Genomic DNA, 72,089 nt, shown 5'->3' on the forward strand with positions numbered 1-72,089 from the left:
TAAAGTGAAACGAGTAGCAACAGTTATGAAAATGTCATTAATTGTCATTACAGTGTCAAGTGCTGTATCAACATAGTCATTAATGTTAAGTCTTACCTCAAGTGAAGTGGAAAACAGTGGACTACTTATAACTACCATCATAGCTGTAGAACAAAAATTTTAACAAAGTTTTAAATTGTTCCTCCGTTTAAAGTGTTTTCATATATTTTGACAGATGCTGTTGAGTAGTAAAGTTCAGAATGGGGACTCTGACCCCCATCTGTCCCTCCCCTCCTTTTCTTAATGCTTGTTGATGAGTAACATCAACAAGATTGATGTTGATGAAATATCAACATATTTCATGTTTTCTTTTTTTCTTTTTTCCTTTTATTAACGTATCTATAAATTCAATAGAATTCCAGATGCTCTTCCAGGACAATAACATTTAGTTGCACTGTAAGTGGCACAAATGCATTATCCGATGAGAGAGAGTGAGGTAGAGAGAGAAAAAGCGAGCGGGAGCTTTATGGCCTTTGCGTGTGCCGTAGGTGAAGTTCGGGCAGGACAGTGGTTGCTACGTAACACTTCTCTTAGCAACGCTTCCCCAGCAACAAACTAAGGAACGGTTGGAGATGGGTCATACTCAAAGTAATCGTTTAGTGCAGACCTTGCACACCTGTTGATGTGTTTAGTTGAAAACTGACAACACTCTTATTGTGTCGTATTTTTAGAAACTTTCAGAAAGAAACTTGAAAGTCTTGACGGTTCATTTCTAAAATCAGGTGCGCGTGTTTCGTTTGATAATAAGCCAACTTCAGTCCAGACGCTCATGTTAAATTAGCCTTAGCGTCTGCACTTTCTCCATACAATGGAGTTCGATATTCGTGAGCACCTAGCGAAAGTACAGGAGAGCAAAGGTTTGTCATGTGAATATGGAAAGGTATGGAAAGTGGGAGATATAAGTTCACGGTGTTTGTTTTACATTTTCAGACTTCGAAGCTCTTCAGTCTGCTTATCGTTTGATTAAAGGCACGACATCAGCTGGGGCTAGCGGGCCACGCATTCCCCCAGAGCTATATGTCATGTGTGCGGAAAATGCTCTGCAGGTGAAGTATTTTACTACCAGCTGAAGTAAAAAAATAAACAAAAAACTGTGCAAGAGTTTAGTGGAGATTGTCCCCCTATTCGGACAAGCTTTATGAGGACGTTGATTTCATTTGCCAGCGGGTCTTGGCACATTTTCACACTTTCAAAAGAACCAACAACATTTGCTTTAATTGCCAATGGACCACTAAATATAGATTGACCACCAATTAGAGTAAATATCTAGTAAAGATAGTATGTTGGCATAAAGGTGTGAAGTGTGAATATAGGATGTAAGAAAAACACCAGCTCTGAAGTTTCTCACAAAATGCTTTGAGAAGTGCTTTTTTATGTTGAAAAGAGCACATAGAAGTGTCAAACAAGACATGACGCTGTGAGCACCCCTCAGGACTGAAAGATTTGCATCTGACTGCAAATGATGTCAAGGTATACATACACTCCTGCTATAGAGAGATAGCATGAGACTCAAGGAGGAACAAAGTTAGTCTGATAAAGTTAGGACTTTCTTAATCAGTTTGGTTCATTAAAAATGTGTGTGGGGGGGGGTTTGGAAGATTTGTGGAGTAAAATTTTGATAAATATTACAAATCCCTGTATTAACTATCTAAGATTCACTGAATTTGAAGGCAACACTTACAGTTGTGGTCATAGTCTGGGAGCGTTTTGTTCTTATAAGGGAAGTCTAAAGCTTGTTTTTGTATGTTTTTAAGCAGTTTCATTGTTGTTAATAAAACCCGTTTGCTCTGTTGAATTGTTTAAACATTCAATGTTGCTTGTGAAACTTTGAACATTTTACTGGAATATTTAGTTATCTTTTTTTCTTCATTATAACATATAGTAAGTTTTCTGTCTACTTGTAATCGCTTTGACTCTGATAACAGTTCCACTATTGGACTACTTGTTTATTTCTCATAAAAACAATTCTTAGCAGAAAATATGTAAATATAAACATAAACATTACAAAAGGCTTAGGTTTGATGATATCTCTTAACTGCACTGCATTAATTTTACAATTTAAAGTTTAAGCAATACTTTCTAATTTTCATGGTTTTCTGAAGACATATAACATTAAACTTTTTGCCATTTGTCCCTAAGTGTTCCTCTTTCCCTTTCTTTTTTTCAGATGGAGGATGTGCAGATATGCTTTGAATGTCTAAATAAGTACTTTGAAGGTGATCCGCCTCATGACCAATTTTTCTGTCGAGCTCTCATGTGCCAGGGCCAGCTGATGTCTCTGTTTGTGTCTCATGCAAAGAGTGTGGTGAGGACAGTAAATTGGGCACATGACTATGTGTGAATGCATGTTCATGTTTGGGTTTTTAGTTCAGAGTGATATACAGTATATGCAGGGTTTATCTTGAGGTACACCAAATGTAAGCAGGTCCCGATCAAGATGTTTTATTTCCAATACAGATGCAAGTCCTTTATGACTGGGCATTAGCTAATACCAAATCCTAGTGGGATACCAAATGGTTAACAACGCAGTAATCCTAAAGTGTAGCCAAATGATACATTATCTTTTATCAGTTTGAAGTGTCTCAAGCATCTGTTTTTTCTCAACAGTGATTTATATTGTGTAGCAACTGAAGTTTAGTGCATAGCAGGCTAACATTAGCATTATTAGTCTCTGTTTTGCGATGACTTGTGGTCGTGACTCAGCCATAGATAATTGCTTATAACATATTTCAATGTGGTTCCATTTAGTCATGTTCGGACATAACTTACATGAATAGTTGTTTTCCTGCTTAAGAAAATGTATCACTTTGATATTGGTGTTGTAAATTGAATGACTAGTGTTCCAGGTGTCTGAGCACAAAGCATCAATCATGACAGACAGGAAACTGCAACAGCTATTACAGTCTCTCTTTCAGAGTTTTGCAAACAACACAAGTGAAAGTTGCTTCTCTCATTTTAGAGGTAAAGACGACATTAAATCGACTATACCAGAAGGTTTTAGTAGTTCAGTTTTAGGGACTCGGATACCAATCATTTAAAAACACCCTGAACAGGCTGGTACTGGGAAATAGATCATGAATAAAATAGCAGACACTTTTACCTTTTTAAAACCTTTATATATTATTATTTTTACTTCAGTTTAGAAAACTTGTAGTATTTTTCTTTGAATATTTTTTCTGTCTGCTATTATGATGTCCAATCTTAGTGCTCAAAGGCAAATGTCCTGCAAGTTTTAGTTGTTCCTTTATTCAACACACTGGCATCCAGTAAATAACTCCCATCCTCTCTGAAACCTGCTAATTGACTGGGGAGGTAATTCAATCATTTGAATCAGCTGTGTTGATCTGTTGACACATTGCAACATGTAGGACACCGGCCGGGAAGGACTAGGGGTTTATTGTACATGTGTTTTTATGTTTTCTTATGTGACACGTTGACAGTTCCATATTTTGCAATTATTTTATATTTCAGAAAGATATCAAGGAGGCTGCGGGGGATTTTCTGTTAGCAATTGAAATAGCTAAGAGCGACCCAAGGTATGCTACCACTCAGAAGTATTCAGCCTTCTAGCTTTGGTATGCTCCTCATCAGCAGTCTCACTGAAGGTTTAATTTGTAAACTGTTGTAGCACAACAACTATTAAATTATTGTTTAGAATCCATTCCTCTCAACATTAAAAGTAACTTAAGGAAACTGTGCAGAGTGGATGGTTAAAATAAATATAACAAGGAGCTGGAGGGCTCCTTGCCGGAGCTGACCCTTGCTAATTAACTCATAACCTGTCAATAAACGGGTTGAATGAGTATTACCAATTAACAACAAAGGGAATACATATCTAATACATCCAGCTCAGATTAATGCACTACGCACTCTCTAGTGAATAAATTAGAAGCACTCAAACACCCTTCTCACTGAAGTTTCTCCAGAACAGCTCCTTGAATTCAAATATGCCTCAAATTTAACACAGTTTCTTGTCCCTGCTCCTCTGGCTCATTGAGCGATCATTAATGCACGCACATTTAGAAATTCACAGGGCTTCTGCAGACACAGTTGACACTAGGTCTGAATTGAGCTGTACTAAAAGATGGAATTGGTGGCAAGTGTATTGTATGAATATTTCAGTGTTCTCTTTGTTTTTCTGTATATTTTTTGTGTCTTACAGCACCCACTTCTTGGTCTTCAACACTTCAGTTCTCTACTTTCAGGGAGTGCGTCCTCTCCTTCAGCCTGGAATGTGTCACCATTTGGTTCCCTCCTTAAAGCAGGTGGTGAAAGGTTTGGAGGAGGTGGCTGACCAGGACCACAGCTGGAGGGCAGAGCTCATGATGCAAGTGACATTGACTTCACCAATATGTCTGCTTTTGAATCCGACCACACTCATGCACAATTTATTAAGATGACACACCAAGCTGTTTAACTAGCTCAGCCTTCTGGCATCCCCAGTTACTGTACTTGGTTGTCATTTTCTATTTATGAAGAGGACAATCTGTTCTGATGCAAGCTGTTAAATCATGTTTTCCTTTTATGCCTTTGGTCCAAATGTTTGTTTCATCTTTGTTCGGGGAAGAAAACGCCAAAGCAAGGATATCAAAAGCATCTTATACAAAACTAGCCTGGTCAAGATGCAATGCCAGCTTGTGTTGCTAAATACTGTGTGTCCATGCAGCACAATTGTTTGTTTGTTTTTTTGTCAAAATCTGAGAAATAACTTGGCAATAACTTGGCATTAAAATATTAGGATTTTAATACACTCATAACATGAGGAGTTTGCCCTCTTTTTCTATGCAGAGAGTTGGTTAAATGTATTTTGGATTCTGGAGAACTGAAGGACGCTGCAAGTTATGCCAAGGTTACTGAAAGGTTCATCAAGTCACATACGCCATATCTCTACCCAGGCTTGTATACATTACAGGTAAGCAGATTATTGAAAGTGGAGTGGTTAAGTTGTTTTGTGGAATGATTCTTGTTCTTACTTCTCTTAGGACAACAGATAAAAATTGGCTGTTGTGCTAACTTTGGCATGTTTACATTGATGCTTACTGCTGACATGTTGATTAATATGCATTGTCCTAATTTAAATAAAAATGAAATGAGAATGAAGTTAAAACTTACCATTATAACAGAGCCCCCTTCTCCCTTAATAATATGCACTCCTAGTAAAAATTTAACAAAATATATTCCAACTTTTTTTTTTTTTTTACATTAAAAAAATAGACTTTTTTCAGCACATCCTGGTAGTGCATGCCATCTAACAAAGTTCCCATTGGCTTCAGAAGAGCATATCAGCTGCTTTTCCAGATTTCTGAAAGATCCACTTTAGGATTTTGTAACCAGATTACTCAGTTTTACTTTCATATAACCAAAACACACAGTTCCAGGTAAAATGTGTTCCTAATGACTAACTGTTCTCAAATTAAAGGTAGAATTTTTTTTATTTCAGTGAGAGATTATATAAATATTTCTCTAACTTTTTATAACAAGTACCACCTTGATATTGACTGTAATTTCTAAGTATCATAATACTGCTTTATTAAACTTCTTTGAAAAACAGCTGTACAACAAGACTTGGGAAAAGAGAAACATGTTCTTTTTTTCACCAACTGTTGAGCAGGGGTCCCATTTATACATGTGGTGGTGCTGTAACATCTATGTTCTTTATTTTAACCAGAAGGGAAAAGACAATCCTTGGCTAAATCTGATAGCAATAATAAAATTTGTAATATTACACCTTTCAGTCAAACATATTGTGATGATGGGATGTCTTTTTCTCTGTAGGTCCAGGAGAAACTGTTACAGGATGATGAGCTCCTTGAAATCAGCAGACAATGTACCAGATTGAAAGTTATTTATAAAATCCAACAGTTCAAAACGTAAGAATAGCGTTTGTCATTTTGACAGAACTGGTGGGAAGGGATAAATAGTGCATAGGCAGACAAAGGGCAAGGAGGACTAAGTAAAGGGTGTAGGAACTTTACACTTTGTCTTTTTCCATTATTATCCAGACTTGAAATCTACTGAAATCAAATTTCATTCTTTTCTGCACTGCTCTAGAACCCTATAGAGTCTGCTCCATCCGCTGCTGCAGCATAGGTTTTAAAGTATTTTCGTTTGGAATCCCACAGACAGTGTAGACACTGGTTTCTTTTTCAAAATCAATGAAAATGTCACCCATATGCAGAAATAGTTGGAGTCATGTTGGCCCTTCAGTCTTGGAAACTGTGCTAGTAAACTCTTCTCTCAAATAGGAAGAGATTAATTTGGCTTGCAGCTTAAATGTTAGCATGATGATTGGGTAAAGCGAAGGCATAGCCAATCATCTACTGTGCCACCATGTAGTTCATAACTCAACCCCCACTCCTTCTCTGAAGGGCATGTACTCAGCATGTCAAAGCTCCTTATGGCTCTTGATTTCAGCAGTAAACATAAACAGCATTACTCAGGCGGTGCTCCATATAGTCTTTGTTGCCTTGGATTTGTACAATGTATGGTGTGAGTATATGACTCACACCATACAGGGGGTGAAGGTGCTAAACGTGCATGGTCTTAGATGCATACATATACATGTGGTAATGCAAACAGACCTTCAGCTCTCTTGATGTTTGCAGTGGGTGGAAGGAACGAAATGAGAAAGTGCTGACGGAGGAGGATTCTGTGAAGCTGAGGGAGATTTTCTCTCTCCTTGTGGATTCAGCCAAAGTGATTGGTGCGCCTGTACATTCTGGCTCTAAACAGATCCCAACACCCATCCAGCCTTGTGACAGGTTCGTGACCCAAAGTGTCCAGGTCAAATCCCCTTTGTTCCTAAACCGCCGCCTACCGGAAACCTTTTCTTTAGGGGACGAGCATGGCTCAGATTACGCTATTCAAATGTCGTGAATCATATAAATTGTGTTTTTATCTGGGATTTGCAGAATTACCTTCCTGCTGGAGTTGGCTCTGCTGTCCTTGCAAGTGAAGGATCAGGAAGTAGCTGTTAACTGTTGGGAACAGCTGAAGTTGGCGGAAGAACTTGTAAGTGTCCAATATTCTTTTTAAAACCTCAGGCAACTGTACAAATCAGACAGACGTGGGAATTTATTCATAAAACCAAATTCAGCCCTTCAGATGGAATAAATTATCTTAGCTTGTGACAAATAAAAAATAGGTCACTTTCTTACTTTGATTATTATGGAATTTGTTTAATAGGAAAGAATTCTGTTCTTTCAGTCATTCTGCACAATCAAACATCACTACATCGCCACGTTCCTTTAATGACTAAAACGTTAATAGAAATTTTTGATTTGCCATCTCATGCTTTGTGCACTGCTGAACAGTAACCCAGGCTAATTGACTCTTCTGTCTTTTTAGAATATTGACCAACGCATAATGATGGAATGTGTCAACTGTGAAATTAACCTTCTGAAGAAAGGGGCAAAGATGAATGACTACTCCAAAGCCAGTGTGGAGGTATTAAATCATCTACTGCAGTTATTATCCATGGATTTTCACTGGTTATTGTATGCAAATAGCCCATTGTCTTGATGACGCATTCTCTATTCTGAGGATCTTCATTTGTAAAAGTGAATCCTGAAACTCTGCAAAGCCAATTATGTCTCTTTTATGTAGTAGAGAAAAACATCAGTTTTTAGGACCCCTGCTTTTTATACTTTGTACAATCCATCCATCCATTTTCTTACACCCTTATCCTATCGAGGGGTGCCGGTGCCTATCCCCAGCTGTCAACGGGTGAGAGGTGGGGTACACCCTGGACAGGTTGCAAGTCCATCGCAGAACACTTTGTACAACCTTCTTTCCCAATATTATAGCATTGTGTCTTTTATAACAGTTTGCAATGTTAGAGCCCATAGAAAGAGGGATCTATAACTAATTGTCCTTGCACAATCTCTCTTCTCTCCCGTCTACAAGATTTATGTTTAGGAACTGAGATGGCCATCAAAGAAGGTTGAATTTTTTTATCTTCTGAACCACTTCTGTGTTGAAGGATGTTATGGATTACTAATTAAATGTTCTTCAGTGCTCTTATCTACTTAACGAGAATCACCAGTCTCCACAAAGACCACTAGATGCTCTCCACACCTCAACCAGTTCTTTCAGTGAGATTCCATGAAAAAGCCTGATCTATTCTACAACCGTGAACAGAAACTTTAGGACATTGTTGAATTTTAAAGAGACTTTAACTGGAAATGTGCTTTGATCTGATATGAATGCCACATGGTGTTTGTTTGTTAAATTTGTTTGTTGTTGAATCATGAAATACCAGGAATTTTAAAATCAGTTAGATCATGTCCGCAAAGTAAAAATGGATAGTCATTGAGTCTTTCCGCAGGACATTGATCTAAAACATACGGCCAAACACAGAATAGAATAGAATAGAAGTACTTTATTCATCCCAGCAGGGGAACTACCAACAGGTAGTTCAATAGAGACAAAATCAGTCTTCCTCCATGGTCATCTAAAGAAACCCGGTGGGTTGAGGTAAAGACAAGAATGCACAAATTCACCCAGGACTCTGGAACGGTCCAAGATTCTTCTGTGGGTTCCAACCTTGTCAAATGTTACAGGAGAATATGTGCTCTCCCATTTGTAAAAGTGACAAAGGATTAACAACAGGGTGCTACGTCTGGCACTGCTGGAGTTGTATAAAACAACTATTGAAGTAGAAATTTCTCCTCACTGCATAAAGTGGTCAAGGCTGAATATTTCTAAATTATTTCATTGTCAAATTAAGCTGCTGATTTATTAATTTATTCAGTTTTACACATCACTACCAACGGTGCCAATAAGTGTAGCGTCCGTCATGTGTCCATTTTTCCCCTTTGGAAGAACTGACCTTATTAAAAATTGTCTTACTTAGCATATTGAGCTCAATTTAATCCAGATTTAGTTGCCAAATGATGGAAGTGCTGTGCTGTCATTGCCAGAGGAGAAATCCTCAATGTGCAGGTGTTCTCCCACAGGCCCGCCTGAAGGAGATAGAGAAGCTGGATCAGTGGCTAGAGGCTGCAGTGAAGGAAGGGAGGCCCCAGGCTGCGCAGGCGTTGTGTGCTTCCCAGTGGAACCTCTGCCTGCCACTCCTGCAGCACAACCTCAGGAAATGCATCAAGATGCCTCTGCTCAAGTTGGGCCTGGTTCTGGAGTACACACAAAGGTTTATAACCCTCCTCCAACTCACAGTCAATTACACCTGCAGTGCCTTATACAGCAATTGGCAGAACTTGGTATAATGTATGAAAGGATTTAAAATCAATCGTAGCTATAGAGACTTGGGTCACCAAGTCTCTATAGCTACGATTATATTATATATAATATAATATAATCATATATATATATATATATATATATATATATATATATATATAGTTTTTCCAGCTGTTTAAAAGGGATCATTATCCTGTAGTGTCATATTTAGTTTTTCTTTTATGCTACCCCATGGAACAAGATTCATGTCTTTCTAAATTACTGTCACGTCCGATCATATGTTGAAGAGATAACATTTTCATAGAAAGGCTTTTTGTTAGAATTTAACTAAACTTTAAATTAGCTTTTAACTTCAGTAAAAAATATATCCTCTCATTTATTTGTTTTATTAATAATTTATTCATCATGAGATATTACGTCCGATTTATTTATTTTTTGATGGGGACTAAAAAATATATTTTGGTCAGGTTTTTGTTCTGCAGTCGTCAGGTTTAATTATTTTGAGTTTAAGCCAGCAATTTGTCACTTTGTGTTTATCAGAGAATCAACATAGTTTATTAATATTTCATTTTTGAGAACCAAAACTGCCACAGTTTTTCAGTTCCCCAAGAAATGAACCGTTGCTGAAAATTTTTTGTACAGTATGTCGCTGGAGATGCGGTGCGAAGTCCACTCAGAGCTGGCAGCAATAGAAGAGGAGGATGGGGACCTTAAAGCCTCTTTGTCTCACCTAGAGAAAGCCCTGCTGCTGGACAGTGGGACATACAAAGAACGCCTTTTATCTGCTCTTCATCTCCTGCAGCTCAGACGGACCCCCTACCAAACACCTGCGTTTCCCCTGGACAAAGCAGCTAAGATTATGCAGCAGGTTTTCTCCCCATCTGTTTCATTACTTAGCTCATTACTGAAGGTGATATTTATCAAGTCTAAATTAAATGCCTAATAGCTTTAATTCTGCTGGGTATAAGAGAAGTGGCCCAGGGGACGATAGAAAAAGCAGCTGACTACCAATGAAACCTGATTTCCAACTCTTCTTTTCTTTCTCAGGTTAGGGACATTCCGCCCCATCAGAGCACAGACAGACGTCCCCTTCTGGTGTCTGTTGGTCTTCTTTTGGCTCCCTTTGACTTTGAAACGATCCTGGATGCAGACCACCACACAAAATGTACAGATATTTTTTCTTTGATTTCACTCTTAAGTAATGTGCTTCATTGTTTTGTGCCCCTCCCCCACAACTTCTCAGGGTTTTATTTTAAATAAATATGTTATATCCATTTTACCCCACATGTATATAATCTTTTATATTACAATCAAAGCTTTTACACATGCCCCAGTGGTACTAAAATCAAAGCGAACATGTAATTTAAAAATAGGTAAAGCAGAGCTGGGCTAGAGATTCTTCTAAAACAGTTTTAGCTTGTGTTTTTTGACACTGTTATTCTCCATCATTTACAGAAAATAATCAGAAACAAAGTGAGGACAAAGTGAGGCAGATGTAGAAAACTCATGGAAACAAATTCAGTGACATGATTTACAGTACAGTGAGCAATACTGGGCTTTAGCTGTACCTCTGTCATTTTATCTGCTAATTCTTGAACAGCCAATCTGCATAGATAAAACACAATTGAATTTTTTTTATTCACATTTTTTTATTACCAAGAACTGAATATTTGACAGAAAGAAAATTAGCTTTTCCACAGAACCTCTAATGTTATGACTTAGATTAGTCAGATGTGTCTCGGCACAACGCATCTATACCAGCAATCTTCTGTCACAGACTGTATACAGCTAGCTTAAATATTTGAATTCTCCTTTTAGAGAAAAAATATGAAAACATGTTGCAATACTGCATCACTGTTTTATCTTGCTTGAAAGAAGAGAGCTTTGCTTACTGAGCGCTTATTTAAAATGCACCTGGAGGAAAAGTTACAGAATGTGATGCTGTGGCAAGAAAACAGGCAGAGTTGCTTACATGCAAACTGGCAGCTGGTTTACAGTCTAATGTAGACCAATGCATCTCTTGTATTAAAAAGGGTGAGTCACATTTATAAATAGAGAGGCTTAACAGCTCGAATGTGATTTCTTTGAGTCTGTCTTTCAGCACTCAGAGTGAGTCCCCATCAACTGTAGGGAGTAAATTTAGGGAGCAGAAGGGTGTGAGCTTTGGGAGAGCCTTTGATCTCTGCCTCATCCAGACTCTCTGGTCCACAGTTCGACTTGAACACTCAGCAGCCCTAATGACCCAGGGTAGAACTCGCCTTTGACAGTGAGTCAAAAGGCTTTTTCCTCAGGCATGGGTTAAAAGCTTTGCTCCCCAGAGGCGCTTCTTGCTGCTGTGGAGGAACCTCAAGCATTTTTCTAAACGAAGACACTTAATCATTGTGCTCTTTTCTTCAAAGCCAGCACATGATGAAGCCCTCGAGAGTTAAGACACTTAATTATTAGCAGCTTGTAATTTAACCATAAATCTGTATTGTCCCTTCAAGTGCTCTTTTTAAATTTGAGATCTGTGAATCATGTCAACGGGAATGTCATTTTTGTCTTATTTTCTTCTGATGAAACAATGTTTTGGACAATACAGAAGCCTTTCCAGTTTTATAAGAGATTTTCTTTTACAACCACTGTGTAGTTTTTTCAGGAAGTCTTGGAACGGACCCGCTAGGTGTGCTTGCTGCTAAGGCTCAGCATCATTCCAACTGTGTGGAGAAGCTGAATGATTATCTGTCCAGACAAAGTGAAGACACAGATAAGACAGTGAGGTGTGTGTTTCCACTTAGTAACAATGACTTAAAAGAATATGAACTGAATTAAAATTCCTATTTTTCTTCTTTTTTAGTGTAAAAAAAATAGGTATTTGTTTTACACTGAACATCTCCTCTCTTCTCATCATCACTTGAACGTTTTCACATATTTTCACCAATCCAAAAGACAAACTTAAATTTTTTTCCTTAAACTTTTATATGTTATATGTACTTTTATATGTAACAAGAAATAGCACATTGTTGGCAACTGAAAAAAATGACAAAAGGATATAAGATTTCATTAGGAACAAAAATCAATCAGATTAAAGCAAACATCCTGTCTTGTTTACTATTACCTTTTCAAGAAAATAAAGTCCAAACTCTACCACCAGAACTCACCTTGATTTATAAATGGAGTCCACTTGTATGCTATTTACTTACTGTATAGGTCTCACATGGTTTTTAAAGGACTTCAGAGAGCAAACAGCATCATAAACACCAAGGAACAAGGGAGACCGGTCAAAGAAAAACTTCTGGAGAAGTTTAGAGCAGAGTTAGGTTACAAAACAGTATCCCAGGCTCTAAACATCTCACCGATCTCTGTTTAAAGTTTGTATGTGACGGAAAACCAACACTGCATGTTACCCTGAATACTAATATGGGATAGTTTAGATCATAGCGTATTTTCTTGTTTGGCCAAGCTAAGCTTACGCCATTTTGAAAGAGGAACGAGGAAACATTTTTTGCAAAACTAGTAGAGACATATCTCAGAAGACTTGTCTGTGGCAAAAGGTTTTACAAAGTGTTGACTCAGAGGAGCTAGTGACAAACTCTTGCTACTATATTCAGATGTTTTTTTTTTGTTAAGCTTGTAGAAACCATGCATCACTTTACTTTGTCTTTACAATTATACACTACACTGAGTTTCTACCAGAAGCCTTAGTAAAATGTATCACAGTCTGTGGTTGTTTGTAGCAAAATGTGAAAAAGTGGTGTGAATACTTTTGTAAGGCACCATTTACTTATTGTTACACTTTCTGCAATTCAGCTGGAAAATTGACAATAGACCGAGACAGTTGAATTGAATTAGTTGAATTTTAATCCCTACATTATTACTGTACATGAGATACAGATGAGTATTCAATTTATTTGTGCTGTCAGCAGTGAAAGCTGTTGTGTTTCATTAACACTTCCCATTTACAGTGAAGTATCAACTATTCTGTCCATTCTGCTGACACTAACTTGAAAGTCTTTAACCACTTAACGGTCACCCTCAAAAAAGTCAATGAATCCATGAAGATACCAGCGTCATCATGGCAGTAAAGGGGTTTTAAACAAGCTTATTCCTAAGAGCATGCAGACATCCAAAAATGTTTTTTATATAAAGTTCAGCTTTTCAATCTAAAGAAACTAATCATTTATAAATCATTTTTATTTTCTCACTATTTCAGAATAAAGCTGTGGGCAACTCTAGCAAAGTCGGCCAGGAAACTGGAAGTCTGGGACGTGTGCCGGGCTGCGTGTCGATTCTGTTTGCTTTATGATGACGGAGCAGGGAAGAGTTCAGAATCTAACAGTGAGTTGATGAAATTCCTTTCAATTAAGTCTAAATGCACTTATTATGACCATAAACACTTTTATTTAGAGCTTTAAACTATTTTTTAGAATAATTATGATTCAACATGCAACTGTTATGATTTTTAAGTTTGAATTTGTTATTGTACACGGAGTCAAAATTACATGTTTATTAAAAATTATTATGTAGAGCTGCACCTCAAGCATGTGCTATTTTAGACATCAGCAAGCTTCTAGCATAATGCCTGCTGGATATTTGACCACTTTTCTTGGCAGAATTAGAATTCATTTAAGCTCATTGGTTGCAAGGCACTGACCCAGCTTTTGAACATAATCCATAGTTTTCAACAGGGTTCAGTTTGGGTCATTCCAAAAACTCAGTGTTAACCTGCTTGAACCATTTCAAATCCAAAGTTGGTTCATATGTTACATCATTATCCAGATGGTTCCATTTGCTTCTGAACTTTAACCATCCGACCAAACCGATCTCCCTCAGATAAAGCTGAACTGTTTAAATTTAGTTAGTGTGTGTATGTATTTGAGTCATTTTGTATCATTTTTACACTGTATGGTGTTGACAAAATCCACAATATATTCACACCTATGGATTCAATTCCTTTTTTCAACAGTCTCTACTGTTTTATTTTCATAATCATCCAACCTAATTTATTCAGATGCATTTTAAGTCCTTAACTAAGATAATTTTTAAATAACGTTGTGCCTTATAGCTGAAGTGAAAATTATTACATTACAATTCTTTTGGAGAATTGTGATTAAGTATATAATGAGTTTTGCTGTAGAATGAATTCCCTTTCTGTCCAGTTTATAGATCAACTTGCTGTAAAAAGTCTAGTAGCTGATTTGATCAAAGGACAGTTTCACTAAAATAACTACTGGACAGAAATCAGTATTTTTGTTCTAACTGATGAAAATGTTTTGTCTCTGAATTACATCCAGAATGTTTTTAACTCTCCAGAATCTAAAAGCTCCAAAAAAGGAAGCGCTATGCTGTCTTGCAGTGGAACCCTGAAGTGTGAGGAATTGTTGCATCTTTTAGCAGAAATTTGCTTCATCAATGCTGAGGTGTGTTTTCAAATATATGGTTTTGGATCACACAGGAACCATAGTTCTGTTTTGTTCTTACCTAAAGGAGTGATATATCATATTTATTAGCATTAGTAGTCATTTTTCTATATACTGCTTCTGATCTAAATAGCATGATTATTTTATTATGGAGTTTCCTCGGATAATTGGATTTGTTCCATAGCGGCATTTCTAATTAGATAATTAGGCACATTATTACTGTGTTCTCAGATTCAACAAACCGAGTTGCTTTTTATATGCCTTAATTGTTTAGGTGCATATTTTAAATTAATAGCTCCATTATATGTCATTTCTATTTTCAGTGATAACTAATTTGATAAAACCCAATCCTCAATTTCTTTATCAAGTTTAGTAGATGTTCATCAAATTTCTGTTTTATTTTTTTAATGTTTATTTTACATATTTGAATCTATTTTGAGTGGTTTATGTTTCCAAACACATAATTTAGACTTTGTTCGTTTTTAAGAATGTTATGTTTGCTTCTTTTGCTCTAGCTCGTCAACAAATGCTCCACAGGGAAGTATTCATGCATTATGGGATTATTTTTTAACAAGCCCGTGGGGCTGCACAGAGATTGGACAGAGTCAGAAGTTGTTGGGCTTGTCGTACGAGCTTGTCTTTCTGCGTAATCCTGCACCACATCAAGCCTGCAGCCTTAAGTCTTCATTAAGCCTATAGAGATGTTAACTTGACAGCACTTTGAAGAAAATGAAGACACCCATGCACAGCCACGACATGACCTTGCCAAAACTGACACACGTGCACACACATAGTAGTGTCTTTTCTTGCTTCTTTCATGTTTCTTTTGCTTTGTTCTATGACACACGACCATTTTTTCTGGGGAATTTGCTTATAATTCATTAATTTTATTCTGATGATGAGTACCACTCTTATCTAAATAGTATGCCATTGGTTCTTTCTTTTGTTTGATCTATGCAGCAAGTTTTAATGCCTCTAGAGACATTGTCATAGCCACAGTGGGAATTCATATCTTCTTTTTATTGTGAAGATATCGTAACAGTATGTCACCTCTGATGTTCATGTGTTGAATAAGGAGAAACAAATTTGTTCTGTCTTACTTAGGCCACCGTCCAACAGCTGTTAAAAGAGGGAGTGCGTCTTAACAGCCCAGCTGTGCCGCCAAAGGACGAGAAGGTGCATGTTTCTGAGGACGATCAAAGATGGATTCTTTACAGGTGAAATTAACAATATATAAATTTTTGTTTACTAGTTTAAAATTGTATTGAAAAAAATTCTATGGGGCAATTTCATGAGGCTAAATACAAGTTTGCAAGACCTTCTAACTCTCAAACCACATTTAGATTTGCTTTGAAAATAGCTCTACTTAGCAAAACTACTTTCTGCTCTGACACAGTTTGGCCTTATTTAAATATAAAAACATGCATTTAGATAAAAAGTTGCCAATTTTTATGCATATTTAATTGCAACCAGATCAAATTGGTGGGAATTCTAAAAAACAGGCATAGTTGTGTGATTGGAAAAAAGAAAAACATCTGCTGAAAGAAGTAGTGAAGGAAGGAAAGGTGGATAATAGCCCATGTTTAAAACTGGGGCTGTAAGTTGATGTGGGCTATATTTTATTATGCGTATTCTTACGTTTTCAAAAACTATTCTTTTTATGACAATTTTCAGCAAAAATTCAAATATTTTACTCCAGATTTACAAGTTATGAGAAGCATTATCACTTCCTCATTACATTTTTTAAAGGGTTCCCTGCTTCTCACATCATGAGAGACCAAGTGGAAGTAGATCATCATCTTAACCTGCAAAACATTTTCTGTGCTGAGTTTTAGTTTTTCGGTACCTGAAATTATTCAATTTTATACTTTTTCACAGTGTTGAAAATCTGCATACTTCTCTCTGTATGGGTCAGAACCAGTAATTTAATACTACATATAGACCAGAATTATTGGTAAAAATACATTTCCATTTTGGCTTTCTAATAACGCATGTGCTGTAGTGATAAAATTAATATAGTGTTCACATCAGCCCTCACTAAGTCAAAGATGATATATTAGAATTGTACATCATAATCAATAAACTGTAAAGTAAACAAGATATTTAAAGTTTAAAGTAAGTTAATATTTATCAGTTGGCAGCTAGAGTAAATGCATTATTTTTTCCCCTATTGTCCTTAAAAGGAAGGAAAACAAATTCAGACATTTAAAAAGGTTCAACTAGCATCAGAATTTCTTGCACATTATTTTTGTACCTTTATATTTTAAAATTCTTTACAACTCATAAGAAATCATTGTTTCTTTCTTCTTCTTCTCTAACTGCTTTCTTCGTCTCTTACCCCATTATAAGTTGTACGTGTTGAACTCATTTACAGAGACTGGATCAAGAGTCTGTCTGCCTATGCCACCCAGTGCTTCCTGCGGGGAGGAGAGATCGGGGTGCAGATCGGGGAGCATTGTCTGGTAGAAAATGCAGCCATTTACTTGTGGAACTATAATGCCCACATGCTGGCTGCTGAGGAGTACAAACTCCTGCTTCCCACCTTTCAAAATCTAGTGGAAATGCTCCTAAAAACGAAATATATCAGGTAGTTCAACTTTTTAAATCAAATATAAAGCAAATATGATGCTTCTACGTAAAATAGTTCAGATAGTAGACTTGATGTTGCGAAAAGATTTAGTTTTTCATGTCAGAGGTTAAAAAACAAATGACCTCAACAACAAATTAAAGACTAATTTTCAGCACTTGCTTTTGATATGAAATGCAATCATTTGTCAGTGTAGTATTCGAAAGATGTCATCATTTGACATCTTTTAGATGATTGACTACACGTATTAATTATTCAGTGGATTTTAAGAAGTTTTTTTTGTCATGAACTCTTTACAGAGTGGTTCAGCTGAAAAAACATTCAAATTCTTCATCAATATTGACTTGAATAGTTGTTTTTATAGTTGTTTTTAATCACAGATGAAAAATAATTATTATTTTTAGGTGAATAAAATGGGACAAAATTTCCTCCAGTTCAGTGGTAGTTTTGACTAATGTAAAAAAAAAAGGTGTTTAACCTCTATTAATCTGCCTATTTTCAAATATGATGTGAGTTTGGGGCATTTTTTGCGTTGTTTCCCTCAGTAACCTCACCATGTGTGTAATGGTGTGTAATGCTGCAATTCGTGGGCTGACCCAGTCTGCGTGTGATTCTGTGCGAGCAAGCGCAAAAGAAAGATACAGAGGATCAAAACAAGGCATCCTCTTAGATGATGCTGGCTTACAGGATGTAAAGAAGGCATTAGAGGTAGGTGTGACTGCAATCTAAAAAATGGAATGATTATAATTAACATATTTAACTTAGAAATGTAAGATATGACTTGCTGCTAGTGTAAGATAAATTTAACAATTTGAACTCCAAAAGGGTGATGTAAAGACTACGGACATACTGTAGCTCTGAAGTAGAGCTCAATACTTTGAGTTGTTGACGAATGCTAAGCTCTGTGAGCAGCTATGGAGGGAGGCGGTGAGGGACAGAAAAGAAGCGCCACCAAGAAAGAGACAAAAAGTGTCAAAAGTGTGGGATCACTTTAAATGAAATAAAATGAAATAGAAAAGATAACACACCTCTGTGGTTTACTGGAAAGCGGCATTTTACAATAGCACGTCCTATATCAGTGATGCCCAAAGTCAGTCCTCGAGTGCTGGCATCCTGCATGGTTTACTTCTCTCCCTGGTGGTAGTAACAACCCTTTCAGGATCTTCTTCTTAGGCCTCCAATGAGCCAGGTGCATTAAGCCAGGGAGAGAAATAAAACATAAAGGTTGCCAACCCTCCATGGCCGACTTTGGGCACCACTGTCCGATGCTGCAACACCTCAACGGAAAACATCCAGTACTTGCGTCAAGCTCATTCGTGGCTGATAACAGGTGACGTTTTTGTGCCCGTTGCAAAAAACTAACTTTTATCACAAAATCTGTCATGTTATATGTGTACAAAGATATACATTTTGGCTAATACTACATGTACTTGATCAAGAAGTGTAATGACATAGATTATAAATATCTATTTTATAATAATAGTTGTTTTATACTTCAAACTTGAAACTAGAAGAGATGTTTAAATTGTATTGACTTGTTAAACAATCTTATTTTTTCTTATTAAAAAAGAGAACTAGAATGTTTTTTTACTAGCATTTCTCTTTCATATATTTGACTAGCTTAGGTAGCTACTACAAAATAGGATTTATTTATTTTTTATTGGATTGCTTGATTTATCTTATAATATATAGATTTCTTAATTACTAAAATAATTGTTCACAGCAGCCATAGTATGCAGTTGCATTAGGGTTTGGAGAAAGGCTGTTCAGGAAGCATTACTCTTTTTATTTAAAGAACAGCAGAGATGATGAATCACCTCAGAAATATCTGGATGTATGCTGGAGTGTATTAAATGCTATGTTTCATCCAGCCTGCATACATCATGCATATAAGCCTCCATGAAGCTGTTGGAAGTCAAAATTTTGACTTGTTCTTTGTTGCCAATTAAACTCGGTTTCTTCCTTTCTATTCTGGAAATCCTCTATGAATATCAGCTCTAACTTAAGATGAAAGAGCTTTATCATTGAATTATTAACTGAATTTCATCATGCCTGCTTATAATGAGAACTAAGAAATAGGCCTTTGTGCTGTATTTTGATGTGGAATAGTGAAATACCACATGAGAAGTCACTTTGAGGTCACCACAGCTCCTCAGGTCACCTACTGGCCAAAGGCATGTTCTAACTAAAATATACATCTTAAAGATACTTACTGACAAAAAAAAATTATTCAGAAATATCTTAAGAGTAGATGCAGGTTGATGCAGTTCTGTGTTATTGTTTTTTAAATGTCATTTATTTTTTACTGCACTTGGTTCTTAGTGAGTATAAAGTACACAAAGTTCTCACTGATGGAGCCCCAGTTGTCTTCTTTGCACTTTCTTCTAGCTGTGTGAGTATGCCCTCCGCATATCCAGTGGTGACAGGACTAGGGAGACTGTTCCAATTGCAGTGAGAAAACTGGTGTTAACCTCATGGGTGCAGATAAAGCAGCTCCTGCATCAGCAGATTGGCGAAAAGTTGGACATATTCAAAGATAAGGTAACTCTGATGTGCTTTGTCTTCCATGCTTTAATCACGATCATGGACGTATCTATCAGAACAAATTACAATGCAATCTCAGACTAGTGGAAGTTGTTGATAGGTATTAATGTTAAAATACTCTCTTACCAAATCAAAAACATCTTCATACTCAGAAATCACATCTTGACTACTATTTATAGTTCATTTACAGTAAAACAAGTTCTACATTAAAATACCTTATGTTTCATTTTCCTCTTGTGGAATATGAAACTCTCCAAGCTAACCACATGAAGTTGAATTTAAGTCATCAGTCAAACTGGGTCAGATTATTCACAGATAAAAGAAGTAGGTTTGCAAATTCCTCAGCATCATTCAATACTGAATGATGAAATATAAATTAGCTTGATTTTTGTATCTAGTTTTATTTACAAAATTTGCACGAAAAAAAAAAAAGAATTTAGAGAATATAGCGTACAAACAAAAAACTGTAACAGCTTTTGTTTATCAAAACAGTATTAGCTATTTTAAATCATTTAATAGATACATTTCCATTCATGAGAAACTTTAATGAGAATTTACTTTATATGGACGTTAATTAAATAAGGTAAATAAATTTTACATTACTATGAACCAGAAACTAAATGGATGTTTGTATTCCTATCTCTAAATGTGCTTTTATGTTTGTATCATTAATTTGTCTGACTGCATTTGTTCACAGCTAATTTACACCGTTTAACTTCATTTCTTGAAATTCTCCTTTGTTTATTGGAAACAAAACACATTTAATGTCACCAGAAGACTCTAAAATAATGTCAGATCTCAGCTTCAGACATGTCTTTAATGCTTTAAATGCTGTGAAATTGTTTGTGTTTTTTGAGAAGTATGTTAAATGATGATTTAGATGAATTGCTCAAAGTTTAAAACGAAAACTTTAGTTGTACATAAAGCATCAAAGAACTGATAGTTTTGTTTTTATGCCTGTTTTATAAGTCTGAGATGATTAAAAGGTATGGTGATGCTATTTTTAAACTGTATATCTAGTGATTTCCTATCTACTTTAAACAAACTGCCATTCACTTTAATTTCTGCACTAAGAATAAAACAATTAATTAAGAACCATTTTTATCTTTTTACAGTATACGTGACATCAAGGTGAAGGTGGCTTTCAGCTTTAACAATTTTTTTAGGTGTATTTTTGACTCTGTCAAAAATATTACATTATATTGTTATGCTCCATAACAAAAAGTATTGTCTCTAGACACATAAAGAAGTTTTTCTGTACTATGTGTACAGTTTAATAACTTTATCAATATTACATTTGTAAAGATGCATTAAAAATCAAATAATAAATAGATTTTTTTTAAACTATGGATTTAAAAATCCATAGATTTTTGATGTAATTTTCCTGAGAAGAAAAACAAAGAGATGTGCAGAATTTGACTTTTATAAGGAGGCTATGTACTGCTGTGTATAAAATGAACTTAAAGAGCTAGTTGTTTCTGACTACATTGCATTGCAGATGATCCGACCAAGATTTTGTTTGCAGCTTTTTCACAAATGGCAAAAGTAAACTGCTTCACTACTTCTGGTTTCAGGTGTTTTTAAGAGACGATTTTTCAGGCCATTTTAAGAACTTCAAGGTGCATGTTTAAAGCTTTTTTTGTGAGAAAATAAAACATATTAGTGCTCATCGTTCCTCTTCAGGCAAAAAAAAAACCATTAATAGTTTTGCTCTCATTCAACTCCCACATTACCCACCTTTCTTTTTTCACTTCAAACATATCACAGGTTTCTATACTTCACTCAGCCAGCGTGACACTGAAAAACTGGTTCATCCCTTCATCTCTTCCAGGCTAGATTAATCAAGATTGGCCCCTTTACTCACCAACGCATTTAAGATAATACTTCCACCTTCCTCAAGAAATGGCTCAAATTGCACAACATCCCTTCTTTGCATCCGGACTGAACTTCCAACTGATGGGCTTTCTGCTCAGCAGCATCCTAGAATTTGCCTCTAGAGCTTCTGAGGGCCTTGAAAACCACAAAAACGCATAAAAAGGAACTTAAAGCTTTTCTCTTTCAAACTTTTTATAATTAATGACTGTGTTTTGGTTGTTTTTATCTTTGGAATTTCTAAATGTAAAAAGCATTACAAATGTATTATTGATACTACTTATGGACTGGATATCTACAGATTAATACTAATGGTGATGCAGAAAGCCAGTGCAGACCTGAGCACAGCTACATTCAGTGCTAAAAAGTGCAATTGAGTTGTTTTTAGAGATTTTTCATATCTGTAATGTTCTGCCCTGACTGTCTCCATTAAACATCAAATTTGGGCTGAAGTGGGGTGCTGTGGTCACACATTAGTCGTCAGAGTGGATGTCACGGGTTCAATTCCTGGCCCGATGACCTTTGCTGCCAGTCTTCCCCTTCTCTCATAGCACGCTTTCCTGTCTGTCAGGTGAAGGCCACTAGAGCCACTAGAGCCTCAAAAAACTTTACCTGAAAGCTGAAGTAGCTGAAGTAATGAATAAGCAAGACGTGATAAATATTATCAATAGAAAACAATGATTGTTTGGGGACAATATGTTAGCTTAGCATTGCTTTAATCATTCTCTTCTATTTAAAAGTTTTCATGTCATATTGTTATAAAAATATTGAGGAGTAGAACAGATTAAATCTAAATTATGTTTCAACAAAGCAAAGATACTTGGATTTTCATCTTCTGCAGGTAAAATGTTTAATGCTGATAATCTCTTCACAGAACCCCACTTCAGAAATTTTCAGTTTCATAATTCTCCTCCCAAACATGAATTACAAAGTTACAGTTCTATGTGCAATAATACCTACATATAGGTCTGTCGACCTTCTCTGAAATCACACTTAAGAGGCTGGTGCATATTTAACAGAGGATTGAATTGAAGCAATCAGCACTGTTCTCCCTCTTGTTTGCAGGGTAAGAATAAGAATGTAGTGGCGATGAGTCGTGTGCTGGTGGGACTGGAAATGCTTAACTGCAATAAGAATCCAAAGTATATGGATTTTTCAGTTCCCAGTCTCTCCACAGTATGTACCTCCCTATCTGTGTTTTCATGCTGTAGCTGATGCCCAGATGGCAGCAGCAGATGTTTCAATGACCTTATGAGTCTTATGAATGTGTCATTTTCTCATAAAGTGTCAATTCTTTGAGAAATAATATTCCTGTCTTGATTAAAAGAGTTGTTGTTTTTTTGTCATAATATGAGTGCTACATTATTTTTTTTAATGCATATTGAATTTCTCTGGAAGATCTACACATAAACCCTTTTCCATTTCCTTCTGATTTATTTCCCTAATCATTTCCGTTAGTCTTCTGTCTTTATGTTGATTATCTTTCTTTCTTTTTTTCTGGTCCTCCTCTCTTTAGCTGTTCTTTAAAATCTATTTCCTGTTGTGCATCCCTCTTCAATCCTTTTTTCTCTAGTTCTATTTTTCTTATTTTGTGGAAGCTGGCTCTCATTTATCAACAGAGGCTGTAGAATTTGGTTGCTTTAATGCTTGTAGAGGTTTTGCATGGGATTCACATATACTAGCAATCACAGTGTATCAACAGTTTTATTTTAATTAATTATATGACTGAAAACAGCTGTCATTGACATAGCATGTACCTCTGAAGTATTGCTCCACATCATAAATGTAACCCTGTCCTCCTACATAAGTGACCCATTGTCCGAAAGCAGAGTGGAAATCTCTCGCACAAATTTTTGTCAAACATTGATTATGATAGTGCTCAGTTGAAAGAAAAAACTCTCGCCCCTGATCAGTTTCACATGAGAAATCCACCATCACAAGCTGAAGAAATCTGCTTACATCCCAATAAGGATGCTGTCTTGTTTCTTTATAGACAGCATTTCTATAAGTTTCCTGTCTTGTTTCCTTATAGAAACAAGACAGGACCTGATCCTACACAGAGTTTAGATTTATATAGTAAGATTGTTTTAAGTAGAAGAGACTTTTATATAGCCTCAGCTCAGTCACTGCTGGCTAAAAATATTTCATTTTTCAGAAACAAAAGTTGTTCTATGTTTTTAATATCCTTCAACCTGCCAAATAAGTAGGCAAGCTTTGTGTTTTCCTATTTCCTGCTTAATTCTACGATATTTATGTTGTTGCAGAGGCAACTTTACACAGCCTAAGGCACATTCATTCTCTCAGCCTTTCTAATCTTCAAAGTAAATCAATGAAAAAAAATCATTAATTTATTAAGAGCAACTGTAAAAATATGTGTTAAATCTCAGAGATATCTTGAGTTTCTTTGCTGCACTGAAAGTTGCATGCATGATCTGAGATCCGGTGGAGATTTCACCAGCTTTTACGCTTACCTCCAAATTAAAGCATCCCAAAAATAAACTTGACCTTTTCCTCAATTTTTTCAACTATATACATATTTAATAAATGTGGACTGATTTTATTTTATATGTTTTTGGCCTCCTACTTCTGTATCAGACTTGGTTGCTTAGATATTTCTTTCTTAATTTAGTTTGTACTCATTTCCTTTACATTTGCCCTTTAGATTTCCTCTAATATCCTCTTCCTTTGCTTTTTTTCATATTTTAATCTTCCTCTTTCAGTTTTATTATATTTCCTTCTAACACGTCTTCGCCCTTATTTCCTCTGAACCTCTTCTTACCTTTTCCCTGTTTGTTTTTTTTCTCTCCTCACCTGAAGCTGGTGGACATGGCGTCTGAATGCAGCTGGCTCGATGCTGTGGTGGAGTTGCAGATGTGGTGCCAGCTGGCTGTCTTCTGTCACAGCGCTGAAGACCACAGCTTGGTGTTACGCTGCACCCAGAAAGCTTTTCAACTTGAGAAGGCTGCAGCAGACAGTGTCACTACAGCGCCCTGTCTCCTGTAAGTCAGGTTTATTCACTTTATGTATATACAGCAATAAATTATAATAGAAGAATCTCAAGATACTTTAAGAATAAGAATAATCCATGTAAATAGTTATATTTTGTTTCAATAATAAAAAGATTTATCTATTTCAGAGCACCTATTGTTTTTAATTATTACAGTTCTTCAGAAAGACAGTAGTTGAGAAAATTCCTTTTGATACAAACCCAAAAGGTTTATGAAGGCTAGAGTCGTTTTCTCCTTGGGATAGTCTGAGGGAAAGAAGGACATCTTGTGCACATCAGGAGAATTACACTAAACAAGGGCTTGCAACTGAACTTAAGTTTTGCCCGATAGGGTTTACATGTTTCTTTGGTTTAGTTCATTGACTGATAGATTGTTAGCTTATTATTTGCCATGTATCTCTAGATATGAACAGACTTCTGTGAACAAGATGCTGAGTGGTGCAGCCTGTTTGAGGGGTTTGAGCCTTGTCTGCATGTCCAGTGGAAATCTTGACAAATACAGGGAAGCTTTGAAAGTGATTCTGTCCGGTGTCAGGTACTGTTTAGAATAGATTGATAGATCGACTAATGCCTCGGGCTCAGCTTTAATCCGGCTGTTTTTTTTCTCCTTCCCTTTTTCATAGCATCGCAGAGAAAACTGGCAGTCAAGATTTGTGTGTCACAGCTGCTGGGCATTTCTGGAACGCTTGTCTGCCGCTGACACAGAGCCCTCGGGACAAATGGTGGCTCAAGGAGCACCTGGAGAAGATTCTTAATACCCTACTTCATACCAGGAATTGTGCCAGTGTATCTCATCTCATTTGTACTCTTGCTCACAGTTTGAGTCAGAAGTTTACATACATTCGCCTGGGCTCTGAATGTCACTAGGGCTTTTAGTGTTTGTTTTCTGAATGTGAAAAGATGAAGTTACAGTGTTGGTTGATTTTGAACCACAAGTTTGAGTAGGTTGAGATTTTTCTCTAGTTCACTCAGTGGTAAAATTATACTTAAAGGTTCAGATTTAAACATACACATCCCTCAATATTTGAGTAAATGTTTTGTATCAGTTTTCAAGCAAACCTTTTTTACAGTCACCATTATTCTTCTGGCAGGACATTTCTTGGCATAATTGACAGTTTATCTAAACTGGTTGGTTTTCTGATATGGACTGAGGATTATCCATTCCAAACAGTTTTTATGTGTGTTTGGAATCATTATCCTTTTTGAACATCCAACTGTTTACCACTCTTAATTTCCTGGTCAAATCTATCACCCTCAGATGAAAGAAAATTGGTAATCCTACTATCACACTATTGCATGTCTATTTTGCATTATAATGGCATAGAAGAGCTTCACGACCACCTTTCTTCATCTTTCATGCTGTAACACAGTTCAGGCCACTGAAATTTCTGCTACTGTAGAGAAAATTGACGGTGTGAACATCACAATTTGCACTAGTTCATATAAAGTGCTGAACTTTCATCTGTAGATTTAGTTTAAAAAAATAATATGACAAAGAAGTGTTATTGCAACAGCAATGTACCCGACCTTGTTGCAGTAAAACATTGTGAATTTTACACCTTTTATCCAACAACACATCCACCATAAAGCTATGGACAAATTAAGAATTATGCTGATCTGTTAGCCAATCATAAACTGTCAGCAGTGAAACAAGTTTAACATATACACGAGATGAGAGACAGTAGAGGCTGCTGCGAAACTAAAATCTTCAAGTTTGAATACAATATCCACCTAGAGTCCTGGATAAAAGTTTCAGAAACAAAAAATTTTGTGCTTTGCACAATGTGGGTCAATTAATAAAAATAGAGGACAACCTCCAAATTATCCAGCTTGACCTTAAATCAAGAGCTAGATGGTCCAAACTGGGTGTTCCACCAGAACAATTATCCCAAAAACTCAGTCCGACTTCATTGACTTTGCCAAGATTGTTCCAGAAAACCAGTCAGTAAAAAAGCTTTACTAATTCTGAGAAAAGAACATGTCAAACACCTTGCCAGAATACCAGGACTATGATAAAACAGTTTTTCTGCAATTTAGTGGGGACATTTATTCAAATGTTAGTGTAGAGAAAACAACTTATGCACTCAATTGTTGATTTTTAAATTCATTGAAATTTTATGTTGCATCATTGCAAGCTACAAAAACCTTTCAACTTAAGCATTAAAAATCACAAACTGTAATCTAGTATTTCAAGAGCTAGAAATATTGTTTTTATTAAAACAGCCAGTTGATGCTTCACTCATTTAATCATTTGTTCCTACTTGCAGCTGCAATTTCATCCAGATGATTCCTATGAAATGAAATCAGTGCTGCAAATTACCACTCAAGTATAACCTTTTAAGCTGGATAGCAGCAATAAGATCCACTCTATTATCTTAAATTGATGGTGAAATAAAACAAGTGAAAAAGTTGTTTAGTGTGGTGCAGAGGAACTTTTGAGTGTGTTTTCTTCAGCATGTGAGGCTGAAGTCATTCAACTGAAAAATGGTTTAAAATCTTTAATTATAGGAGCTAATGTGAGAATTTAGAAAGATGCTCATCTGTTGTGCTTTTCTTTTAAGTGCCACATTTTACCACCTAATTAACCTGCCTGACAGGGAAAAGCAAATCACGTCATTTGAAGGGCATTTAAAGCTGTTTTGCATTATGAATTGAAATCCAATGAAGAAAGAATATAGATACTATAGCTAGGTAAATCGTTAACTGAAGTAAGTTTCCACTTGCTTTGATACACTTCCTTTTAATGTACATGATATCGTCTTTATTGTATGCCTTAAGAAAACCCCCCAACTAATCCTAGATAACTGTAAGAGTCCAGCATTAGCTCATCCACAGCTAAACAGCAGAGTCGTGTTTTTTTTCTTCCCGGACATAGGTGTAAATTTGTCCCTTCTCTCTTTTCAGAAATGTGAGAGAAAATCAGGGGCCATGAGGGAAATGCCTCAGGGGAGTCCTAGTGATGGATCAACAAGTTAGTTCTAAAAGGAGTCTCACTTTCTTCAGCTGTGATTTAATCCATGACAGATGAAAAGATCACAACTCTCCTAAGTGACCTATGAGGGGCTTGTTTTTATGAGTGGCTAGCAAGTCTTGCTACGCCTTCAACTGTTTTCAAGTTTTTCACTTTACAACCACAAACTTCAGTGTATTTTATGTGAAAGTACTGCATCATTGTGGAATTGAAAAAACATTATAATATGTTTCAAGGTTTTTGACAAAAAACATTTCTTAAAATTGTGGCATACGGGTTCAGCCCAAGTTACCTCCCTGAAAGGTAACTCCTTTCAGGACCTCTTTCAGGGTTACCCCCCCCTGAAAGAGTTATGCTCTTTCAGGGTAACTCTGAATCCAACTTTCAATCTAGTTAGAAAAGCTTTCTTGTTCCTCTGTTCTTTGGGAACAGAGGAAACCCCAAAGAAATGTGCTGCTACCACAATGATTCCAAGTGAGGATGTCGTTTTTTCAACAATGCCGTTATTATTATCATTTTGTCATGAAAATCAGATTTGCGGAGTGCACAGCTAAGTTGTTCTGCCGACAGTTTCTCCTTCCTGAGCTGTGGATCTCTGCAACTCCTCCAAAGCTACAATGAATTTCTAGGCTGCTTCTCTGACTAATTCTCTCCTTGATTGTCTTATCAGTTTAGGCGGACGGCCATGTCTTGGTTTTCTTACAGTCCTTAGCAGGAGATTGTTTAAAGCTTGGGAAACGGTTTACCTAATTCTGTTGTATCCCTAAGCTGTCTCTTGCATTCCTTGGTGTTCAAACTAGTGCTGAACTGGTTTGCATGTTATGGATTTTTAAACCTTGCACTGTATGATTCAATTGAATTGATTCTATATTTCTGTATTTAAATTCGGTCTTGAGATGAAGTTTGTTGTGAAATTGTGCCATATTAATAAATTGTATTTAATTCATGATGCTATTTGTGCACTAATGTTGTCTATCAAATCTTGGAGGCCTTTAAATTACACACAGGTAGCTTCTAGTTACTAGCTAGATGACAACAGAAGGCATTTGGTTGTACTGGATTTTATCTAGGCGTGTCAGAGAAAATAGTGGTGTAATACAAATGCATATCATAATTTTCAGATCTTTGATTTGTTAAAGGTTTTGAGAAGTATGCACATTTTTTCTTTCACTATATAGTCCTTCACTTAATGGCACATAAAATCCCAATAAAAAACTTAAATTTGTGGTTTTAAAGAGGTAAAATGTGTAAGTGTGTAAGGGATAGGAGTACTTTTGGGAGTACTTTTGCAAAGCACTGTATGTACTAAATATCTATATTGCTATTTTATGTTTTTTCAGAAGATACTAAAGAACTCTGTTTGAGAACAAACATTATCTGTTTGCTGGTCTCCACCTACATGGACAAAGAAGACTTTACATATTCTCTAAAGCTGCTGGACAAAACTATAATTGAGATGACTCCCAGCAGGCATCGGCTGTAAGTTACAAATGCATTAAAATGCAAAACGAGAGGCATTGTACAAACCTGAGAGCTCTTGATTGTCTTTTCTGTTCCTTTTTCCAGAAAACTTTTCAAAACTCGCATACTGCTTAAAGTACGCCTGGGAGAATGCATAGAGATTGACATGGAGTTGTTACAGAAGGAGGGTGAACAGTGCTGTTCAGCGATGTGGCACCAGGCGGCTCTGTGTGGGATCACTTTAAAGCAATCGCTAACCTGCTACCAGAACGCCATCAGAAGACTCACGGTATCACTCACGGAGACTTGAAATTGTCTCTTTCAAGTCCTTTGAACAACAAAAATGAATGTCATCAGATGAATTCAGATTGACTGTATTGATCTTTGAAAAGTTTTATCCACAGTTGTCATTATCCAATTAAAGCCTGGGTATAATGCAACATATTATTTTGTGCTGAAAGTAAGGGACTCTTTAAAGTAGGATAAAAAGTCTCTACCACCATCATGTGGACGTGCCATGTCATTGCACCTAAGTGTAGAAAAAGATATTGTAGCATTGGTCTGGAACAGGAATAAAGTTGCATGTTTTGAATAGGGAAAATAGGCTCTACAAAGTAAAAATTCATGGTGTACAGACGTAAAATAGTCATTTTGTATTCTTGTGGGATCTGCCAACAGAGCAAAGAGTTTGAGTGGCAAAAGGTCAACCTTTTGCTTGAATTTGGAGGGTGGCTGTACTATCACAACTTCCCAAAATCTGATGCCCAACTTCAGGTTCAGTGGGCCATAGATATCCTCCTATATCTGGAACCCAAGCAAGAAGCAGTACCAGGTTGGACTCATTATGTTGTCTTGTTCTTTATCACGGACTGTTTTCTTCACACACACATACAACCTGTAAATTTTATCTGCCATTATTTATCTATAATCCATTCCCTAACATTCTTGTATAATCTGTATAATCTGTGCATATAGCTCCCATATTTATATTTATACACAATATCTATATCTCTTTGCTATAACCCCTTATAGTCCATACATACATAGTCTTGTACATCTGTAAATAAATATTTATATCTTGTAGAGCACTTCTGGATAGATGCAAACTACATCTATGCTTGTACTGCTTGTACTTGTGACAGTGCAATGACAATAAAGTCGAATTCTATTCTATTCTATTCTATAACAAAGCTGTCTCAGGTTACGTATGTTTCCAGCACCCAGCAAAGCTCTAATTTATTATCTTTTTCCATATGTAGATGAAAGTGTGCTAAAACACGTAAAGAAAGAGCAATCTAAGTCCTTGATTGGAGTCCATGGACAGTTCACGCAAAACTTGTCTAACCTGAAGGAGGTGCGCATACTTGACCAGTTGACACAGGCACACACACTGCTCGCTATCATGGCAGACAGGACTTCACCTGAGCATCAGCAAAACCTGCTTCGAGCCTATACCTTCGTTCTCCAGATATGGCAGGTACTGCATCACCATTTTTACAATTTAACTTTGACATTTTGGAAGTCCGCTATAGATCCTCACTTATGGGGTTCCTCAAGAGTCTAGTCTTGGTTCACTACTTCTCACTCACTTCTGTTATAGTTTTAGTGTAAATATCAACCAAAACATTTAAGCTAATTTTGTTTTTGTTTTTTTAATGGGTCACATATACAGTTCATACAGTTCATTTTTGTCATATTTTATGGCAGGTTTCTTTGGCGACAGCCTCTGAGATTTTAAGTGAGATGATGAAGAATGAACCAATCCCTTCTCCCACTGATTCGTCCAAGAAAGGCAAAGGCAAAGGCAAAGACAAGGGCAAAGACAAGGGCAAAGACAAGGGTAAAGACAAGGGTAAAGACAAGGATAAAGACAAGGGTAAAGACAAGGATAAAGACAAGGATAAAGACAAAGGTAAAGACAAGGATAAGGGCAAAGATAAAAACAAAGGTAAAGACAAGGGTAAAGGCAAGGGTAAAGACAAGGACAAAGAAGTAAGTCACTGAATTTTCTTAACTCATGTTAACTCATGTTATAAGCCTTTCGCAATAAACAATTAATTTCATGATGATTAAAATTACCTTAATAATTTCCATTCTGAAGATTGATATTGTTTGAAGGGCTATTTAGTTTACAGAGACTTCATAATCCATTCTATTTATGGTTTCGTTTGTGTGTGGTTTTTATTTTGTTGTATCTATTGTTTTTGGTCATTGTGTTTAATTTTGAATATTTAAAATATCTTCCAGTGTTAAGTGTTCTTTACAAATTTAAGTTAATCAGTGTTTGAAAGAGTGAATTTGTATTATTATGCCATTATCAATAAATTACTGTAAAATTGTCTCGAAACAATAGTATCATTTATTTAAATAATTGATATACTGTATATGTCAATTATATATTGACATATATGTCAACAGCTGTTTGCCATAATATCTGTAAATGATGGCAAAATAAATGAATACTTACCTGGTTATATGTAAAATAAGAAGTGGCAAAATAACAAATTTCTTGATTAAACATATCAGTAGGTACATGTTTGATTTCTTTGTGACTTGACAAAAAGAAATAAACATAAGTGTCAGCTGTCTTTCATCTCTGTGTGACCAGCTTGTCTCAACAGAAGACGAAGACAAGGCTACAATGGATGAAAGGGTTCCTTCGACTCTGAAAGAATGGGCTCAGTATGTCTGTCCTGAGCTGATGAGACAGATATTCAAAACCACTGACAGTCCCCACTGCATCAACAAATACAGCTTTTTAAACCAGGTACGTCAGTAATATAGCCCACTTTCAGATTTTCCAGAGTTATAACGATGGTCCGCATATGTTGTTGACTCAAATTTATTTTTAACAGTAGATATTTTTAAGAGAAGCCAATGTTGTGGTTTACTTTTAGGGAGCACTGTCTTGCAAAAATCTTTACAGCACTCAAACTTCTTATGTTTGCAACATAAAAATAGTGCATAATTGTATTGAGGTCCCTCTGAATAACATTCTGTCTTGTTGTAATGCACTCTGATCACCATGTTGACATTAAACATCAGATAGATGGAAGTTTGTTTAGTTAATATGAATCCACGTATAAAATGATATGTTTCATTTGTTTGTGATGGAAGACTATTGATTCTAAATCCTTATTTTTCTCTGCTGTGTATTTTTCTGCAGAATCTAAGCCTGTTTTATCTCAGGCGCCTGGAACGAGAGCTTTGCTCTTTGTCTCTCGATCATCTCACTCTACCCATACTGCACCTTGCTGAGATTATTTCTCTTGACCTGCTTCAGAGGAGGAGCCTCTCTGATCTTTACAGACTCAGGTAAAGTCTCAATGAAAGGGACAACATCTGCTTTGGACATTAAACATTTCTATAACACTTTATTTGACAGGTTGTGAATAAAACTGTCATGACACTGTCATAAACATGACATAACACCTGTTATGAACATGAGCAAGTCTTCATGAATATTTATGACTGTTGTCATAAAGTGTCATTTGGTAAATCATGACACTTTTAATACAAAGTTGACATTATTCAAAATGTCTTCATTATGACAACTTGACATTAACCAAGAAATTATGATCTGACATAAATTTGTTATAAAAGTATTACTGATTAAACTTTAAAAATGATGTAGCTTTATGTTAGTTAAGCTAAAGTTTAATCATGTGAAAAGTTCAGACATTTATACATGTTTTTGTTTATTGATCAGATTGCATAGCTTATAAGATTCTATGATATATTAGAAATTATAGCCATGAGAATGCCAACATATGCCAACATATTTTATGGGGGTTTATAATATACTACCCAGGTATTTTATCACACAGACCTCTGAGCTAGAGTTGCATGCTGTTTAGGTAAATAAGATCTGCTGATGCTGAGAAAGTCGCTCACACAGGAGTGTTGCTGCTTCGGACGGAAACGTAAGGAGATCATGAGGTGCTCTTAGCACCTCCTAACCCTAACCCCCACTGTAGCCTTCTTTAATCTTCTAACTTTCCTGGGTGCAGCAGAAATATAGATTTTGTTTTTCAAAAACAGAATTAAACTATATAGTTTATAAAGATAAATTGTTAAAGCTGCTCCCAAATGTGACAAAAGATGAATAAAGCAATATTCTGACATTTTTCCCCCAGAGGTTACAGTCTACAATATTAGTAAAATCAGTTAAACTTTGTAGTTATCTGCAGACTATAGATTTTAAAGTAAGTGTGATAATCCTGATGAAAATCAAAGCCATTTAATTTGTAAGCCAACCAGCAAAGAAAAAAAATCAATTACAACATTCAATTACACTGAAATGTTACATACAGCGTGACTAGTTTATTTCCTAAATCTGTTATTAACCCACATTCCTAAAACCAGTGATTGTTTGAATTTGTGCCTTGGAATATAGACACTGTAAAACATTCAAATATGCATGGAACCAGTGTTGTATAGTAACGAAGTAAAAATACTTCACTACTTTACTTAAGTATATTTTGGAGTACTTCATACTTTCCTGGAGTATGAAAATTTTTGATGACTTTCACTTTTACTTCACTATATTTCCGAACTTAATTGCGTACTTTTACTCCGATACATTTTCAATGTGTGGTTTAGTTACTCGTTACAAAAAAGCGAGAGAGAGAAACGCAAGTGTTTTGACCCACCTACTGATTAGCAAGTAGCAAGTAGGCTACCGAACAAAGTCCGTAGCCTGCTTGCCTGGGCTTGTTCATCACCACCAATAGGATACTTCTTCTTCTTTTCTATTATGGCGGATCACAAGCAACTTTAAGGTGCATACCGCCACCTACTGTACATGAGTGTGTAGAAGCATTACTTCATATCTATTAAATTCTACTTTTTAATTTTGTATTCTTAAGATAAATAAACAATGCTTTCCTTAATTTGTGAATATCTGTTATGTTTCCTTCATTTCCTAATATACCTTTAAGATTCCATTCATGCCCCATATTTCTAACTATTCTCTTTAATTCTTCCCTTTCGAGTTCATTTGACTTACAGTTCATCAATATGTGTTCTACATTTTCTTTCTCTCCACATCTCTCACATTTATCATTATTTTTCCTCCCTATTTTATAAAGCATGTCATTTAAGTAGGTATGACCTACTCTTAATCTACTAATTATTATTTCTTCTCTTCTGTTTCGTTCATTAATGCTTCGAATTCAAACTGACTTTTGTACTTCATATAATCTTCTTCCTTTCTTATCTTCATTCCACATTTTTTGCCATTTCTTGATTTCTTTACTTTTAATTAGGATACACCTGTTTCGCTTCTCCCATTAAACACAAAGCAAGTCTCGCAATCAGTAGCAGTCACATGGAAATTCTATCTTACAAAAACTCCCCGTCCAACTTGAAGAAACACATCGAGGTAACTTCTTATGAAATGGTTATAATCCTCCTGTTTCAGTAACTATAGCTTGGTCACTAGGCACTATTGTGAAATCTTGACCATAAATGAACTTTGTTTGGCATTGTTTCAGTTCCACACGTGGTGTATTTAGCTTAGGCCTAATGTTGACTGTAGCAGGCTACCTAGACTCCTCTGTTCAAGGGGGGACAGAAGCCATAGCGATAGCATTTTAGACTAAATTTAACGAATATAGGAAAGGCATGCAAGTTCAAAACCAGGTTTACAGATGCCAATAAGCTGCATTTCCCTCCCAATTCTTTTTTTCTTTTGCATAATGACCAGTTGTGTGCACCACCTACTGACTGTAGCATTGACTGATTCACTGATTTGTGAAGTAGAGTAATCGTAACAGCTCTTTTTCTTCATGTTGGCCGCATTTTCTGTACTATTTATTTTTCTCATTTTCAGCACTGACCTTACTTGAAGGGAAAACTTAAGGCTTACAAAAACTTTGTATTTTCTGTCCTGGAGGGTATACTAAGAAGCTGGTTCAGTTGTAAAGCAGGTTAAGTTAACCTTGTGCTATAGGTAAAGCACCTAATTTTCTTAACTAAATGATGCCTGCAGGTATATCTATTAGCAGGTTTAATTTTGCCTGCACTTGGTTGGGTACATTATTTTAAATGTATTTGACAAGTTTACCAAAATATAAAAAATGTCATTCAAACTGCATTTGCTTTGTTTTACTTTTTACTTGTACTTTTCATTACATTACTTGAGTACATCCATTTTTACAGTAATTTCCATACTTAAGTACAAGAAGTTTCAAATACTTTAAGACTTTTACTCAAGTAACATTTCAGTCAGTGACTTCGACTTTTACCAAAGTCATATTTTGGAGAGGTACTTGTACTTTTACTTGACTCTGAGATTTCAGTACTTTATACAACACTGCATGGAACATTACTTTGACTTAAGATTTGATCTCCTTTGTCTCCACAGGCAGCTAAGAGCAGATGTATTAAGATCTATACATCTGCAGAAAATATTCATAAACATTAGAGATCTGGAATGACTGAAATATTGCATGAAATATCCAATCAGTCCAATTCCTTGTGTTCCAGGATTACAGTGACTCTGTTGCTTATTTAGCCAACTCCTATCTAAGATTTACGTTTCTTTTTTTTTTTCCCATGTATCTAACTAGAATTGCGAACAGATGTGTTGAGCTGGGTTTTGGATCCCATTCACCATACCAGGAGATGCTTTACAGTCTGAGTAAAATCCAAGTAAACGAACAAATGAAGTATGTAAACTCACGCACAAAAGTTTAAAGTTTGAACATCTTTCTTAAAACTGTTTTTCAAATTATTCCTGCAGGTGCCGCAAAGAAGTGTCTCTTTCAGAGTTGAGAAGGCTTGGCACAGAGTACCATCAGGTCAGCTGCTTCTCAAAATGTCCATTCAAGGTTTTCCTAAATCTTTCAATTGTTTTTGGACATCTTGTTTATATAAAATATGTAAACATCTGTTGGTTTTAAATGTGATTGTTCTGCATGTTGGGAATTTTCAGAAATCTGAAGTGGATGAATACATTTCTTCTGGGCAGTTGGGTGCAGATCTGAGTTCTCATGATATTTGGCTGGAAAAAGCAGAAGTTTGCCTCAGCTTGGGTCTTTATCAGTCAACCAGACAACTTCTAGGAGAGGCCCACATGGTGGCTAGAGTAAGTTAAAAAATTATGTAACATTAGCTGCGTTTGAATTCAGCCGTTACTTACTTTCCATTACATTTGCAAATTCACAATAAAACAGACATTTAGAAGTTAAAAATTAAAATGTATTCCAATACTTTTTTTATTTTCTGCTCTTCTGTTCATGATTACCATCACCTTTCTGTGTTCATTGTCTACTTTTACTAGCTTTTAGCTTGAAGCACTCTGGTAATCAGTTAAAAATAAAGTATTCATTATTTCTGAAGCCTGTGCAGACAACTAGCTCCAACAAAATTATCTAGAAAAAAAACATTAAATGAGTTGGAATTTTAAAGTTGCTTTTGAAAAATATTTAACTGGTGAAATCGACGTACTCTATTATCTGTAACCAAAATCTTTCTTTATGTTATTGTTTGCTTTGAATATTTGATAGTCATTTCCAATAAGCTGCTTTATTGTTATTGCAATAAATATAATCAGTAAAAAAAGCCCTAGCAAAAATTCATATTCATATTATTATTTTAGTCACATAATAATGCACTGAAATGGTTAGAAAACTAAAGCCTTTAATGTGAGTTTATTTATTAATTGTTACACATTTTTACACGGTATCCCAGTAAAACAGGTCAACACAGTTTCTTTGAATTTATATACTTTCAGGAACTTGGAGATGAGAGAGCTGAAGCAAAAAGTTTAGTATGTCTGGCAGCTCTTGCCTGTGAGGAGCAGAATTTTGCTCAGGCTCTGATTCTGTTGGATAAAATCCAAACCCCCAAAGGTGACCATGATTTCTGGTACCACCTCACTCTCACCAGGGTAACGGCTGTGGTGGGACTGAGAGACGACGCTTCACAAACCAAGGTGATGAAACGACCCATGGACTGAAGATTACATACTTGTTTCAAACAATAACATATTTATGTTTTTACAGGTTGATCAGATTGTCAAACAAGGTTGTGAGGCTTTGCAGCTGATTGCAGAACTGCAAGTAAACAGAGTTCAAGAGCTCAGTTCAATGATCATTTCCTTAGAAAACAGGTAAATCCAAACCTCTAAGCATGTTAAGCAGTGTTTAATTTTGTCCTCAGTGGTTAGTATGACTTATTAAATATTTTTAACTGATTTGTAAATTAAAAATAAACATCTGCTAATGGTTGCTTAAGGTCAAATCTAATGTATCTGAACCACTTATTTTTAACACAATTAAAAGTTCAAACATGTTTTCTAAGAATGTTTAAGCTTACTATGCTCATATATGAACACGATATAATTCAGGGTGTTGTGCTTTGTTTCAGAGGTGCAGTTGAATGTATTCGAGCCATTTCTAATGCTACTGCAGAGACATCCGGCACTGAGGTTGTTGAGAGGCTAATGGCTGCATGTGAGACACTCAGACTGTCTGCAGATAGTCTCACCAAGTTCAACTTTGGACAACAGGCAGCAGAGGCACATAGAGATTGTGCATATGGTCTGAGGTCAGGCCATTGCTCAGCTTTTTGAGCAGAACTGAATTTAGCAAGCAAAATCAGATTATTTTTGACTCCACAAATCTAAAAATGTTATTTGAAAATAAATTCTTAACTAATTGCTCAAAGCTCGTCAAACGTAGTTTTAATTAACCCAGCATTACCTTTACAGTCTCCATGCTGTTTTTTGCAACTGGACATGTTTCCACACAGCCAAATGTGTTTTGTAAGCAGGGAAAACCTGAGCTTTTTTAGAGCCAGCTAAACAGGGAAAACGTGCGCTTTTTTAGAGCCAGCTAGCTAAGAAAATTTCAGCAACAAGTAGATGAGAGGTAGAGCATTCCTTTTAAAAACCTCCATTCACTGAAAGATTTCCTCTGGGATCTTATAAAAAAAGAGTTTAAACCATTAGAACAGCATGACAGAAACTTTTAGCAATTTTGAAAGTTTATATTTAAAAAACAGAAACTATTGTCTAAATAAGAAACAGTAACACCTACACAGGCTTTTCACACTCTTTCCTACAAACATTTTTATTTTTCTGCAGGATTCTGGCTGGAAAGGTCACTGACGAAGAGAAGAAACATCAATACCGGCTTGATGCCGTCTCCCAAATGCAACTGGCTGTCGCACAGCAGGAACATGTGATACTTAGTGCTCAGAGGCTGTTTTCGCCTCAGGAGGTAAATAAAGTGTTCCCTCAGAACGTCGCTTTCAAGGGGATGATGTCCTCCCAGAAACCATGGGAGGGATTACATCTCACATGTTCATAGAATCCTTCTATCTTTGGATCTGAATGAGCTGCTAACATGTTTAGCTCATAAGGTTTAGAGAGCAAATCCTTAAAAATACGCCTGCAGACTTTTAAAAACTACTCACAAACTTGGAGTACAGGCATAAAGCAAATGATAAAACTATAGTGTTTTAGAGTTTTTAATAATAATAAGCTGTTGCAGAAATATTTTTTAGACTCATTTATTAACATATCCATAAATAGAATCCAGTGCTTCCAAAAGTTTAAAGCAGGGTTAGCTTATAAAACAATATCCCAAGCTTTGAACATCTCACACAACTGTCATCTTGTAATATAAAGATTACAAGATGACTGCAAACCTACTAAGAGAGACACTGTTGAAAGAAACCCATCAGAAGTTTGTTTTGCATTTTGCAATCTGTGAAAGTTCTCTCCTTTGAGCTGAGCCCTGGTATAAAGTGCCAGCTGTGAAATTGTCACATAATAAAAACTCACAGATTGTTTCTAACCTTTAGGGAAGTTTATTAACAAACAGCTTCATGTGAACAGCTTTGAAAGTTGATAGTTTGGCTCCAGTAAGAGCCAATCACTGTGGTGAAGACTGCTGGCTTATTTAAAATATGTGCAGATGGCAAATGTTGTCATTGTAGTTAGATTTTTTGAGCTTGTTTTGGAAGAAGGATGTTATTTTGCTTTTAGAAACCTATTTGTAACTGGTACAAAGAAATAAAATGTTTCATTCCTTTGATTGCTTTATTTTAAGTCCTTTATGCAAAGCTTTGCGAAGTATTATTTGTCAGCAGCAGATGGGAGTTTATATCTTCCAAGCACTGGAAAAAAAATCTACCGTAGATTCAGTCTCCTGAGAGTCTCTGTGACAGAGATGGACTGCCATACTGTTGGCTGAAACTTTGAGTCAAATGTTGATAGAATCATGAGGCAAAATGATTGATTTATGAGTTCTCATAGCTGCTGCAAATCCTGGTTCAATTGATTTTTTGATGAGATGTGTGGAGGATTTTCTCCAGCCACAGTGGAAAGAAGCCATGTTTTTGCCCTTAGCCTTCAGCAGATGGAGCCAGAGCCCAGTTTTACACATAATTGGCATCCAGGCTGCTGTGCAAATTCTGTTTCTTGTGCTTACTGATGTATTTTCAGAAAGCATGTGCCAAAGTCATTTATCATTCTGAGGAAGATTAAATTAGATTTAATTTACATCTGCCCCCTCTTGGATGTTTTTTCACATTTATCACAAGCTTGTCTAATCATACATAGTGACTTGCTTTAACTTCTTCACTTTTTGTCATGTTTTATCCCCAAATTTAAATCAATTTTATCAAGATTTTATGTGACAGACCAGAAACGAAGCTTTTAATAAACGTGTGGCAAGGAAAATTATACTTGGTCTTAATTTTCTTTTCTCGTATAAAAATCTGAATGGTGTAGAATGCATTTGTATTCATCCTCGCTGAAACAGTGCTTTGAAAAATCACCTTTTGATGTTATAACATCAAGATATTTGACATCATTGCTTTTATAGTAAGATTAAGTTATCTACTATGATAACTTAATCTTGATTTGAATATTGGTTATATTGTGTACATCTTCTCTTTTTAGATGTGAATTTAACATTAGTTCTCACACTCTCTCCAGAGTTTCAACCTGTCGCAGAAATCCATAAGAAAACTTTTGGACCTGCGAGTGTACATGACAGAGTTATGCATGGTAATTCTGGAGGAGAATTGCCCTAAGGAGGCAGAGGAAGCTTTTGCCCGTTTAAAGAAGACAACTATTGAACTAATCCTAGAAGAATTCACAAGAAACTCACCAGAGCCAGATTCTACAGAAATGGTAAGAGATTTTGAAGTTACACTCAGTAACAAATGCGAACAACTGTTAAAATACAACTGTTAAAATAACTATTTTAACAGTTTTAACAATCATAGGTAGAAAAAAACCTATGATTTACAGTAATGTTTCAAGAAATTTAGACTGCTTATGAACCCTTATCATAGTATTGTTTATTAATAACAAAGTTACCAAACCAGTCAATAAAATCCCATGTCAAGTTTCTGTCAGATCATGGCAACACAAAACCAAATGTTTACATCTTCCAGTTTCAGAGATACATGCACTGATCCCATCAAAAAGGCTCCATGAGGCTGTACTGTGCTTAGTGAAGGTCAGAAGGACCAGAGCTGGTCAGCGGTCACAGATGTTGCTTTCTCAACAATCGGTCACATTGGAGAAAGACTGAAATTCAGATGTCTGGATAAACTCTGCTGTCTGATTTCTCAGACTTTTTTCCAAGAGCAGGCAGAATAAATTTCAAAACAAGAGGAAGTTACAGAACACTGTCTTAATCTAAAATATTTTAAATAGGTCACATGTGCTCGCATCAGAGTATGTTATGAATTCTAGGAGAAGGTTCAGGGTTCCCCTGTACAAATATAACTGTCTGAAACATTCATTTGTACCACTCTCCATTAACCTGATGAATGGCAGACTAGCAGGGCCTGGACAGAGTAACAGGAGGTCCAGACGATGACCCAGAGAAGTATGTAGAGGATGCATTGTATGTGAATGGGAATGGTTATAGGGATGTACTGCCAATCTGACATTTTGCTTTCATGTATTTTTGTGTTTTTATGCATTTATTCATGGTTGGGTGGGTTTTTATTGTTATATTGCAGTTTTGCCCCTGCCTCCAAGATAAATTTCTCCTATGGGAGACTAATAAAATTATCTTATCTTATCTTAAATCGCTAACTTATTTTTAGCTCCTCTTACTGTGGTTTCATGTTACAAGAAAATGAAGCTACCCTTTGTTTCCAGTGCCTATAAAGTATATGCAATGTTGGAGGTTTTCCCTTTTTATTGCTTACGCAATTCAATCGTTACTAACTAATATTGTGGTGGTTAAAATTTATCCACAATAATGTGAGGCATGGACAAAGTCAGACAGAGAAGGCCTTTAAACAACATTAGAATGTTGCTGCTGAAGCTGGTTCTGAAACTGAATAAATAATAAGGTCCTTTGAGATCAACATTTTGTTCCTTGTTCTCTATATGCTCCTTTTTGGCGCTCAGCTAAAAGGTCCTCATAAGTGTCAGTTTACACTTAAAATAGTTCTAAAATAATAGTTAATAGTTAGCAAAATGCCTTTTCACATTTTGTTACATAACCACAAACTCCAAAGTTTTTCAGTAAAATTTTATTTGACAACCCAGCACAAAGTTATGTAAAAATGAAAACAGGACACCTGACTTTTCGTTCTGTTTTTTATTCTTTCACTGAAAAATCTGAGATTAAATTGTGTACAGCTTGACTTTGTTTACCCATTAGGTGGCCTTTGAAGGAGACAAGATGTTGTTTAAGGATATTAAAGTGGCTTCATACAAATACAACCCACATTTTTCAGTATTTTATTTGTAAAATGTCTGATAAACCAATACATTATTTTTCATCCACTTCACAAATACACACAAATTGATGTTGATCTCTCACATAAAATCTTAATATTGTGCATTGATGTTTTGGGGAAAAGGTTTAACTTGTTCAAGGCACTGTACACATTAGATATTTAACATTGCATTATGTATTTCTTTATTTCACTTTTTTTAAAATTAGAATCCAAATGCAGAGTGTGTCAGGTTTTCTTGCTGGATATTTGTGTTTCTTTGCGAAGTAGCATATTAAACTCTATTCCCTGATTTAAAACTGTGAAAAGGACTTTCTTCCAAAATATATTAGCCTGTTGATAGCACTTTGTTTCTAAACCGTTTATTTTTTTCTGCCAAATTGTGAGCACCTATAATGGCATCCAGTCAAATCTGGAAAAACAACCTGTTTACTTGATTGTCAGATCTAAGTAATTGTTTTAGTTATGATCCATCACCACATTTAGTCTTAATTTGCTTGTGTGTTATCCAGGACTGCACAGACAGAACGTTGGGGCAGAAGATTCTCAGCCACCTGGCTGCACTCAACTTCCAAACCTCTGACAACATGGAAATCCAAGCTCACTGCCTGAATATGCAAGGGAGGTACCTGAAAGTGCTGGCTATTCTGAGAGAGCCCATGTATGTGAAAGCTCTCTGGCACAAACATATGCAGGTAAGTGAATATTAAACATGTGCAGTCAGATTTTAGATTTTTTTTTTCGGCTTTTGAAAGGAGATGGCATTCTTATCAAAATGAAAACTTGTGTTTCTTAAACATATTTGTGCTGTAGGATGCTTTGTCGAACATTGTTCCCACGGCAGAGGAGAATTTGGGGAAAGGCAGTGATTCAAGCAGCAAAGAGCCGGGCTGGACCGCTGACAGAAGTGCGGAGCAGCAGGTACATGCCTCCTGTCAACTGACCCCATCAGCTCTGACTTCTCTCTAATCTGGGATCTTCAAGCTCAAACTGTCTGATCTCACTTAAGACTGAATAAAAAAGGGTAATGTAGTTATTATGGGGGAACACTTTTATAAATTATAGCTCAAAGATTAACAACTACATCTACATCTTAAATGTGACCTATTATGCTTCCTTGAACAGGCTATGATAATGTCTATGGGCCATACAAAACATGTTCATTAAATATTTTGCACATTCTTAGATCATAAGATTTTAGTCTGGTTAGTTTTGCCTATTTTGACCTCCTTTCAGAATGAGCTGTCTTGTCACTTTAAATCCAAATGGCCACGGCCCACAACTTAATGTTTACACTTACACATGTAAATGGCTGCTAACAGATGTGAAATTATACAACTGTACATCTTGGGCTCTGAGGCAGACCCAAACGCAAAAAAAGAGCTTCCTGCACAACTAATAAGAATGCAGAAAGAGGGCAGCACTGAGACGGTCTTAGGCCAAATGTTACAGAATTACATGGACGTGTTTTAGAACTACAGGCTACCAGAGTTTAATACAAAACTTTAAGAAAATAACACACAACCAAAATACAAATGAGCATTTCTATTTTTTATTGAGAATTGTTTTGATGGTTGTGGTTGGTGATGTCATGTTTCGTTTGAAATTGTGGCGTTATTGTGATGTAGCAGTGGAAAGACGAAGCACAGGAACTGCTGGCTGAAGCAAGTAAAGTCCTGTCTGAATCCGCCAGGCTGTGTCTGCAACACAACCTACCCTCCGCCATCTTGGCTGAGGCCTCCTTTCATATGTTGGACTGTAATGGGCAATCTGACCCTACAGTGACCGGTCAATACCTCGCCCTTTATCAGGTACTGCACTGCTGCAGGTTGACTGAGCATCACATAGTACATGTCTTTAATTGTTGGAATTATCATAAAATGCATATTGCCTGAATTAAATGCAAACAGCTGTTATGACGCATCATATTGCCCCTCAATAAAATCATTGGTCTGACTCCTTGTTAACAGAGCTGCTGCACTGTTGCTATGGCGGCCGAACTCCTAAACTGTGCCTGCGCTGACACCTCTGTGTCCCAGCTCTCAGCTCTACTCAGCCTCCACAGGAATCTGTTCGTCTCCCAGGAAAAGAGATCCAGCAGCATGCTGAAAAGATCGGAGGAACAGCTCCTCCACCTCTTCAAGGTACAGGGTCACTAAGCACCCTTCATGATTTATAGATGCTGTCACACGCAGTCCACTAAACTTTCTTCATGGGTGGCATAATGTTGGTGCTACTATGATGCTTGCTTCAAATCTACAGAAGGGGTTTTAAGTCACATAAACCAACTTGATGCAAATATATTCAATTATAAAATTCAGTCATGTCAGCAAACTGGTGTATGCAAAGATGCTGCAGACTTTAAAAAACAGCAGGATGTATGTTAGCTATTGACTAATGATAGTGAAATCCTTGCAGTATCACATTTTTAATGTCAATTTTACAGGAACATATAAATATACTTTGCTGTTGTTCTTTCGCTTTGCTTTTTTAAAATTTATAATAAAAGAATCTTTCATTTCTAAAGCATCTTTAGAAATGAAAAGGTCAAAGGTTACACCCCATAATTTAAGTCAGTTATGTTATCGGGCACACTTTTTCACCAGACATCTTTTGTCGATCAGCTGTTCTTCGATTACATTTTTTTCCTGCATTATATTGAAACCGAAAATACTTTAGTCTTAACTCTAAATTCTAAAACTTTAATTTAACTGAAAGTTGCAGGAACTTTGCCAAACATATACATCCACATAGAGACCAATTTTTCTTCTTATCCTGCCAAATTTGTGATCCTGAAATTGCATTTTTATGCAGGCCTTCCATCAGCTGACCATCATTCCCAAACACCTGGATATCCTGTCAGACATCCCTCCCAACATGAAGATCTTGTTGCTTCAGCACTCCAATGACAGGTAAATCTTTTGCTTTCAGTTGCTTTCAGTCAGTTTTTATCTGGTTAAACATTTCCATTTATACATGGGTTTTATTTTGTTTTAGCTCTGAACTCTTTGGCTGCTTCTGTGAGACAACCAAAGCTCCAGAAAATCCAAAAGCAAAGACTCCACCTCAGACAGGTTTCCTAATTTTCATCCTTTAATTAATGCAAAAAAAGACAGTCTCAAAGGAAGAAGTGTCAAATTATTTTTCGTACACAAGAAAATAAAATCTTGCTTTCCCTTTGACCTCTTCTCCACTGGAGTGACACTGACAGTGAATAGCTTACACAAATTATTGATTGTTTTATGTGACCTAGCTGCTGTGATGGAATAGAGAATGTGTTGTGGCTGGAGAGCAAAGAGAAGTTCATTAAGCAGAGAAAGCATTGAGGCAAAAACATCAGACACATGAAGGGAGAAAAGAGAGAGAGAGCTCAGGGGGACCAATTACAAAGCCTGCATGTTTATGTGAGTGTGCATGTCTGACTGTTAGTCACTTGTGTTGTTGCAGTTCTGGTGCCATGCTCGCAGGTGGCAAAGGTTTCAGTCTGCCCGCAGGCACTCAGGGCACTTAGGGAGCAAACTCGGGTCTTTGGCCTAGAGAACAAACATTCAGTCCTGGAGGATGAATCCAGCCAGCTGGAGACGTCCGAGGTGCATCAGGTATCGCTGAGGCTTTTCTTTGGCTGTGTATTAAACAGAGCAGCCCTTATATAAACAAGCTTACTCCAGTGTAATTCTTATCTCAAACATGTTTTTACCTAATGGGGAAACTTGGGACAGCTCATTTTTATTACCAAACTTCATGTAGCTGAATAGGATAGTAATCAATGGTGAGAAGCAATAAATTCTGAATAATAAAGAAAACTGCCTTCACTGTCTGTCTTGTTCTCACACACAGAACACGACGAAAGACAGAGAGTTAGAGCTTCACTTCGGAGAAATAGTAGAAAAAATGGAGGACTATTTGAATCCACTTCTATCTCAGTTTGATTTCCCTTTCATCAGGTGACTACAAAAAAATATTTATATATTTCTTGTCGTATCACAACTACAAACCTCAAAGTTTTTCATTGAGTTTTTAATTTGAAAAGCCAACATACAGTAACTTGCTGTGTAATTGTGAATTTTAGGGCAATATAAACATTCTTTTAAACATTTACAGTAAGAATCTGAAAAGTGTTGGGTGCATTTGTATTCACCAGATTAGTTGTTGCTGTTGAAAACCATGTATTTTCCTTCCACTTGGCTTGTCGCATAAAATCTCATTAAAATACATTGAAGTCTGCAGTTGAAACATTAGAAAATCTTATAAAGTTCAAGTGGGTTTACACAAGACACTTGAAGTGCCACTGGGAAGTTTTCAAACCCTTTAACCATTTTAAGCATCAATGTTTTAAACATTTTAATGCTTAAGCTCTTAATGATCAGATCAGAGGACTTTTCCTTTTGATAAATGTCATTAGTCTGTCAGGTGTCTTTTAGTGACATCCAGGTATATGGCAAAGGCATGATTGATGAAAGGAATACATTACATTTCCTGTTGTTTTATAATGTGTCACGATTTCCCATTTATACATATGAAGCACTTTATCTATAGCTTGTAACATGGGGAGCCATATTTTTGGAAGACTTCAGCATTTTCAACTTTTTGTATCAAATTCTTGAAATGCACCATTAAAATCTGCATTTTGAAATGACTACTGTATGTGTATTATAAAGTAACATCACACATAATGTTACATAATTATGTGTAATATTCATACACATAATTATTCATAATTATCTATGAATTTCTTCATAGAGCTCGAAGAAATTCAGAAAAGGTTTTGCTGGCATTCTAAAGAGTATTTTTCTGTTCTGCTTATTGTGATCCATATAAATACTTTATTGTGCATTTCTGTCAGGAATACAAATATTTGTGTTCCTTATTCTTCCATCAGGTCCCAGACTATCACTCCACTCATCTCTGAAAATGAGCAAAAGCAAGTAAAAGAAGAAAAATATAGCTCAGATAAAGGTAAAGTGTTTAGTATCACTTGTATTTCTGCTTGTATTTAGCCTCTTTCAAATATATTATGTGAAATAAGTTTCTCTTTAGACAATCTAAAAGGCGATATTGTTGCTATACATGTGCCAATATGTTAACATTGAATGTTGATAACTAATAGGACTCTGCCAAAGTCACAAGAAAGAGTGTGAACTGTGTAACTATATAAATACAATTTTCAAAAGTCATAAAATATATTTGAAATTTTTTTCTTGCAGTTGACAATGGAGAACATTTGGTGGTTCTCGCTGACAGGAAGTTGCTGGACTTGCCTCTGGAAGCCCTGCCTCTCCTACAAGAGGAAGGCCTGGCTTCTGTGTCTCGAGACTTTTCTCTGCAGCTTTTCTTCAGTCGTCTCAGTAGAGAACAAAGCCTGAAAGGTATAAAAGATACAAAGAGAATAGATTTCAGTGCTGGTTTTAGATGTTGGTACAGTTTCAGAAGCTTGTGTCACTTCCAAGTTTGCACTGCATTTAGCTCGACACACCTTCCCTTAACTCTGACCAGATCCCTGGTCATGTGTTCCTCTCTCACATGTTTGCTGGGTCACCTGCTCGGCCTGTGGGAAATTGCAAACAGGAGAACTTTTAGCTTTATATCAATATTTTGTTGGTTTGAATTTTTTTTTTTTGCCTTAATCAATTAAATCATCATTTAAAAACTCTATTTTTTAATTATTTAGCTGTTTTTTGTTTGATTTTGAAGTCTGTTTGATAATCTTAACCATGACAAGAAAAGCAAAACCTCAGTAAATATGTAAATGACACATAGTATTTTTGCATCCTGTTATTTTTGTTAAGCAATAAATATAAAATATATTATTTTGTAAGAAACCTCCTTAGACCCAGAGAGACTGTTTTCACTTTACTTTTAGACATAGAACAGTTCCAGTGAATTAACTAATCGGATTCAGAGTTTCAAACTGTGTAGTCAGTAATCAACATTTGAATGTACTAACAAAACGTTGATAACTTGTTTCAGTAACTGGGAGCTGGGTGTACAAACATTTTGGGCTTTAAAATACCCATTACTACCAGTAAGAACTCCGTTGACAAACTAAACTGAAGTGTTTCACTGTTGCCTCAATAATTACTGAACTCAAATCTTAGTGAGAAGTTCATCTTGACATGTGCAAAGTATGCTCTGAACACATTTACACGACTGTGTGTGTGAGAATGCAACAAATTAAGCAGTATTGCATCATCAATCATGCATTTCAGTCTTATCTGATGCAATCTCTTCAAAACATTTTCATATGCTTTGGCTTATTTGGACACCAATTATAGTTTTAAGGGTTATTATTCATTCTGTGTATGTTTTCTATATCAGTAACACACTGCATAAATGAACAATTATAACTGAAGCTATTTGTTATCTCTGTGTTTTCTAGAAAAGACTAATGAAGTGTTTTTTTTATTAAATTTAAGTGAAATACTTTTTTTCCAGTTTGTTTTTAAACTTTTATTCTAGAAATATTTCTGTAAAGCCCCTTCCCAAATATGAAACAGCTTTTCATAATGCCTTACGTCCTTTAGGCAACACATTAATAAATGTAAAATAAGAAGCAGTTGGGACACAAGCTCCCATCCTGCAGATATCTGTACCACTGTAAAGTTTGGATCTTAAAATGCTAACAGTGAAGGTGTATGTGTGTGACTTAACAGTTCCTCATGCTTTAGAAAAAATACAAGCTTTATCCATCATTCTGTGTTCATGTATTTATCAATCTCTATCTGAATGACACATAAATGACAAAGCTGTCATTGTTATTTTTTTCCCTCTACAAAGATAGATAGATGGCACAATCTAAAATCTATCTTCTTTTAGAAATTTCTAAAATTAAATACACAAGATTATTAGTTTTATATGTTTATGTAAAATGTGTTCTCTATACTGTTGCATCCACAAATGAAAAATAGTCATACTTTATTAAACAAGAAAATTTTACAATTGCATTTCTTAGTGTATCTATTTAAACATGCTCTCCCAGACAATTTTAATGAAACTATATATAAAGAGTGAAGTCAAGTGAAAAATCTGTTTTAAGTTTCAGAGGAAGATGGAGGCAGCCTCCTGCAGACTACCTTTACTAACACTCTTAAATAAATGTCACTGATATGCAAATAAATTCTAAGGAAGTTGTTTTCTTTTTTTAATCTGTCCAAAAGCTGTGTAAACTAGCCTGCAGACAAGTGTGTGCATTAACTCTGCTTCCTGTTTGTTGTAGTTGAAAGTGACAGCAAAAAGGAGCCCAAGACCAAAGGTGGCAAGGGAGCTAAGAAGCAGGGAGTTAAAAGCAAAGCCATCAAAGCGGTGAGTTTACTAAATTAATCCGGGCCTGCCAGATACAGACAGTAATATAACTTTTCCCTGCTGTCAGCGATGCCACTTATTTAAGTTCCTTACGCCTGCCTTTTAAGTGCAGTTTTTCAATCAATTACATAATGTGTTTTCATAAAGATCTTGTTTGGAGCCTCAAAGAATGTTTCCGAATGATGTCATGCACTGGTTTTATGGGTTTTTTTTTATTTCAGCTGTTTTTTCCCTTTGAGTTCTTCAACTCTAACCTTTAGTGTGGAAGTACTTGCATATTGTCTCATGTTATACTAACAGATTTTATAGATGTTTGTGCATGTGTAATGCATCAGTCAATACCTTGTTTTTAAATTCAGTGTGTGTTGTGCCACCTGTATGTGTTTTTCTGCTGTAGCAGAATATTAATAGTTTGTTGTTTACACAGGCACCTGCCAATCCTGTGTTGCCTTCCTACACATTCACAATGGACACAACAAACTTGAAATGTATCCTTTCCGATGAAGCTGTTTGAAAGAACCTTTACAAAACATTACATGTGACTTTATACTTAGAAATGCTTCTAAGGTAAGGACATTTCTACACTGTTTTTACATTTTTAGGAAAAATTTATTTAGCATGAATGAAGAACAGAGACATTTTCTACTATATATTTGCCTTTATTACATTAATGGCTTTCATGTTGTATGTCTTTGCACACATATACAGAGGCTGACATTTGATGAACCAGGCATCCAGTAAATTATAAGTTGAAAAAATAAGTTGTTTCCATTTTCTTTTAATATCAAGAAAAAATTGAAACAATTCCCTCTTTTATATACACTTAAAACCAAAATCATCTCTTTGTCTGGTGGATTTAGGTTTAATGTGGTCTTTCAATTTTACCAACATGTTTCTTCTTTCTGGATTTACTATAAATATTTTGAAGTCGCCCAACCAGATTTCCAACTTGAACAAAAATTATTTGGACAGAGCCAAAGATTGGGGTCATGGTGAGATTTCACACTTTACGCTCATCAAGTAAGTATGTCATCAAAATACCAGAAACACCTAAGAACCTGTTCAGAAATCAAAAGAAGGGTCCTATTGTTGAAGTGCCAATAAATATTTCATATACACTTATATCATCTTATGTACATTTTAGCCCCAAATTATTGGTATGTCTCATATTTTTAGAGTAAAATAATTTTTCTTCAACCAAAATATTTGTTGAAAAGATGATATAAACAGTTAAAAGAATATAAATTTATCAATATCTTTGTTATTTCATGTCAAAAATAATCCATTCTCCTTTCAATAATCAGTAGAAAAATCGTTCTTGAGGTTGGAATGCCTCAAGATTGTGCCATAATTGCCTCTCTGTAAACACTGAGTATATGCATGCATTTATTAAGCATATAATGCTTAATAAATGTCTCTCACCCCCAAAACTAGTTCAGTAGTAAATAACCATGACGTATTTACTGTTTAGAAAGTAAATGAAGTTTGTTTTACCTTAAAATACTTTTTAAAGATATTGTTGACCCTTACAAGGAAGGCCAGAGTGGTAAGAAAACTAATTTACATTGTGTAATAATTATATATTATTATAATTATAATAATAATGCTTTGACAAAACTAAGAGTGTATGCCTGTATGTATGCTCTGTAAAAGAATGTATTAAGCTGGATTTATGGACAGCAAAAACATGACTCCACAGAAAACTGATTTCCGTTACCTCTGTGTTTCCTCTGACTTCATTTCTAATCTCTGATTATAAAATTTGCTAACTTTGAGTTGTTTCAGTCACTAAAAGCAATCGAACCAAAAAGTCTTGCTGCTGCGCTTGGGTATGTTTGTGTGTACTGATCAGAAAAAGATGTTTCCAACCAACCTTACACCGATCTGGCTGAAAATCATCCTGTTCAAATCATTTGCCAATTTCTCTTTCTGTCTCCAGTAGTGAGCAATATTAGGTAAAAGTAACGTAATTGCTTAGCTTTCCATCTTGGGGTTGAGAGGCCAGATGAGACCAGTTTGACTTGTGTTCATGATCTGGTTCTTGTGTGGAAATGGTTAGCCAGGTTTGCAACTTCAGGATCAGATTCATCATTACTGAACTCAACTGCTCAATTTTTTTTTGGAAGCTTGAACATTTAAACAGTATTGTGTGGTGTGCAAATTAGAGATACAAGGTACTATATCTAAACTGTTTTTTTTTTTACATAGAAAGGGCCAGTCTGACTTCAACAATGAAGGAGGTTTTAGAACAACACAAGCAGCATCTTCCTCAACTCTGGAAGAACTTCTTCAGCAGACCCAGGTTTGAAATCTTTTGCTGCGATTATCTGTACTTTTAACATATAACGTAGAAAGAGACTTGCTCTCCACTAACAAATGTTTATATGTGTTAAGTCTTTTCGAGATAGAGCAGGTTCTGTGCAAATGCAGTGCCTTCATTTACATGGGGATGGATCCACTGCTGGCGAGCATTCCACCTGCCAAAGTCGCAGCCTTCAATCTAACCGGTATTGGACACACAGCAAATTTCAATTTATGTTTTTTTCCTCTGTGTTTATGACAATAGAAATGTATTGCAAATGTGGGAGATCAGTAATTAAATATCTTGATTTGAAGTACTCTGTATGAACCAAAAGCAAAAACAAAAATAATGCAAATAACAAGGATGGGTTTAGCTGAATGATAAGCACTATTTATGTATCAGATTTAATAAAACAACTCATGTTTATTTATAAAATAAATGAAAATGTTACTGAATAGTAAAAAATGAGTTGATTAAATCTGAAGTAAATCTGCAAGCTCTCCACTTCATAAGATAACTTAATTCAAACAAGACAATCTTACATTCCCATAGTGCATAAAGCATGCAAATGTAACCACTACTTAATTTAATTAGCAATAAATTCAGTAGGAAAGTTACTTTTGTTCTAGGGTCACACAGGAGGATAAGCATACAAGTTTTAACTACTCAAGTTTATTTTTCTTTCCCCACAAACTAAATAATAATCCAGGTAACACTAATTACCTTAATAAAATTAAGGTATAAAACTTAAATTGTCCACCCTTATATAAAAATATCAAATTAATATATAGAAAATTGAGGGTAGTTTTTTTTTAAACAGTAGCTTTAAAGCTTATTTCAACAAAAGAAATTACATATTCCAATTAGACCTTCAATATAACAGTTCAGTCAATGTGCACATAAGTTGTCCGTTATGAAAATGTTCATGAACAAATAGTTTGTGGAATAAAAAAAAGATTTGGGGGCCCCCTTTTTGTTCAATAAGCTTATCTGTTGTCCACGCAAAACATCCAGCAGCAAAAGGCCCTCCGTCTTTCCAGGCTTCAGTCCGAGTCACAAAGATGGCGGCGGAACCTCCTGGTTCTGGAACCACTGGCTCGTTCAGATATCGGTCGTCCAAAAATAAACAACCAACCTGCATGCAGAGCGTTAACCGATCATGCAGGTATACGGAAATCATAGAAATCTTTCAATTACTTCTCAGTGAAAATCAAATTAGCGTTTAAAATAAACCAAAAACGCTCAGTAATAAAGAAATTACTTAATAAACATCACTTCATCATAAACAGTCTCATTTCACAGAGATATGCTGCTTACAGAGCGACACTTTATACTCCGGTTGGTTTTTTTTTCCAGTTAAAAAAAACAACTGAGCAACGTTAGCTCCAGCTAGCTAGCCATTCTGCGTAAGTAAGCAGCTGAAAATAAAACAACAGACTCACCGGAGAACTCTCAGAACAGAATGTACATTATCCAGTTCAAAATAAACAGATTTCTTTCATATCACAGCAGCACTTATGCGTAATAACTTCTCTATTTCTGCTGAAATGTGCTTAGTCTGCCATTTCTTTTTTCTTCTTTACTCTTCTTCTCGTACCGACACAGGAGAAATGTGGGTTTAGTGCCCTCTACAGGACATTCTAAGAACTAACAACATTAAACATACAGACAGATCAGCATAGTTTATGGGGGTTACACAAACATGAATATCCCTAGAATGTGAGAAATCCTGCCATCATATTTCTCAAATTTTAAAAATGCATGTTAGTGGTGTAAAGAATTGAAGACCTCTTATTGTTTACCGTTTTAAGTAGAAGGTCAAACTGATGTGGTTTTAAGTCGTCCATTTTTTTCTTTACATTGTCAAGTTTGCCCTGCTAAAAAAATAACTGGAGAATGCAGATTTATCATCTGCAAAGAATGACTTGTGCCCTGGTTGTTGCTGCATGTAATTAGTTATTTTAAGTATTTCTAATATTTTTAAACTTAATATCTCAAGATGAAACATTCCCAACACTTAGTACAGCAACATGCTTTAAGCAAATAAGAAGAGAAAACAAGACTAATTTCTGTTGAACTTATTTGACAGTTTGATAAATCTGCCCTTTTAAAAAGCAAGTCATTTAAGCATCTGTGGTTTAGATTTTATGTCAATATACTTAAACTTCTATTTTTATGAAGGATTGTTTAAATCTGTTTTTTAATTTAGTTTTACGCCACAACCTTTACTACCTGAAGAAGACATAGGTCAGCTCTACAGATTTGACAGTGTTCATTAAAAAACAAAAAAACATCCTCGAAACCTTCACGTTGTTTTATTGAGCTTAATAACAACATGGAAATATTTAACAAAAACATTTAAAACTGAAATGGTTAACTGTGAAAATCTAAATTTCTGTCTTTCCCAAAACTTCAAACAAGACTTAAAAATAAAGAATTACCTGTTAGAACCTGTTAGCTATCAAACCAGTAAAAAGCTTCAAAAAATTATCATAGCATCAAATAAAGATAGTCTACAAATATTTCTAATTTTCCAGAGTGATTGGCATAGTGTCAGGCCTGACTGGCTTTTTGCCGCAGGCCGGACACATGGGCCACCCAGCAGTCTGGCGTTAGTGCTGCTAACTATAGTGTGACCGTCAACATGGACTGAATTGCAGCTGTTTCTCAACAGCATACACTATTGATATTATCTGTCTGGCAATTAGGACATGGCACAGTTAGATTATTTTTATGCATCTGTAATTGAAATGAGTTTTAACTCCATTTCCTTAACTCTCAAAAAGCCTTAAAGAATCCGATTTTTGTATGCAATGCAGTGAAAAAGTGTTAGTTCACTCTAAGATTTAAGGTGAGGGAGGATTTATGTTTTTGTTGCACTTTATTGAAAATAGTTTTTCTGATAATGTCGTTTGCTGTCCTCAGAATGTCGCATGGCTCTGCTCTTTGACCGGATTCAGAACAAAGTGAAAGTCCTCCCATCCAGAAATAAAATTCAAGAAAGGTATTGAATATTCTCAACCAATTTTTCTTTTTTTCATTTAGTCTGCACTCATCTTCATTAGTGGCTTTGTATTTGTGTTGGCTGTATTATAATTGTGTTTTTTTTTTTATGTGGTTAAAAACTGTTGCCTTTGTGTCCTAAAAGACCTCACAGTTTTTGTCTTCTACAGTGCTGAACTGCTCACCTTGGAGAATCCCCTGGAGACCGCCCTGTTGTTGAGTTTGACTGGTGTTGGCTGCATTGTCCTCAACCAGTGGCACAACACTCTTCAACAGAAAGCACAAGATCTTACTGCTGTGCTGGACAGTACGTTTTAAATTTGTGCTTTATGAGGATATATCCTCATGTTTCTTTTGCCGCTGTGCACACACCCATGAGCTTCTCTTTGCTCCCTAAGGAGAATTTCAGAATTAGGTTGCAGCCAATCAGCGTTGTAATTACATATTTATTGGGACTCCTGGCTAAAATTAGTAAAAACTTTAAAGTTACGCTATCTAACTTCTATAATGTCGTGACAATATGGTCTGAGGTAGGTAGTCTGAGAAAAAATTTAACCCCTATGCCTTCTCCCAGTGTTCCCAGTGCTATCTAGAAACTACCAATCACAGCCAGGAGGTGTATCTTAGCGCTATCAATCACCCCTTCATGTAGCGCTGCTCATTTTCCTCCCACTCCCCCATTGTTAGCATTGCCACTGATGATGGTGGATAAACGGTTTTCTTGTGACAATGAATTGTTTCTCCAGTATTAGTAGTGAATACATGAGATTGATTGACAGCGCTGAGACGCTCTGGCTAGCTCTGATTGGTTGTTCTTGGTCAGAAAGATTCAGGAGTGATGCATTTCTTCTGATAGTAATAGCAGCTCAGGGAAAAGGTGAAGGAGTTAGATCTTTTCATTATCTGTCTCATAACGACATGGTGAGAGTTTTAACAAATATGTAAAAAACTTTTTTTTTTTTATAAAAGTTACAAACTGCACGTTTAAATAAATTCAGATTTTGCTTCATTGGCGAATTCTCCCTCTGAAAACCCAATCTCTACTTTTAAGACAAGCAAAAAAATAAAATGAAAATTTTAACCTTTTTCAAGGTTTTTGGGTTCTAACTTTCACATAATTTTGTTCTCTCCTTCCAGAGCTTTTCCATAGTTTGTGTCATTGTTTGTTGCAGAAATGCTGAGGGTCAAAGAGACCTCTGGCCATGCCATCCACGCTTTGAAGGGACGGGAGCATGCTGAAATGCCACATCACAAGGTCACAGAAACACATGGTACTGTGCACTCCACTCTCAACCTCAGTCAGCCTCACACTGTCATGTCTAGTTCGTTAGTTCATTATATTTTTGTGCATCACACCAATGCATTTTTATTCACAAAGTTTAAAAATTCTGTAGACCTCTGCTAAATCCTGGCAAAAAAACAACCTTGATTAATCATTTCAAAATTCTTTGTGCCTTTAATTTTAAAAAACAAAAATCTTTGAAGAAAAATAAAAATACATACCTTCAAATCAACAAAATAAAGAAATGTTAAGTTTTAGGTAAGGCCTATCTGGTATTTAGAACTAAAAGAAATTTTTTTAAAAATTTGTAGAGGAGAGTATACAAATTTAAGGTGTTAGATGCTGAAAACTTCTTATCAACAATTACTGAAAGATGGAATTGCATCCAAATGTAGTTCAACCAAGTTTCCATTCAAGCATGTACAAGCACTGTTTTACATATTTTTCCCTAATATATTGTATGGGATAAATGTTTTTTACATTTCAAAAAGGTTTGAAATCCTTTCTGAGAGTTTTATTTTTTTCCATTTTTTCAACAGAACTTTTTTATTTCTACTGTATATATGACTTCACTCCAGAAAATACTTTACATAATCATACCAGTACCAGACACTTTTTTATTTTGATTTTTTTGCAGATCAAGATCTCACCACTGACTCAAAGGAAAACAAGGTTCAGCACACTTCAACTCTCACCCCAGCAGCCTACAATTGCATTCTCTATGGCCTTCCCAACTACATTGTCTCATAATATAGTGTAATGTCTCAATGTTTCCTCCACATTTCACAGTTCAAAATGATTGCAAGGATAAATACCTGAGAGATTTTCTTTTATTGCTTTATATGATGCAGTAAATCTCCTGTTATATGAAGGGTTTAAAAGTTTCATTAAAGATGATCCTGGAATCTTTGCTCATGTTCTCCACTTTGCAGTTTTATTACTCAGTTCTTTTATTGCTCATATTACACACAGCAGATGTAAAATTCAATATCTAACTTCCCTCAGCTCAGAGAAACAAACTTACAGCTCTTTGAAACTCACCGTAGATGAATTCCTTGTAATATCAAAATTTTACACCTGAACTACAAGCTCCAACTTTGTGATAGGTCTCAGTAAGTCTCATTATATTGTAAAATAAAAACACAAATGTTTTGCTCAGAATGCCGCATGGCTCTGCGCCTTGACTGGATTCAGAACAAAGTTAAATGTGTTAAGTATTTTACTTTTCACTCTATACAGAAATAGTTCACGTTTTTTTCATATTATGTAAGCAGTTTTCTGCACGGATCTATTCAAATAAGCAAGTGGCATTAACTCTGTTTGGAAAATCTTGAATTTAGCTATGCTTTTTGTTTGTTTTTTTTACATGCTGGATTTAAACTTAATGTTCACTTAATGTAAACTGAAACAGCATGCTGTAACCATCAACACTGGTAGATTATGCTGATTGTTTCCCTGTGTGTGTTCATTTTTTTAGTTTTATTCAGCGTTTTAGTGTGTTCATGTGGTTACCTTGGCAGTCAAGCGCCACATATCCTATCATGCTTACAATTATTATATTTTAATGTTTTATCATCAGAAAATCTTGATTACAGAACAAACTATTCAGACTACATTTGTAATCTGGAATACTTTCAACCATCTTATTATTATCTCACTAATGCAGACGGAATCTGGCATTGTTTTTTTGTTTGTTTGTTTTGTTTTTTAACTTCCATCTGTAATTGCTAAGTCAAAAACACAGAGTAAAACCGAAAAACTGTTTGATACCGAAAGGCTCCAAGTCAGTCAGTTCAAAATTATTGATAATTTTAAAGCCGTAAAATTAAAACAAATCGTGTATCGTGATCTGTATTTAATTTTGGTCATGAGAGTTTTCCTCTCTAATTAAACCTTGAATTTATTACCCATGAATTAGACCCAGAGCCAGTTCATGTTAAGGACGAACTGGTACAACACTGAAGGTAAAAAAGATGGATGTGATATTTTGCAACTAAAAATAAACACAGAGCTTTGTGTTGTTGTCGTATTTCTAGTGTGGCATTAGAATTAACCGAAGACGGAAAAATAATGATATATTAAAATGTCACCAAAACTGGATCTTTTGTAATCAAATTGTAACCTGACAGCCATGTAGGGCTCCCATTAATTGGCTTCAGATACTCATAGTTGTATTCACACATTAATTTCAATAATTTCATCTTAAAATGCAAATGTTAGAGTTAAAACCCTTTGAGAAAAATATGCTCTCAAAGTAACAAATTAATGCCAGGAATTTTACATGTCATCATTTTAATGAAAACACCGAGCTCAAATTAAACTAAAACTAAAATAGAAAGAACTATAAGATTACTACCACATTGTTTCTCTCCTCATGCAAATATCCGAGTTAGTGTAGAGGTCACAGTGGGAGTAAATACACAGCTGAAACATAATCATGGGTACGTTGCTGCCTGGAGTTAATTGGATAGAAAATTGTTCCTTTTATACATGAGTAGAAGCCATTTCAAAGCTGCAACCAGAAACCAGTTTGGATTGTCGAAGTGTACATGTACAAAGCACTGAAGTATAGAATTGTATGCCCTTTTACTATTAATTTTTTTTTTTTAAATGTACAGTACAGACCAAAAGTTTGGACACACCTTCTAATTCAATGGGTTTTCTTTATTTTCATGACTATTTATAAGGCAAGAAATCCCACTTATTAACCTGACAGGGCACACCTACGAAGTGAAAACCATTTCAGGTGACTACCTCTTGAAGCTCATCAAGAAAATGCAGAGTGTGCGCAAAGCAGTAATCACAGCAAAAGGTTGCTACTTTGAAGAAACTAGAATATAAGGGGTATTTTCAGTTGTTTTACACTTTTTTGTTTAGTGCATATTTCCACATGTTATTCATAGTTTTGATGCCTTCAGTGTGAATCTACAATGTCAATAGTCATGAAAATAAAGAAAACTCATTGAATTAAAAGGTGTGTCCAAACTTTTGGTCTGTACTGTATTTGTGTGCTTGACCAAATACCACTCCCCAAAGTGACACCAGTGTTTCCTTTGATCGAGCTTCCCACTGGGTGGAGACTGTGGGCTGCCTTTTATCAAGACAGGATTTTAGATTAGCTTCAGAACCCTGTGGAGAATAAGCAACAAACCAACACAAGGAGCATTGTAAACTTTCACCCTATAAACATACACCTGCATAAACGTACACCTTCAACCAACATCCACTTCCTCAAGCGGATCAGTGTTAGAGTCAACCAAATCCCAGAAGACCAGCTTCTGACATTTGGACTCCCAGTGAAAGCTTCATATGTGTAGGAACTAGAATTGGAAATTTAATTTTAAATAACTTCAGGTGGTACTGCCTGCTCTGTCATTTAACTTTGTTAAATGACAAAGTTAATTGTCATTAAGTTAAGTTGTACATCAACGACGTCGTCATCTTAAAACAATGATGTGGTTCCCATGGAAACATGAATCTGACGTTTTGAAGTTTATCCTCTCTGGGATCTGGTTTCAAAAGTTTCCTCGTCTTCCAAGATGCCAAATCCATGTGGACGCTCCTCCACACCAAAAATCCTAAAATCATCTCCGTTCAACGAGACCTTCAAGATTTTTCATAGCATTTTTTTATGTTTTAAGCTGCCATTTACCATTTGGTCGATTACTGACTGGTTTCCATAGAGCTCTGTAAATGTCTAGGTAGGGTACTGGTTTGATAGGTCTCCAGACTGCTGTTCTTATACAATATTTCTATTGATTTTCTGCGTTTCCCTGGACAAACCAGCATGCAAATGTTCTCCTTTTGAACTCCCATTAGTGTCAGTGTTTTCATCCTGGGGGGGTCGTTTCACATGTCCCCAAGTTTCATATTATGTACGTAATATAATTCTTAGGGGGATATATGATGACTTGTGCTTGATTAATTTGTTAAACATGGAAGTGAATAGAACTGAGCACAAAGAAAAGTTGTTAAATGACAATAAATGGCCTTTAAACATATTAAAGTTAATACTGGAGTTAATTCTGACCTGATTCCTTAATGCCATCTTTCTATCAGCAAATCAGTTTTTCTGTATGTAAAAATAATTGTTCAACATGTCCTAATTTTACTTATGCAGTTGTTATATTGAGCAGCATAAAAAAATTGTACTTTTGAAAGGAAAATAGGAAATGTACGGCTTCGGTTTGAAAACTGTCATCACTGCAGAGAAGAAATATATCACAATTTATTCCTGTATGGCTGAGTGCAAAAATGCTGATTACCATGTAACATTTACAAAATAATTGTTTCAACATGATGTTTTTAGACAGCTTATTTGTCAGAGTTCAGTCAGAGAGTTTTGCTGGATAAGGCTTTTCTATATCCCATAATTCTCAAAACATAACTCCTGACTGTTTCTGCACTGCCTTTGTCTTTTTTCATGAGACTTTTTACATGCAAGCATACATGCTGGATACACACAGGCAGCCTGTACATGCAAGAGAACATTTTTACATTCACCTCTGAAGTGCTTAAGCATTATAAATATTAACACATGCAATATCAGCCAGAGGATGTTCTCCTGCCTGTTGGTTGACCTTTACATGCACCGTATGTATGCAACTAGGTCAGGGAGAGTGTGCTGTTCACTCTGCAGCACATCAGAGACGGGGACGAAAAAAGCTGGATGAAACATAAGGATAAATAAAACCAGAGTCCTCTACATTTATTCTGGGTCAAGTTCAGCAAACCAGACCTGTCATTGAGTCTTGCTGAGGCACCATGAATATATTAAAGAAACCAACTGGTAGCGTTTAGGTTGTAATGTCACCCAAGTGGCTGTTTTTGTGGAAGTTAAGTCAGAATAAAAAGATTATTAAGTGTTTAGTGTCCTTATTTTTTGGCTTCCAAAGTTCAATTTTCTCTCTCTTGTTCCTGGCGGTGCTGCTGTAGGACTTATTGTGTTTGCAGCTTGTATTATGATAGTGTCGGCCTCAGCAAAGCAGTTTGTTGTGGTACGTGATTAGTAGTTTCCAGCTAAATGTTTTTGGGGTTTTTTTTGTCTTTTACAATACCCTGACACCTCTGAACATGTCCTCTTGAAGCTCTGATGTGTCTAGACATGCCTAAGCGTCTAGCAGGTGAACGTTCAACATGCACTCAAAGTGAGTCTGGATTATTCCTACAACTAGTGACATGTTTTTCACAAAACAAATCTCACTAGTTGCTCACAAATATAGAATCAAGACGAATGTAGCTGAAAAATATACATTTAAATGTATATCTGACAGCACTGCAAGGGTGTTTTTTTATTTTGTAATATAAAGCAGGCAAGGATAAGTGATTTAAGGATTTTCCTAAAAGGGAGGAAATTCCGTAAATCACTTATGCTTGAGAAACCACTGAGCATCAGAAAGGAAACCTAGGCTTCTGAGAAGGACTACCAGCAATTTTAGACAGCAATTCAGGGGTGATCTTAGGTCTAAGAAGTAGTGAATAAGGTAGTTTAATCCTTTTATGATCAGTAATAATTCATTAGTCCATCATCATGGTCATTCCCGACCAAACCAACAGAAGATTACAACTCAAGAATGATCAATGAGCCTACACAAATAATGTGTTTTCAGTTATTTAAAAGCATAGAAAACACCAAGTCAATTTTGCACAAATATATTTGCATTATCTGTGTTCCTTGTTCATAGCAGTGGAGATGACAAGGCAGGTTAATATCCTGGTTCAGAACCACAGATTCAAGTTGTTCTTCCAGTCATCGACAGATGAAGTAATTACACCGTGTTCCAAATTATTATGCAAGTGATATTTTCTCAGATTTTCTTAAATGGTCAATGCAAATGATGGTCGGTATAATTTTCAAGTCATGAACTATTACAGTATAAATCAAATTTTACTGAACAAAGCTCCCCATGAGAACAGTATTTTTTTCAAAAATAAAAAACTCAAATTGAACTGTTCCAAATATTATGCACAGCAGATTTTCTAAACATTTTATGGACTATAAAGAACTGCAAACAGTCATTCTTTGAATGTGCAGCATTAAGTATTCACATGTTCTGACTTTTCTGACTATTCTGACTTTTTTCTCGCCCTAATTGTTTTCCCTTCTATTCAGATCTAGTTGCATAAAGTTAAAGTTAGTCCACATTAGAAAACAAGGCAAACAATTCAAACCATCAGTTAAAGACAAATGGTGGAAATCTATCAAATGTTCAGTTAATTGCATCAAGTTCTTGTGTTGGAGCATTTCTATATGAAATCAACAGTGCCCACATGCTCATCACAGCACTCTGAAACATTTGGATGAATTTTCTGTGTAACAAAAATGAAAATAAATTATATTATGCATAAATCAAAACAAACATTCATGTCGTTGTCTTGTTTCTCGTGTTGTTCTGATTTGTTCTCCTTCTACCTGAAACAATTCAAGACATGTCAGGTTTTATTCTGTGACCGTGGATTTGACTTGACCGCTTGTTTTTCCCTTCAGTCATTCTTTCTATTCTACTGAGGCTCCACTGAATGTATAGGGGCTGCAGTTGATGCATTAGTCTTCAAAGCAGAGACATCAGTGTCAAGAATACACATTTTCTGCTCCTTTCTATACAAATGAGTTAGTTTATGTTCCCTTGTAAAATATACTATTAATTTTATAGGTGTAATATCAGCAATTTGTACATTTCAGGGGATATTTTTAGGTGGATAATTTGTCTCCTGCAGTCACAATAGGTACCATACTTCATCTGATTGCATTTATCAGTAGTCAGCACATAATACATCTTTTTTTCTCAGTGTTTGACAAATTATTATTCTGATCAAGAACGCTGAGCTGATGACAGTCTTCTGGTCTGTCATTAGTGAAAGAAAATAGCTCCTTAGTGGAGGAGCTCCAGTTAATTTGATGGAAGTTAAGTTGAGTTTCTGTGCAAAATGAGATGATTGCTTTCTCATCCAGCTAACTGTTCCCCATTGGCTGCTGTGGTCTCCTGTGTTTTCCTTTGCCTTGCATCTATTTGATCTCTTTAATTGCTGAGATATGGCTGTGTATCCTAATGGTTTCACAGACATGTCTGATAATGCTATACAGCTACTCTTCTGTTTTTCGAATATGCAGAAGATAAACTGGAAAACTTGAAAAGCACAAATTTTAGCAAGACCTTAACTAAAACACTTACAATTTGGAAAATGGTGTCTTTCTATTTGGATACAGTGCTGTGAAAAAGTGTTTACCTCTCTACAGATCCAGAACTACAGCAAACCATTGTGAGACACTTGTAGTAAGATACTTAACTATTTAACCCAAAGAAAATATAGTCCTGCTACAGCTTGATAGGTAAAACTGAGCGAGCATTGTCTCGCTCTTTCTATTCTAAGGAAGGGAAGGTCTGTGGTGTATCCATGTATCCTACCTCGCGTACCTGTAAATATTTAGGATTTCACCACTTTGTTGATATCTGGTTTAAATTTTTTACCTAGAAGTTTCTCAAAACATAGCTGACTGGGAGATCTAACAGTTTAGTTCCAAATTCGAGTCAGTTTTCTCCACTTTTTAGAAAAAACTGTCAGGGAACAGCATCAACAATATAGTTTCCATCATTCTATTTATGGTAGTAATGTCATGATATAGTGTGGTGGGTCCAAGAGCAGCAGGTAAAAACGTAGTGTGGTTTTGAGTATTTAATTCAGATTCAGATTTATTCGTATCCCAAATTGGGCAATTGATGTTGATGTTGCAGCAAGTATAAAAACTAAAAGACAAAGTATCAAAAGTTTTAAAAAAATGAACAAAATCAACTTTTCAACTTCCAAAAATGAACATCCAAGGGAGCACAAAACAATCCAAAGCAAATCCAAAACTGAGATACTTAGGACCATGAGGGAAGTGATGAGACAAAGTGGCAAGTTGTGACTGAGATAGAGGAGCTTAAATACTGGGAGGTAGTAAATCGAACAATGGACTTAGCTAGATGAGATAACTGATTGCAGGTGTGACTGGTTGGCACAGGAGCTGTGGGGTGGGGAGAAAGTGGCACAGGGAGGCTAAGAAGATAAAATCAAAACGGAGGAAATGCCAGGGAGCTAATACTAAAGAAACACTAAGACTAAAGAAAACCTGATAAACTAGAAGAGAAAAAGACATGGGGTTGGTAGAGCTGTTGCCTTGCAGCAAGAAGGTCCTGGGTTTGATTCCCGGCCTGGGGTCTTTCTGCATGGAGTTTGCATGTTCTCCCTGTGCATGGTGGGTTCTCTCCTGGCACTAAGGCTTCCTCCCACAGTCCAAAAACATGACTGTCAGGTTAATTGGTCTCTCTAAATTCTCCCTAGGTGTGTGTGTGTGTGTGCATGGTTGTTTGTCCTGTCTGTTTCTGTGTTGCCCTGAGACAGACTGGCGACCTGTCCAGGGTGTACCCCCGCCTCTCGCCCGGAACGTTAGCTGGAGATAGACACCAGCACCTCCCGACCCCACGAGGGACAAGGGTGTTAGAGAATGGATGGATGGAAAAAGACATTAGGGAAAACATAAACAAACCTAAACAGAAAGAAGGCTGATCTAACAATAATAAGAACTAAGAAAAGTAGAGCTAGAGTAACTAGAAGGACTAAACAGAAATAACCTAACTAGAATTGCTAAAGAACGCTAGACATAGACTCAGATATACAAGAATAACAGAACTAGGGTAACTAAAAAATAAATCTAACTAGAACTACCATAAAGGACTGAAAATAAGGAAAGCAATAACAAGACAATTTTAACCACAATAAGTAGCTTCAAATAGTAAAACTAAAATGACCATGAAGGGCTAATCTACAGTGAGCTAAAACATAATGATAAATAAGATGAAAAAGCAAAACCAAACCCAAAAATATAGAGTCCTGACAAGTTATTACAGAGACAGGAGGATCTCATAGCGACATGTTGAAGACAATTCCCCTCAGCAGTCCTAAATGACGGGCCGGGCCACTCACTGATTATCCAGCCTCATGCCAGTCACTGCTGCAGAAAAACGACCCGTAATCGTGTTTGACACCATGTGCATGGAGGACTGACCCTACCGGCAATGAGATGAACTAGTGGCAGCCCTCAGGTGCTTTAGACTCCAGGTGCTTCCACATAGGCCAGCTACTTCCATCCTACCCCCAATAACTTCTTCGCCTGTCTCACCTCATCATCTACCATCTACCTGTCTCTTTGCTTTCACCTCTGCAAGAGTCTCAGAGTTTTGGGGATAATGGATCGATGACAAAGCAGCTGTAAACCTGAGTCTTAAACTATATTTCGCTGAAGTTGCTCTGCCGCTGAACAGTTACAGAACATGGAGTTTAATGGTGCTGTGTCAGCACACAAGGAAAGTTTAGAGAAAAAGTTGCGGATGCACCTAAAATTCCTTGAACTTTTAAATGAGTCAGTTCAGAAGTCATCATCTGTCACTAGCTGCAGACCAATTTTCTTCTAACTCTGTTTTAACAAGCTTACTGTTTGTAGGGGAGAGTATGTATAGTAGCAGTCACTAATAAATAAATGTTGGGTTCATTTTCCACATTTCAAGGAAAAAAGAAAACCAGATCTCACAGGTGTTACTATTCAGGCTATTATAAGTCTGGCAAGGGAATCACCTGCAGGGGTTCAGCATAACTGAAATCATTCTTTAAGATTGTGATTCATACTTAAGATTTGAATTGATCCATTACCAGTGAACATTACAAGGGACCTATGGCACAAAATGTATATTTGCACATTTTTATATTCCCATTTGGGTCTCCAAAAAATGCGTAGTCTTTTTTGGCAATAAGTTAATATTAATAAGTTAATGTCTTTTTAGAAGTAAACTAGTGGAACTAGTCTTTTCTTTTATTAATATTAAGGAATTTACTTGAAACAAGCTCTTGTATCTTACAGAAAAGTTATTTGTAAGTTAGTTTTGTTCTGTTTCAACAGTACTAGAAACTAGAACAGACATACTTGGTAAGATTTTGTGTTTTTGCAGTGTAATGACAGTATAATCTACTATGAGGCTCTTTACCTCTTGGTGCACTCAGTATATTGTGCCCTCAGAGAAGTAACCTTGTATGCTAAGCCCTTTATGTATAGGTTTGTGAGTCTGACTGTTGCATCTGCTGCTGGGGGCTCAGCTGTGCCCTGAATAACAAATATGCATCATACACCATGTGTTTGTGATGATCCTATTTGCTTCACTTTTGCCGATGGGCTGCAGCATATACAACCTCTTGAACAGTGTTTACACCAAACAACCAGGCATGCAGCAGGTTGAAAAAACAAAAAAATGATTATTTCACACACTTTGCTAGCTAATAAGGCATAGAGATAGTACAGAAGGTGACATAAAATAAATTTGCATCATCCCTTTCATCAAACTGCTGTATTATTATGTAGCAAATGCCATTTGGCTTACTGCCTGCCTAAATCCTAAGCATTAGAGACCGACTCAGTCAAGGAATGTCATCTTAAAACCAGCACGCCTGAGCAAGCTTGCTGCTGAGTTTATGTGTAAACCAGCAGAATATACACCATGATTCAAAGTAACAAGATGTCCAGATTCTATGTTGGACTTTAATAGGGAAGACAAACCAGCAGACTAAATCAGAGTAAGATAAATCCGAGTAAGACTGCCTTAAAAATTGCGAATAGACCTTCAGGTTTTCACATTTTGACATTTTATAACAGAAAACTTTCATGTCTTTTACTTTGATTCTGTATGTTAAAGAAAACAACAATTTAGTGTGTAGTTTTGAAGTGGAATGAAATAACAGATGGTTTTAAATTCATTTAAGACAATTATGGGAAGAGTGTTGTGCATTTCTCTGCATGTAAAGCCGAAAGCCTTTTGATGTGTGACTGTACTTTGGGACCTTAATGTTTTAGATGTTTACTTGCTGTCACGAACCTCTTTTTTAAGAAAATCAGTGATCAGTGAAAAATTGCAGATTTTTGCCATGGTGGGACTAAAACATGACCTTAAGTTTGGCCTCCACTGTCTGATGTTTACTGCTTGCTCTCCTGACATGACTGCTGCACAATAAATAAGTAAAATAAATAACTGGAATAAATAGTTATTAACTACTTAAATAGCTATTTAAATGGTTTTTAATAGTTATTTAATTGATTTGTTCTGTTCGGTGCTTGAATAGGTTCAGAGTCACCTGATGACATATTAATGTAGAGCTGTGTATCATCTGCATAACTATGGTTGCTCACCTTATTTCTTGAGCTAAAGGGAGTATATAGATATTGAATAAGAGCGGTCCTAGGATTAAGCCTTGGGGTACCTCACATGCAACAAATATCTACTCCAACCTAGCATTCCAGTCACTTCAATATGTCATGGTCAACAATTTAAAATGCTGCACTGAGGTCCAACAGAACCAGCACTGTGGTTCTTCCAAGGTTTGTATGTATGTGGATTTATGTGCTGGGTGTTAACATAACAATTTGGGAAATAATTCGAGGTTATTGGGGAATCAAAAGTAATGACTCATTTCAAAGTACTGCTTTGAGCCCAGAAACTGGACTGAAAGACGTCCAGACCCACAGACTAGACTTCGGGTCACATTCCCATTTCAAATGACACAGCGAATAGTACTCAGCAGTACACGGCTGAACTGCCCTGCAGCACCACAATACCTGGGGCAGCAATATGGATTTATGTATGGAATGTTGAGATCTTTAGAAAACAGAAGACAGGTATGGAAAAACTTTAAGCAGAGCTCTATTGATAAAACCTTCAGAGGAAAATTACATCACATCAGGTTTGCAGAGGATTTGAGGGGATCACGTGTAACCCTTGGTGTCAAAACGTTTACGTTTTTCATTATGGTTCAAAGAAGCTGTCTTTCATGCAATCATACTGGTCTTTCTGAACATATCCCCAGGGTATTAAATATTTTAAAACCCATTGTTATTGGTTACACAATGGATATCAATAATGTTGACAGAAAAAGGCTGTTTCAGCAGTGGGAGAATCATCGCTTTCTGTCTAATTATGGATCAAATCTTTAAACTGTTTTGGTGCTTCATATAAAAAATAAATCTGCAATAAAAAATTGTGAAAACATAAGACTTTTATTTGCTTTAAAACTTTTAAAGAAAGTAATTGAAAACCAGGGTTACCAGCGTTGGGACTAAGACATAAGATAAACCTTTGTTAGTCCCACAAGTGGGAAATTTAAGCACCAAACAAGCTAAACTAGACATTTAAATATGAAAATATCACTGTATGTACAAAAATATAGCATTAATGTTATAGTTTTAGTTAATTACCCAGTAACTGCAGTGCCAACGAAGTAAATATAGTCACACTGACAAAGGGGAAATTTAACAGGACCAGCACTAATGTCATTTGGATGTAGAGAACGCACCCAGTCTACATCGTTCGATGAACTTTTCTTTATCTTCCTCACTTGTGACATTAATTCAAGAAAAGGCTGTATGAGAAAAATTACATTCACTGTAATCTGATTAAACATGGCAGCAACCTTAATGCCATTTGTCGCAAGTTTTTTTTTTACATTTTTTATAAACGATCATGTCCTTTGAAATTATGTTTGTGCTGAAGTATTTTATCATACAGTAAGCTGTTGTAGCCTACAGGATGTACTCTAATAATACACTTAGGACATTCATGAATGATGAAATAAATCAAGAAATATACAAACTTACTGCACAGTGGTTCACTTTCTTTCCTTAGAGCATCCAAGGTCGTCTCCATTAAAGTAAAACACGTGGACCCTGTTATTTATTTGATATGCAAACAAATGTGATTTTCCAGGCAATAGGTCTTTTATTGTCTGGAAATATAAGACCTATTGCCTGGTAATATTGACAAAATTCCCTTGGTAATAGTTTTGCTTCTGCCTAACATTTCTGTCATACTTTACTAAATGTTCTCCCTTTTATGGCATTAACTTTTATGCAATCAATGATATTTCCAGAAGAATGCAAGAATGGAGGCACATCTGCTTCTTTCATGGGAATGAGTGTTTTCTGTTTGGTGCAGTTTTGCGTAGATGGGACAGAGAAGTGTTGCTGTATGTGACATATCTAGTGACAATAAAGAAATTTTTTTTAAATCAATGTTTCATCATTCAGGGTTGTGTTCTGGCTCACACTGGTGATTTTCTGTCAGAGATCATATTCCACAGCTGCAGCTATCAGTCAGGGAACAAATCAACAAACCAATTTCTAATCATCTCAGGGATTTTATCACCTAAGCATTTATTTACAGAATTTTGATTCCTCTTTTTTTTGTTTTCCATTTGCAGTGTGAAACACAGTAACTTCGAAATGTAAAGTTTGTTTTGTGTTCATTTTTTATTTTATGACCAAATTTTGTTAGAAAAATGTATTTATTTGTTATCACAACAATGTAGTAAACTTTTCTAAGTACAATGCTGTGGTTCATGTATGGAAACTAGTGAAATATTTTGTTGAATGCGGTGTGCTGCTGTTCTGAGGGTCAGATTAAAGCATCCTGTTGTCCCGTTCACAAGTATGCAGAAGATGAAGGGATTAAAAAAAATTTTTTCATTAGGCCTACATTTCTATTTTTATTTATATTTTTGGTCTGATCTAATATTCTAGCCTTAAATTATATATTTTTTATTAGCTGAAGAATTATAAATAACAGCTTGAAGACATCAGTCTGTGTGTAATTAATTCACTTAGTTAATAAATTACTGAATACTATCATGTTAATATATTTAACATGATAGTATTCTAACTTGCACATAAAATTTGTTACACGAACACTACATAAAAATATAAATGGCTGATTTGTGTGTGTGTGCGTGCGTGTGTGTGTGTGTGTGTGTGTATTGGGTGGTTGGGCTCTGTTTTTTTAGAGATGTCATCTTGTGATCCATGCTGTAAGTTACTTTATTTTTACTCTTATTAAAATATTGTGCTCTGTAATTGTCTGTGTTTGGCTCCTCCTTTATGCTAATCTAAAGTACTTGAAGCTTATAAATGTGCAGCTTCATTGAAGTAATTAGAAAAAGATGGATATAATCTTCCAGCTAAACCTCTTAATTGATTAAATGTATTGTTCAATTGATGCTTTTAATGTAGTAATGAGTAGATTAACACATCCCTAACACTAATTATTACTAAAGAATATTGCTTCTCTGTGATTTCTATTTTCTCGCAGAGGGAAGAGTATAGTTTTAAAATCTGAACAACTAATTATATCTGAGCCAAATTTAGTGGAGATTTGAGGTCATTATTTTTTTTCTACCAATATCTATCAATGACATTTGGATCTATTTTTAGTCTCTTTCATCTGAATTACCTAACAGCACCAACAAAGCAGGACCTTTTCATTCAGGCCCGTTTCATCAAGATTCTGAATGTCCTGCCTTCGCCTTTTTTCCAGAGATAAAATATTAACACAGAAGCCTTGACAAAATGATGACACCTTATCAATTAATGATGGGTTTTAAAAGTGTGAGGGGAAATAGAAATCCTTAATCTCCTTTTTTAATCATGTAGAAAAAAACTGACATAATTCCTGGAATATTTATATTCCAGGAATTTGGCGTGTCCCCTTTAAGAGTAGTGCTTCATTGATCCGGCCAGGGACGTCACTAAGATTGACGAGCTGGAGGTTCAGCCCCCTTGGCAGCCAGGAGATACTGGCATGCATTTCACCATGTATAAATAAGCTTACTACTAGAGTATTCATAAGGATCTGTTACATAGATCCTTATGAATCTATGTAAGGATAGATTCATCCTATCCTTACATCGATAGGATGAATCTATCATCCTATCTATGGGATGATAGATTCCATAGATATCTATGGAATATCTATGGATATTGGGAACTTTGCCAATATCCTTTCCCAAGGACTTTCCCAAAGTCCTGTTGAACTTTTCCCAAAGTTCTCCTGTTGTTCTCTTAAATCTCTTTAAAGAATGTGAGCTGTGTTCAAATTTTTTGCAACATGGCCCAAAATGCCAACCTTAAAAGTAGTCAGAGGACATGTTTTTCCAACTTAAAACAAAATAATTTTGTTGGGAATTTTTTTCAGGTACACACAATATTCATTATATATATATTATTACAAACAAAACAAAGTAGTCCCTAATTTATTTATTTATTTCCCTTAATGAAAACAGACGTAAACTTTCCTAACTTTTTGAGGAAATGCTTTCTGTTTTGTTGGTCTAGAAATTTTTTTTTTTATTATTATTTTCCCAGCAACTTCATTCACCCAAGTTTAATCAATGGATGTGCCAGTAGAAAATACTACAACTAAATATTTCCTTTTGGAGTCAGGGAGCCAGATACACACGGAATAAGAACTTGTACAACTTTTGTTTGTCATTCTGCTCTGAAGGTGGATTTGAAATTATCTGTAAACTGCTGCCTTGCAAGAAAAGGCAAAGTCTTTAGTTCAGTGTGTTGGAGCGCAATTTCTCAGTGAGATCTCTGGAAGTCCTGGTGAGAGGATAATGATGCTCTCATCAGGAAGTAGTCCTTAAACGCAGCCATCAATCTATTGTTAAGGAAGAGTCCTGCAATTAGTGAGTCAGACAGGAACAAATTGCCTCTGATATTTGCCTTCTCCTCAGGCTCTCAGTGATCCACAAGTCAAAACTGTCCCCTCTCCTACAAATCACAGTCTAATTGATTGGAACTGATTGATTTTATTGAGTAGCTTCCAGGTTTAGCAGCATCATGTTTAAACCAAAGTCTTCCTGTCCAACTGATGTCAATCTCACAAGTCTGAGATGTCAATAGACCGAAGCAAAAGTCTCATTTCTTATATGGAGAAAAGCCGAAGTGGAGAAATATCTTTAGGAAAAGAGAATTTTGAAGTTTAACCTTTTAACCCTGAGAACTTTTTCCAGACTATGTAATATAATCTCAAGATGTGTTGATAATTAAACGTGGTTCCTATGGAGTCTGGAAGTCTGGATGGAAAAAAAGTAAGAGTTTGGAAACATGTTTATTCTCAGATTTTATTTCCAAACCCATTTTGTCATCCATCCATTCATCCGTCCGTCCCTCCGTCCGTCCATCTCTTACAGTCTCTGGTTTTTCCAGGTTCCATGTTTAAACCCTGAATAATGCAGAAACTTTTTCTATATATTCATATTAAACTTTTGTAATTATCTTGGAAATCTTTAATAAAAGTGTGTAACTATAACTTGTCATATACATTGGATATTGACATACAAAAGTAAACTGTCAGAAAGCAAAGTATTAAAGTATTTATATCAATAAGTTATTACATATGGTGAAATTTTTATTATTCTAAATCTAGTTTCCAGTTTCTTTTTGCCTTTTATTTTGAAAGTCAACTTAAAGATCTTTTTTTTGTTTTTTTTTTTTTTTATTCTAAAATCATGCTACATTCCTTTATTTCTGTAATAAAGCACATGATTAGGG

At 35.8% G+C, this 72,089-nt stretch overlaps 1 protein-coding gene across 3 annotated transcripts; it reads left to right on the forward strand.

The window, feature by feature from the left end:
- Nucleotides 1–533: 533 nt before the first annotated feature.
- cfap46 (cilia and flagella associated protein 46) lies at nt 534–57,713 on the forward strand. Of its 3 annotated transcripts, XM_032553805.1 has the most exons (59): nt 534–896; nt 970–1,085; nt 2,207–2,344; nt 3,511–3,575; nt 4,202–4,366; nt 4,828–4,951; nt 5,815–5,909; nt 6,645–6,800; nt 6,951–7,050; nt 7,387–7,485; nt 8,997–9,187; nt 9,880–10,105; nt 10,285–10,402; nt 11,867–11,996; nt 13,430–13,554; nt 14,530–14,636; nt 15,741–15,853; nt 17,011–17,223; nt 17,769–17,931; nt 19,612–19,764; nt 22,705–22,815; nt 24,457–24,638; nt 25,050–25,181; nt 25,270–25,432; nt 27,551–27,617; nt 28,958–29,096; nt 29,184–29,367; nt 29,757–29,910; nt 30,338–30,555; nt 30,786–31,070; nt 31,687–31,845; nt 32,245–32,393; nt 35,651–35,749; nt 35,824–35,881; nt 36,016–36,168; nt 36,817–37,017; nt 37,088–37,194; nt 37,452–37,631; nt 38,170–38,305; nt 40,030–40,227; nt 42,311–42,493; nt 42,612–42,719; nt 43,427–43,609; nt 43,769–43,942; nt 44,613–44,710; nt 44,796–44,872; nt 45,246–45,397; nt 45,636–45,742; nt 46,678–46,754; nt 47,003–47,164; nt 49,012–49,097; nt 49,525–49,585; nt 50,611–50,643; nt 51,306–51,399; nt 51,492–51,604; nt 54,325–54,403; nt 54,573–54,709; nt 55,575–55,673; nt 56,322–57,713. In XM_032553805.1, the coding sequence occupies exons 1-59, from the start codon at nt 848–850 to the stop codon at nt 56,432–56,434; spliced, it is 7,857 nt and encodes a 2,618-aa protein (XP_032409696.1). In that variant the 5' UTR covers nt 534–847; the 3' UTR covers nt 56,435–57,713. The 3 variants fall into 3 exon arrangements, with proteins under 3 accessions (XP_032409696.1, XP_032409698.1, XP_032409697.1); XM_032553806.1 differs by lacking the exons at nt 534–896; nt 970–1,085; nt 3,511–3,575 and having other exon boundaries at nt 2,214–2,344; XM_032553807.1 differs by lacking the exons at nt 45,246–45,397; nt 47,003–47,164; nt 49,012–49,097; ... (6 more) ...; nt 55,575–55,673; nt 56,322–57,713 and having other exon boundaries at nt 46,678–46,729.
- The last annotated feature ends 14,376 nt before the right edge of the window (nt 57,714–72,089 follow it).

This window comes from Xiphophorus hellerii, chromosome 22 (genome assembly GCF_003331165.1).
Source record: "Xiphophorus hellerii strain 12219 chromosome 22, Xiphophorus_hellerii-4.1, whole genome shotgun sequence".
NCBI lineage: Eukaryota > Metazoa > Chordata > Actinopteri > Cyprinodontiformes > Poeciliidae > Xiphophorus > Xiphophorus hellerii.

Excerpts from the sequence above, each read along its gene's own strand:
- cfap46 (XM_032553805.1), top strand. The coding sequence starts at position 848 with ATGGAGTTCGATATTCGTGAGCACCTAGCGAAAGTACAGGAGAGCAAA. Across the intron at positions 5,910-6,644 it reads AAAATCCAACAGTTCAAAAC|TGGGTGGAAGGAACGAAATG; the intron begins GTAAGAATAGCG and ends TGATGTTTGCAG. Across the intron at positions 49,098-49,524 it reads AAAGCAAAGCCATCAAAGCG|GCACCTGCCAATCCTGTGTT; the intron begins GTGAGTTTACTA and ends TTGTTTACACAG.